Genomic DNA, 60,948 nt, shown 5'->3' on the forward strand with positions numbered 1-60,948 from the left:
GGTATGCATTCACCATGGCACTTAAAAAAGAAAGTTTTCACCAACACTGCACAATGCAAGAATTCAAAAAGGGTTCATACCACGTGAAAAGTTCACCACCCCCCCCCCCCCCCCCCCCCCACAAATATATATATATATCCAGATATTCATTTTAGGGAGAAGCGAGGTGGTGGGAAGAGGGGGGGTGGGAGGGGGTGGTGACCTTTGCTCACTTTGGTATTGGGAGCTTTTTGCATCATCATTGTTTTAGTTACCCACAATTTGATCAAGGCAGACAAGCATTGTAGTGATCATCTTTTTTGTATTATTATTTATTTATTTAAAAAAAGAGTCAAGTTTGAAGACCAAAGTAAAGAACATAAACCTGGGGAACTATCAGTCAGCATGTATATCTCAGTTGTTGAGTATATTCCCCCAAGGACAGTACGCTTTACATACCAATCAATATCAGAGGCCTCATCACCGACAGCATGCCAGATCTCATCTACAAGCATTGCCCTCTGCTTAAAACTTGTTGGAACATTCAATGGTTGTGCCTGCAGAAAAAATTGATAACAGATATTTTCCGTGGTTCAGATTTATGAATGCAAGTCATAGCTTTAACAAGTCAATTGGCTGCTGAGGATAATACCTGGATGCTAAGAGCTTGAGGCCATTTTGAGATGTATGGAGCCTGCATTTCCAGGCGAAACCTAATAAGCTTGGATATGTGATCACTAGGCATCATGCTTTTTAAGTCCTCTCCAGAGTCAATTCTATCAATGAGCCTTTGCAAGCAATCATCCATGAAAAACTGAAAAGTGAAAAAAATACCACCAGCTCAATACACACATAGAAAGGAAAGTAAGTTTTGTTGGCTAAACAGAAGTGCATCACTAAGCATGTGTTACACTGCAAAAAGAGTATTGGCACTAGACCCCAAAAACAGTTTTAACAAAATGCAACCACAGACCAATTAGTAATATCTGATTCCAACCTCGAAAGAGATTATCATTAGCAAGTCAATACTAAAGCGTTAATAGAAGTATACAACACAGTAGATGGTTAGACGACAATCTGCAAAAGTAGTGCACAAAAGTTTTAAATCACTGAAACCCATCAAAAAGCCACCTGAATTGAAATTCCTCCCTTTTTAACTACTGCCAGAAACACACTAGCTGTTCAAGACAAATCGTGTCAACAATGATGGCTATCTCACATCCACATGTATTGCAATATGACACCATGAATAAAATAGAAAACAATGGAAAGCCATGGATACAAATCAACCTAAATCAAACTCAATCACAAATCATAGTGTTACATTATTGCCAACATTCTTTTTAATTAAAAAGTTTCATATGCACCCAATGGGTCTTAAAGCCACAGCCTTGCTGAAATGTCATCTGAGCTAAAAACTTACCAAAAACATTTGGAGGGAACAAAGCCCCATTATCAAAATGTGTTAGAATATTAAGTAAGTGATTATATTCGCTATTTTCTATCAACTTAAGCTTTTGGGTCAGTTGATAATTTGGGGAAAAAAATCAAAACTTTATACACTATCACAACATTCAGGGACTTAAAAACAATAGTGAACATGACCCAATTGCTAGCATCCTGAATATAATTGAGTTAGAAAAACCAAAGTTAAATTGATGCTAAACCGGTGAAGAAAAGTACCTCCACGAGTGCGGCTTCTTTCCTTGGGAAAGAACCAATGATAGAAGGAGAAACACCAACTGCCCTGGCACCAGCAATCATAGCCGCTTCAGTCCACCCCAACCGCACCTGCAATTACAAAATGGGCATTATTCTTCAGTCTTGGCAAAAGTTCATTGTGTTCTCTTTGACAATTTATCAAACACATTGTGCGCATAAATAAAAAAGAGTGTAGTACAGACCACGTGGGGAAGCGAGGCTTGAAGCACTCGAGCTTGCTCGTCTTGGTACTCGACGTACCGCCGTTTCCTCTGAGTCTCTTCGGGTCGAGCTTCCTCGGCCGTTGAGGTTGACGTGGGATCAGAAGAATGATTACTCGTAGAGTGTTGATTTGGGTTTGGATTAAAGGTCTGATTAGGCGATGATTGAGGAATTTCAGAAGTGGAGGAGAAACGACAAGTGCTATTATCAATATTTTGATGATGATGAGGAAGAAGAAAAGGGAAACGGAGACGGGCTTTGATATTGATATTGCTACCGGAAGGTGCACGGAGGAGGAGCAGACGCTTCGTCGCCGTTCGGTACATTTCCGGTCACTGCTACAAGTCTACGGAGAACAAAAGGGGAAGAGAAGAAGAGAAGGGTTTAGGATTGTTTGTTAATATTATATTCGTTTGGTTTGACAAATATATAATATAAAAAAAAAATTTGTTTGACTGGAGATTTTGAGGTTCCACGTTGTAGTGTGTGGTGGTGCCAAGTGTCATAGGGTTCGGCCAAGAGGAAAGTTTTGGCAAATTGCCCCCATTTTTTACCTCCCCTCCCTTCCCCTCCCCTCCGGTCAACTATTTTAGAGAGAGAGAGAGAGAGAGAGAGAGAGAGGAAAAATCTTGTATAAAAATGATGTATAAAAATGATTTTTCGTATTTTTTAGAATTTGATAGCATAAAAATAAATAGTCAATAAAAAACTATCTTTGGTCGACATACTTCCATTTTTTACCTCCCCTCCCCTACCCTCCAATTGACTTCTTTAGTTCTTTTGAGAGATAGAGAGAGGAAAAAATACATTTTCTCGCTTGTGTTGTTTCGATGAAAAACTTTATGTAAAGATAGTTTTCTGTATTTTTCAATATTTGATAGCATAAAAAAAAAAAAAATAGTGAATGAAAAATTATCTTTAGTCAACATAAAAAGTATGGCTTAATTTTAGAGATTGTTATCCATTTTTTTTTTTTTTTTGGGAAAACTACTCTATCTCATAGCAAGCTAAATAAGGGGAGTTTGAAAATTATTTTTCAACCCATTTAAGGTTGCTACCAAACAAAATTGTGGCTAATGCTCTAGCAAAAAAGGCTAAATGTTGTACGTGGTTGCAAGACCTCCCTAAGGATATTGCCCATTTAGTCTTATTTGATGTTCATTGAGTTTTATGAATAAAGTCCAAGGCTGTTCCTAATTTGGTTTCTCAACCAAAAAAAAAAAAAAAAGTTACTACCAAACATAGGAAAATAATATAATTTTATAGAAAATAATTTTTAGAAAATGACTCATTTTCTAAAAAATAATATTGCCGAAACAAACAAAAAAGTTAGTCCTCTCATAATAGTTGGATGCCTATTTTAGACTCTTCAATAGATGAGATAACGCCTATTTCATCAATTTTTAAATTCCTTTATTATGCTTTTTTTTTTAACCATTAGTTAATTTTCTAAATATATTAGTTACGTAGTTGATTTTAAAACATTTTTATTATGTGAAAAATTCAAATTTCTAAAACTCAAATTCCACTAAAAACTTAAAAATACATATTATCTCATGATTTTCTTTATAAAACTTGAGTTTCAAAAATGGTCACATAAAAACTCTAATCTCTCACACTGTGTGCGCTTGCCGGCGATTCCATCAGAGAAAGAAGAAGAAGAAAAGCACTAAGAAGACTCAACCATGGGTAAAAAAATATCTCAAAAATGGTCACATAACAAAAATGTTTCAAAATTGATCACATAATTAATATGTTTGGGAAATTAGCCTAACGGGCAAAAAAAAAAAAAAAAAAAAATTCTCATTTATTATTTTTCAGACAATCAATGGTTTACATTATACTATTACACTTTTTTTTTTTTTTTTTTTTAATTTAAGTTATAGTCAAGCCAATGTTGGGCAATCCTCCAACAAATGCCTAGTAAGACCACCCAAGTCAATCAAGACCCTTATGATCGGTAAGGCTCTCTTTGTTTTACCTAATCACCTAGTTAATGGCAATAGTCACAGACTTAATGGTCCATCCCACCACAATTATGGGCCTTTTATTTGAAAAATGTTCCAAGCAGTGGCCATGATAATTGATTAATTGTGATGTTTGGTTCCAAATATATTGTGTGGCCTAGGTGTCGACCATAGATGTCAATTCAAAGCCCTTTTGCTCTTCTTTCTTTTATCTTTAGGTTTCGGCCCCATTTTATTTAGTTACCCTACCTCTTTTACAAGAGCACCATTATGGGCCATGGGTCCTTCAAGTTCATGCAAGGCCCATGTTTTAGTTCTCTGCTTGAGCTATTCCTTCAATTTTTGGGTGTCAACAAATGGACATCTACAAATTTGACCAGTTATGAACAAAAGGCTTAACTACTTTTTGACTATGTATACTTTCAAAGCTAACAAAATGCTAGCACGTATCTGACTACAATATTCTCTATATACATTGTACTTTGCATAGCTGGAAAGAATACAAAGAATAGAACAATATAAGAAAAACAGTTGGGCTCCACCATTTTCTCTCTCCCAAAATCACTCCAACCAATCACCTTTTTCACTCAAAATCTCTTGAGTAATGCTATAACTACAAACTATTTTACAAATGGTTGTTATGACCAGTTTTTTACTAGTTTTCATCTAAGCCCACCACTAATATTACATTTTCATTTATTAATAACCACTTACCACATTAACGGTTTATAAAAAAAACTTGTATCTCTAGCATTACTCAAATCTCTCATATTTTCTCTCCTCCATTTTCCATCCTCCCTATTTTCACTCAAACCAAATGTAGCATTAAATAAAGGAGAGGCAAGATTATGGATAAATCTTGTTACACACTCCTTATTGTATACTTAAGTACACTTCCACTTTGAAATTATGTTTTGAAAATACAATTTCAGTTATAACTGTGAAATGGTGTCACAATTTTAACTGAAATCCTATTTTTAAAACACAATTTCAACAAACTTGACATTGTGTGTCCAATACACACGGCATGTAACTATTACCGCTCCAAGTTTTTTTGGTCTTTGATAGGGTGAGGGTGGAATCTTGACTTGATTTCCTTTGCCTTGCTTCTTGTTCTTGAAGTGAGTCATCAAATCTACACCTATTTAATTGGGGGCTCATGGGGAAGACTCCCCTTGCTAGGCTTATGCAACAAATAATTGAGTGCTAATACCTAATAAGCTTGCAAATAGCCAGGATCAGGTAACTAAGGGCAATTTTCATGGTGCTCGACTGTGAAAATTTGAAACTATACCTCAGAATAATGTTTTTCTATTGCCTTGGCTTGCACAACAATGTGCAAGTTAGATCCAAGAGAGGTCTAAACTTTCAATTCTCTGTGCCGTGTGTGGTAATCATTTCGAAACGCTCTTACATTACATGTAGTACTAAGGGTTGCCATTTTGCTCGTGTTTTTTGAAATTAACTGGGGATGCCACACAAAGCCATTCGCTCAGTTGATCTTGGCTTAGTAGCATGGTTAAAAGTGAACATTTGTTCAAATGTTGAAAGGTTCCATAAATTTGATATGCCCTGGAGAGTTGTATTTCCTATTGCCATTTGGACTCTTGGTTGCATAGTAATCGTGTCATCTTTCAGCACACAAAACTAAACTTAGAGCTTCATTAAGCTATTTCTAGAAGTCAGTGCAGTATTTCAATTTAGGTTATGGATAGAAACAAACCTGACCTTTTGAGATTATCAGAGTCAAATGGGTTAAACTTCTTCAAGGAAACTAGATTAAAGGGTTTTCACGAGTACTTTGATACGCAAGTTGATGTTGTTTCTGATTATGGTATTCTAATGAAGTCTTTATTGGGGCAAAAAAAACACTAGACTTGTATTTTCTGCTGACTTCTTGCATTGGTATCTCACAGATGGAATCAAATTTTGTAAGAAGACCACCTATGCAAGTTTGTTTGATTTGTCAAGGGACCTATTTCCATATGAAGGGACCCTGTCTTGTTCTTAGACATGTCAAGATACACTAGTGAACTTGAGCAAATGGTATCGATTTGCATACTAAGAAATGGACACGCAAATTTGGTTACCAAATTAGTACCAACCTATTGGAAAGACTAGCTGAAAGAATAAAAATTAAGCATACCACTACTTGAGAGTTGAGAGACAAATTTTTACCCAAAATATAAAATATTTGCAAATTGTAGTGATCATTATTGGAAAGCGGCCACAAGGACTTTCGATTGATTGGATGAACTTTCCTATTCATTAAGTTCGTAAACCAAATACACGTCCTACTCCTATGAATCTGCAACATAAAATCCTTGAAGATAATCACATTCTCATGCGAAATATGTCTAAGAAGCTTCAATTCTCGGCATAGTCAGTGTTTGATGTACTTGGTGTTGGTCTCAAACAACGTTTGCCACATTGAGTAATAATGCTTCCCTCATTGTCTAATCCCATTCAGAGGCTCATCTCATGAACAAGGTTTCTTGGATTAAATTGTCTGTGCTTGATAATGTCACTTATAGACGTTGTTTTGAAAGAAAGAAATAGGATTGGAGAATTGGAACTAAGACTTCTCTTTTCTTTCCTTCAAAAGAAAAAATATAAGATAACTCTTGATGTGTCATGAACATCTTTGCATTCCCATGGATATTATCAACAGAAATGCAACAACTTTTCAGGATGCTATAGAGTAAGATTCGGAACTATAACCCTTAGAGACGTGTATGTATATGCAGTCCAATATAAATAAAAAATTTCTTGAAAAGATTGAAACTTTAATGAGCAATTTTCATTAAGACACTTTACAAAAGTCCAACAGGAGAAAAGCAGTACCTAGATTTATCAACAAAGGAGATCAAAAACCTGCAAATAATGAAGCAATAACCATTTTGTCATCTTTCAAATTTTAGTCATGCCCCAACTTACCACTAACTAGCTTCACTAAAATCCATCAGAAGTAAGTGAGCGTCTCTGAAGACTTTTCATTTAAAGGAATGGCAAGCACAACGCACCCTGCATTTTGAAAGGAATACACAAAGCCAACCCACATTGCACCCAAAAAAAAAAAATGTTAAGATTACTCTGTCGGAGTTGACATCGTGCTCTATTCAAAAGGTTTAAAAAAAAACATGACTACAGCTCCAGCTTAGCATTTTCAAATTTTTGGTATCCTTTTTTTTCCCCCTAATTGGCTAGTTTAAAATGTGAGAATGTGAAATGCTATGCACAACCGTTTCATTGGGTAGTAATGAAGTGCCAAAGACAAATCTATCACCATATAGATCCATTACCAGAACTGGTCTTCAAAGCTCTCTCTAGTCTTGAAGGAACGAGCTAGCTCGCAAAATATTGCCTCTTCTACCCCTTTTTCCTAACAAATTAAGCCAAAATGTATTGAACTAGTACATTGTCACAGCATGGCATGCCTTAAATCTGTACCTCTTCTATCCTCCTAATGGCTTCCCTCATGTCGAGCCGTTGCTCAGAATTACTTTCAGTGCAAGCAGCCCCAATTCGGAGGAGTTGCAAAATCTGATTGCGCGAATTAGTATAGCTCAATAGCTCCGGATCGATCAATTCATCCTCTCTCCTTTCATACATTGAGGTTAGAACCCATTGCACAACATCAATCCCACCCTTGCCATTGCTAAGATATTGAGAGGGGAATTTGCCAGTAAGGATTTCAAGAATGACAATTCCAAGGCAATAAACATCTGACTTGGGAGAGACTTCTTGGTATTGTGTGAATTCAGGGGATTTATAGGCAAACATTGATTGTACGGCATTGGGTGTGTTGATTAGTGGATGAAAGCCATAGTCACTTAGGAGTGGCTCATAATCATCACCTAGAAGAACATTGCTGGACTTGAGGTTTCCATGAGGCAACTCATAAGAAGAAAATTCAGTATGGAGGAACCCCATTCCACGTGCCATTCCTTGGATAATCTTCAGACGAATAGGCCAATTCAGCTCGGCATGAGAAATTCCACGATCACCTGCACAAGTCAATAATATGTTTTAAGGGTTTGTTTGGGTACTGCTTATTTTGTTGAAAACTGAAAAATCCTCTAACAAAATAATTTTTAAATGCGTGAATAGAACCGTAAGATCAATTTTTAATGAAAGTTTTGTTAAAAAAAGAGGTTTATAGGTCCCGTGAACACGTCCATAATATCCAAACGGATACTAAAGCCGGATCATAAAATGTATCTATTTTAAATAAAAATAATTTCCAGGAATAGAGCCTGCATGCAGAGAAGAGGCTTAAGATGGCAATGGAGATCAAAGTCATAACACATACCATGTAAGACATACAACAGGCTGCCTTTAGGAATGTATTCAGACACCAACAGCTTCTCCTCTCTTCGAAAATGGTAAGCCAAAGGCGTCAAGATATTCCGGTGCCTTAGTCTTCCAAACCGTCTCATCTCGGCATCAAACCCTTCTCTCTGTAATCTATTCATCTCCCTCAACCTCTTCACCACCACGGACAACCCAGTGGCCATCACAGCCTTATAGGCAGACCCCAACCCGCCATTCCCTAACACCTCCGCCGCGGCCTTCATCAAATCCTGCAACCCAAATGCACCCCTGTCATCATTCAGCATTACAAGATCAGACATCCCATTCTTTCCATGGGTTGAACCCTTTCTCGAGCTGCCTTTCCGGCTCGTCTCTGATGCCCTGCTGTTGCTGCGGTGAGAAGTAGAACTCGGCACATGCACTTCAACCACATTGACAGAGTCTGGCACTTTTTCTCTTCCACCAAGCATACCAAAGTGATCCTCCTCCTCACTGCTCTGCTTGCAAGTGAAAAATGCAAATGCGATAAAAACAAGCGCTGCAATGCCAAGCACCACGACCACCACGAAGTTGTGGGACTTTTCTTCAGGTGGTACTTCATTAGGAACATTAGTATTAGCATTAGTATTATTATTAGTTTTATTATTGCCTATGCAAACCTTGTCCAGCGGCTTCCCACAAAGGCCTTCATTTCCTTTAAACGAGTCCACACTAAAAATGGACAAGCTCTCAGGGATTTCACCTTCCAACTTGTTATTGGACAAATCGAGTTGTTTCAAGGTAGGTATTTTCATAGGAGGGATAGGTCCTGAAAAATGGTTGTGCTCAAGGTGTAATTCTATGAGATGGGATAGTTGTGTCACAGATTCAGGTATGGTACCATTGAATTGGTTATAAGAAATCCAGAATTTCTTCAAAGAAGTAATATGGGTAAAGAAATCTTTCGGTATTTCACCAGAGAACTGGTTTCCTGTTAATAAGAGAGACTTCAGAGCACCAACCCTGTGAAAGTCAGGGATAGGACCTGAGAAGGAGTTGTTAACCAAACTGATTGTTCGAAGGCTCTGAAGTGCATTTAAAGCTTCAATATCTATCGTCCCGGAGATGTCTAAACCTGTGAGATGAAGGCCTGTGACAGTGCCGTTAAAGCAAATAATTCCAACCCACTTGGCTGAGCAAGGAGAGGAGTCAGGAAGCCATGAACTTAACCTGTCTGCACGGGTGAAGGATTGTTTGAGTTTGATAAGAGCCTCATATTCGGATAAGGAAAAAGAGAGAGGAGGGAGGAGGAGGAGAAGGAAGAAAAGGAGAACACGAACAGCGGCCATTGCTGAACCGGAAATGAGGCAGGTCCCAGTAGAAACCAGCCGCTGTTCGGAGGAGAGAGGATTAATGTGTGGTTCTTCTCTGAGCTTTTTTTGTTTGGTGTTCCTTTTTTGGTTCTGTTGATAAGTTTGGGTTTGGGTTTGGGTTTGGGAGGGAAGTGTGTCATGTTGGGTGTGAGGTGTGAGTTGCATTGATGAGAGGGAAATTGGTGAATAGGTAGGAAGTGCCAGATTTACGTTAAAACTCTCTAAGAATAGCTAAGCTAGCTAGGGACTTCTGGAAAGAGAGGCTTTGAGGGCTGTAGATTTAGTGTGGGGTTGAGAGGAAGAGAGAGAGATGTGCAAATTTTAGGTTGACCTAGTCAGTTTCATTCGTTAATGAAGTGGCAGATTAAACTCCATTTTCGGATTACTCCATCAATTTTTACAAACAGTATGGGATTTATTTGGACGGTCCATCTATATAGAATGCTGAGGGCTCTGGCATGCATTTTCTAAACCTGGTACAAATAACTGTGGACACAGCCTAGAGTTACATTATTAACTTTTCCTAAAATTATAACAAATGGGATATGTTATCCAAGAATAAAAGGTCTATCTTTCATCTGAACCAATGGAAACGCACAAATTCCGAACTTTCAGTTTTGGAAGGTAGATTAGAATTTAGAGCACTCATGCAGAATACCATTACAGCAAATTTTTAACTAAACTCAAGTAAAACTATCCCGCGTTTATCTCCAGTCCTTTAAAATTATAAACCACTCTTTTCTCGAACCCCATTTCAGGTACTGTAGATTTGGTTTGAAATTTCTCCAAATTTCCTTGCTTTATGATTCAATTTTTCATCAAATTTGCTTGATGATGGATGGGTATATGATGCCCGATTGAATGCCATATATATGCCAGCAGGTGGGAGCATGTGGGATTTTTGTTGCTCAAAGTTATCATTTTTCTTGATTTAATTGTATTCATATTTTTGGGTTTTGAAACAGAAAGTTCAGTGTTTTTTTTTTAATGTATCTGGTTCAGTAGTTAATACAATTTGTTAAATCATTTGTTAGTGGTTGTTCATTAGTTTTTCTTCCCATGATGTTGATGTTGATGACTTGAACTTTGTCATAAGTGGCTTGCTCTTCTCATCTTGCCAATATGAAATTGCTGTATTTCAATTCAGGTGCCTGTGGTCCTCTACTTGTTTTGAAGTGATTCTGGCAGTCTGATATATAAAGTCTCTGTAAGTGCTCTGCTTGGGATTATGCGGAAGCTGTATGTTGACTGCTATGGTTGGATGATGTTCTTCCAGTTGCTTATTTCTATCTAGGCTCCTGGTGATAGTTAGCATTGTCTTGGTGATGTGGTAGTAAATTGATGATGTTTGGAAAGTTGCTGGAGTCATTGTGGAATGGTTGGCTGTGAGGTTGGGTTCTCCGGGTTGAGTGAGGGTGCTTAGCCCAGTTGCTTGTAAATCAGTTGTAATTGGTTGAACTTGTATAGTTGTATTCTTTGTTTCTTCTTAATATAATTTCTGATTCATCAAAAAAAGAACATGATCTTAATTAGCAACAGCATCCAACGTGTTCAGGATTGGATTAATTTTCTAAAGTCGAAGTGCTTCATGATACCTTGAATTGCATTATCATACAAGTTCCTGTCTAAGCTTTTGTTTTGGTCTAAAAACTATGTAGTTAGTATGGACAAGTTACTACTTTGAAATATAATGATCTTCAATGACAATTTAACCAGAAAATTTTATCATCAGAAGGATAGAATTGTTTTCTTTCTAGATGTTGTAATGACATTCATTGAGACCTATGGCTATTTTCCCAATGAGAATGATAAATGGAATCACTTTTTTTGTCATAATTTTGCAGAAAAACCATGTTATACGGTCTGTAAGTAGAAGTCATTCTGATGGTTGCAGTAGACATTTCTCCACTTGTTCAGATTTGTCAATTTTGCACTCTAAATTCAGTGATCCAATTTGCCCTTACTTCATTTCTGATAATTTGTTCTGTTTGCCCAATTTCATTCAATCTCTGAAATCTTCTTTGCAATATGTCAAAAGGGCTTAAATTTTCTTACCCTCTGAAATTGTAAAAATAACATCTTAAAGATTTTCACTCATATATGAACCTAAGTTAGCCATGCCATTTCATCTATAATTAAATTTCTAAAATTCATGGCTACTTGCTGTGCAATTTCTAGAGAATGGGAGGTGCAAGTTAGTGTGATTGTTCAGTTTAAATGCTTGGATACACTATGGTTAAGAAAAGAGATCAGGTGGGACATCCATTGAAGATATTTATCAATACCAGGTTTGGAATACTCCATGCTGTTTTATTGGCTTGGTAATTGATTGAAATAAGAACTTAAAGCTTGAGGTTTGATTGTTTAGGTTTATTATGTTATTGTTAATATTTATTATTTATTAGGGAATGGATTTGCGAATGCCAGTGACTCAAAACTTCACAGAGCTCTTACAAAAAGATTCTAACTTGAATAATGAATTCATAATGGAATCCCTACAAAATGAGGTACATACCCAACAGTCTCCACTTGAAGTTCAGATAATTGTTAAGACACAGCAGAGCGGTAATTTCATGGTAGGAGAAGACTGTCTCATTGTTTTGGCATTGCTCAATATTTCCATGGATACAATGCAAGGAAATGAGCAAAAGCACAAAACATATTGGAATAGAGTTTGGAACTACTTCCATAAAGAGAGGCCATATTGTTTGTATATATTCATTGATATTGCAAAGAAAAATAAAGGTGATACAAGACATTGAAATTACAAAATTATGTAAAATTACGGTAATTTTTTTTTCTTTTTTATAAAAATATAATTGTTGGGGGTTGGAAACGTAGCATTTAAAATATGTGACCATTACATAAATAAATAAAGAAGAAATAATATTTAAATGAAATAGGGATAAAGTATTGAGGTTGATGTAGTTGTTTGTGAATAGTAGATTAACTAAAATAATAAATGTGGAGTTTTTAGGATTAATTTAGGTAAAATTGGATTGAGCTTGATGCTAATGCTCTTATCACCTAGACAAACAGGTGATAGTGTCATTTAATTAAGTTGACAATAACAAGTCCATGGACAACAATTTAATCAACTATTAGCGAAAAATCAAAGTCCAGATGTTACTTTGGCTTCTTGATATGTACAATTAATTCTCACTTCTGATAACAAACAGCTAGCAGATGATTTTACAAGAATTACAGAGGAACTTCCTGCCTGACTGGCTGTTGCTGCCACCAAATTTTGCATGTCTTTCATAAACTGGTTCTCAAATTCAAAACTTCAACGTAACGTGAAAGCCTGCAAGTACGAAATTGATATTTGTTGTCATCTTTTGTTACCACATTTAATTGCAAATTTCAAGTGCAAAGTCATATATATTTCACTGAAATTTTACCCTGAGTGGTAATAGTTACACATCAGGAAACAGTTGAAAACATGATTTCTGTTAAAATTGTGATTTCACCATTTCATGATTATAACTAAAATAATTGTACAATGTTGTACACACTCTAACTCAAAACATGATTTTAGCTTGAGTGTGTACGACAATGTATAACTTAGCGTATGCAATAATAATTAGCCTTCTCTTTATAAATTACTAGGTCCATTTTGATGATTGGAGAAGTAGAGCATTACCGAAAAAATGTTGCAGTGACCAGGATCTGCAACATGACACATCAAGTTGTCAATGGGGCTTTGTCCTGTATAAATGGCTTGGAACCAGAAGCCCACAAAAGCAAGCATAGCAAGACGCCCATTCTTAATCTCCTTAGTCCTCAACACCATCACAGGCTCTGGGGAACCTCTACCCCACATCATGAAATCAAACCATAGCCCACCTGGGTAACCAACATCAGGCTTTGGGTTCTTCTTATGTGGTACTTTTGGTTCAATGTCAACACACCCTGGATTTATCATATCAGCCCATCTTCTTCCCTCTACCCAACCCATCAAGGCTAATTGCACCACAAATAAGGTTGTTTTGTCTGTGAAGTATTCTCTAGCACCAGCATCATACCATGAAAATTTATCAATGAAACCTATTCTTCCAAGCCATTCTGGAATCAGAATTCCAGCCACTGCAAGCATTGCCCATCTGCCATGCATTAGCTCCGCTTGTGCAAACCATTTAAGTGACTCTGGATCAGACCCTATCACATGCAAAATGGAGCATATCAGTACTGCAAGTCTAATCTTGAACCATCTTTGAGATGCTTTTGCAGAGCAACTTCAATTGAAATAAATACCAAATGATATGTTATAGCCCATTTCATGTCTATAACAAAAAGAAAGAAAGGTTAGCCAGGGAATAAAAATCCTTTGTCATATTGCTTAAGCATGCAGGTACAGGGCTGTTGATCTAATTTTCCTTGCCACATTTCATGACATAGATTTTTTTTTTTTTTTTTGGTTTAGTAAACATAAAGAATACACAAATTAACACATACCTAATCCAAGTGGGTCGAAGCCAAAATCGCCAGGAAGACTGCAATTAACAGAAAAAGAAAGAAATGATGTTTTCATGATGCCATGACACTCGCTCTATAATTTAATTAACAATGAAAGTTCCAATACAGATTTTTGGAGTAGTGATGAAAAATTTGATACCTGCCATCAAGCCACTCAGGAGGTGAACTGCCAGGGAACCACAATGGCCTATCCGGAGGAAGTGGTTCACATACACTTGATACTCCTTTTGTTGCATCTAAATGGCTAGTCCTCCTCCCAGATAAGCAAGTTGTGAATTTTCCTAGAGAAATTTTTTTATGCAATTCCCTGTTTCCCATTTTAAAAAACATCATAAAATGAAGATAAAGTACTGTACATGTATAAGCAAGCAATAAAATCTATCTGAATGCTAAGCCTGGAGTTAAAAAAAAAAATGTTGACCTTGTTGGGAGGCTTGACAATGCAGTAGAAGCAATGGCTAGTGCCATGGATGACAAAATGTTCCTGCAAAAACTGTGCAACTCTGTGGCTTTATGCAGGCCGCTTTGTCTGATGATTTATCTAGTCCATGTAGAATGGATAAAATTCATGATGATGTAGCATAACTTTGGCACAAAACGGACCATAAGAGCCAATGGTTATTGAACTTGGCACGTGTTTTGGATATGGGATTGGACTTGGGAGAATGAATTTGGTATGACTTTATGGGCTTGCATAGTAGTGAGTTTGGTCTTCTTCTTTTTTTTTTTTTTATGAATAGTGAGTTTGGTCTTGTGATAATATTAGTCTGCGTTACTTATCTGGACCCAACCCAATCCTTAGTTTACGCAGCTCAATTTTGGAATCCGAAGTGATTGGGCCTAAGCTGATATCCAGTTCTCTCATTGGAAGCTCAACTTCAACAATCGGGCCAAGATCTCTGCTATAGCTTATGCTGTTGTTCCATCCAAGAAAAGAATAGGTTATGCTTTGATTTGTGTTAATTAAACTAATTGCGAAAATCTCTTGATGTCATATGTAATCTTGGATCAAATTTCTTACTCAAGGGAAGGTTTTAAAGCGATAACGATAACAATTCCATTCCAATTCAAGCCCATGCCCAATCCTACTTGGTGTGCAAGCAAAGTATTCTCCTTATATTATAAGACTAGTAACTAATGGTTTAGTGTATGGTTAGTCTAGGATTTAGACTACTATAAATACCCCTATTGGGTTCATTATGTAATATAAATAATTCAGTATAATGAATATGTAGGCATCAAGAATTTTAATCCATGGACGTCAACTATTAGGCTAAACTACATAATCCATGTGTTCTCAATCTTTCTCTCCCTATTTTTGATTCTCACATAAAGAATGAAATGGAAACTTCTTCTTTTTTGGGTCCAAGATATGGAGTTTAAAAACCCATTATAATTAGTTATATAAAAAATAAGTAAGTATCTCATGCATCTAATATATACAACATCCCTCTCACAGCATATGAGTCTCACACAGTTGTGGAACCCATACATTATGAGAGAATGCTATGTATACCGGATGTGTAAGATAATTATTTATTAAAAACAAATTTATCAAAGAAATAACCATGACCTTTAAGGCTTAATTTTTCTCTAGTGACATATACATAAACCATTGTTTTGAAATACCGACAATGCCACATAATAATTGTCATTTAGCTCATATGTTGTACCTAGCTCTTTCCTTTCTGTTAGAATTGAGAATGAATTCTCTATTGTGAATGGCGCTAACCCCTATGTTGGCAACGTTTAGTGCTGATTCGCTGAACATCATTTTCACAATAAACCCCACTGTGACCAAAAGAAAGATATAAACTGAGTGCTATTTGACGAGTAAATGCGCCTTTTGAGTCTCGGCAGCTGCGTAATATATGCAACATTCTTCTTAGTTCCAACCCTTGACAATTCTAGGCAATCGACTTTTTTATCTCCTCCTATGGCCGGGTAATAGCTAAAGTTATTTGCGTGGTGATAGAGTTATTATTTTTCTGTAATATTCATACAATTTCCTTTTGCAACAGCTTGCATTTGAGCGTTAAAGACGTTACGGAAATCCTGAAGCTCCTGATCCTCATTCTTGAACTCATTCCTAAACTCCGCGAGTATATAAGATATTTCAGAAGAGGTGGTTAGCAGCAACGTCACCGGCGGTGACTGCACTACCAACAACAAAATGGGTATTGAATCTTACAACTCTATTGTAGCCTCTGTTGAAGCTTCTACATCAGCAGGAAATGGCGTTCATCATGCATACAGTACTCTTTCTTACTATTACTTAGAATTCCATGCTTTTTTTTTCTTCTAAGGCTTAGTTCAGTAAGGAAGAATGGTGATTGGTGAGGTGTTTTTTTTTTTGACAGAGAGACAAGTTTTTCTTGGGGCCGTTATACTATCCTTGTAGATGTAGTACTATGGGCCCAAGATTGGGCTTTATTTCTAATCTTCTCAGCCTGCCCTTGCTTTTATGCACTGTGTTTCTTAATAGGCTTCTTCTGGGGTGTGTTTCATGATTTGTGTTGTGGTTGTTATGTTGATTAAAATTCTATCTCATTCATCCCAATCCAAAAAAAATAGAAAAGAAAAGAAAATTGAGGTGTGAGATTGATGGAGCTACTTCTTGTTTTGTAAATTTCTCCAAAAAAAAAAAAAAAAACTCCTTGTCTTGTAATGTTTTTAGTTGTAAAACTCGGTAATCTTCTTGAGTTTGTGACTTAATTCTTTAGTATCACTTTTTTTTTTTTTTTTTGAAAAATAAAAGTAACGCTTTTATCATGTATGTGCGCCAACATATATTATTGGATTATTATGTTAGTATATGCCCAATCCATTTGAATTGGTCTACATTGGCAAAGATCTATCTCTGGTTGTGGGTTTTTTTTTTTCTTCTAAATTATTAATATTTATTTTTGCAAAAGATTTTGGTTTCTCATTATGTAAAGTGGACCCCAAAAAAAATATTTTGAGGGTTAAAATTTATGTATAACTAAATCTGATGACTAAAAAAATGTAGAGGTCCTGGGTAATCATCACACTATCAGTCCATAGAATTTTAGAGTGTTTCATAGGTAAGAAATGATATAATTTTTTAGGGAAAAAAATGAAATAGTTTAATCAAAAGTTTTTTTTTTTTTTTTTTTTTTTGAGGAAGTAGTTTAATCAACAGTTATGACACCACTTTTGTATATATTTAAAAATTTTAAAAAAAATTTATACCCTACCTTCTTCCATATTACTAAAATTATATATAATGTGAATGCTACATTAAGTAAGTACATATTATATCAAATATAGTATAACATAAACAACAATGATAACTTCTTCTATTTTTGAACTTAACAATAATAATTACTTAGTTTGAGAAATTACTATCAAAACTAAATATAAATTAAAAACAAATATAACAATAGTGGAAAATGTAAACCACCAAACACATAGATATTAACACAAAACATATATGCGGTCAAAAGACTCAAAACTGTAGAGAGTAATAGTATTATTATCAACACTAAATATATAATATTATAATAATATATGCAAGCTGTAAACAACAGCAAAACAAATAGAAAGACGTAGAAGATTCAAAAGTCAAAAGGCATAGACTGATATTTATAGACTAACACGCATAAATCCCCAACTAACAAAGAAAAAGATATCCCGCACAGTAAGAATATTAGCATTCGGGGTTATAAAAAAAAAAAAACTATTTTGTAACTGTGGGGCCCAATAGTTTATGGGCCCGGCCCGCTCGCTTATGGGGAGTCCACAGGTCCAAACTGAAGGAGGCCAGGGCCCAAGCTCAAAAATAGTGAGCCCAAAGTAGCCCGAAGATACGTCCGAGGACCGCTCAGTCCTCGGAAGACCCAAAATCCCATTGACGAAAATGGAATACAAGCAAACTTAAAAGATCAGAAAATATCTCGGGGAAATACTCCTTAATACCCTTCATTGACATGACATTGCACCTAATAGAACCGGATTCCCAGGCTTTATTGACCATCTCCCACAATTTCGGGATTAGACTGATGGGACAAATCTCTATCCTGGAAAAGTCGACCCTACACGTGGACGGGGGATAATGAACGTGGGCTAGTATAAAAGAAAACGTAAGGTGACAAAGTGAAGGAGCCCCATCTCACTTCCTGGGAAAAACTCCAGGAATGAGAATGCCCGGACAATATAGGTGCAATACCATGAAAAAACCCACCGGCGGGTAACCGGAGAGAAACACAAATGCTCCTCGGACATGATCCGAGGAGTCCCATCCCTCAATTTATAAAGTTATTGGCTTGGATACCCGAACGAAAGCCTTTTCTGGTCTAGGTTTATCTAAGTCCGGCCTGTACCAACACCCTGTGATCCAACGCTAGCCTTTCAAGCCCACTCTCTACAAATATCATTGTGGGGGATCTTTCACGCGCGAGCCCAACCTCATCGTTGGGCCGTTTGAGAATCGTGTCCCTACAATTGGCGCCGTCTGTGGGGAGGCTTGCGCGTTGGCGCGAGTGGCGCATAAGTCAGCTCTCTAGCAAGCAGAGATTCACGAGTCTTTCTCATCTCCGGCGACGTACAGTTGTTGCTCCGCCATAAACTTCTGCTAGGGGCTACGCCTTGCACCGCTAACGGCGCGGGCAGCTCCAGGGGCTTCCGGCCTCAGGCCAACTCTCCCCTCCCTGGCCCAGGGGCTAACCTCCGAAAAATAAATAACTATAGAGAAAAGACTACTTAAAAAGAAATCTTACAAGTTTTGGACAGAACCAAGGCCTTGCATGGTCCTCGGACCCAAGCCTATGGGGAAACCAAGTACAAACAAGAAATCTTGCAAGTTTTGGACAGAACCAAGGCCTTGCATGGTCCTTGGACCCAAGCCTATGGGGAAACCAAGTACAAAAAAGAAATCTTACAAGTTTTGGACAGAACCAAGGCCTTGCATGGTCCTCGGACCCAAGCCTATGGGGAAACCAAGTACAAAAAAGAAATCTTACAAGTTTTGGACAGAACCAAGGCCTTGCATGGTCCTCGGACCCAAGCCTATGGGGAAACCAAGTACAAAAAAGAAATCTTGCAAGTTTTGGACAGAACCAAGGCCTTGCATGGTCCTCGGACCCAAGCCTATGGGGAAACCAAGTACAAAAAAGAAATCTTACAAGTTTTGGACAGAACCAAGGCCTTGCATGGTCCTCGGACCCAAGCCTATGGGGAAACCAAGTACAAACAAGAAATCTTGCAAGTTTTGGACAGAACCAAGGCCTTGCATGGTCCTCGGACCCAAGCCTATGGGGAAACCAAGTACAAAAAAGAAATCTTACAAGTTTTGGACAGAACCAAGGCCTTGCATGGTCCTCGGACCCAAGCCTATGGGGAAACCAAGTACAAACAAGAAATCTTGCAAGTTTTGGACAGAACCAAGGCCTTGCATGGTCCTCGGACCCAAGCCTATGGGGAAACCAAGTACAAAAAAGAAATCTTACAAGTTTTGGACAGAACCAAGGCCTTGCATGGTCCTCAGACCCAAGCCTATGGGGAAACCAAGTACAAACAAGAAATCTTGCAAGTTTTGGACAGAACCAAGGCCTTGCATGGTCCTCGGACCCAAGCCTATGGGGAAACCAAGTACAAAAAAGAAATCTTACAAGTTTTGGACAGAACCAAGGCCTTGCATGGTCCTCGGACCCAAGCCTATGGGGAAACCAAGTACAAAAAAGAAATCTTGCAAGTTTTGGACAGAACCAAGGCCTTGCATGGTCCTCGGACCCAAGCCTATGGGGAAACCAAGTACAAACAAGAAATCTTGCAAGTTTTGGACAGAACCAAGGCCTTGCATGGTCCTCGGACCCAAGCCTATGGGGAAACCAAGTACAAAAAAGAAATCTTACAAGTTTTGGACAGAACCAAGGCCTTGCATGGTCCTCGGACCCAAGCCTATGGGGAAACCAAGTACAAAAAAGAAATCTTACAAGTTTTGGACAGAACCAAGGCCTTGCATGGTCCTCGGACCCAAGCCTATGGGGAAACCAAGTACACAAAAGCACCATCGGAGTTCCCTACTTCCCAATCGATTGCTCGGATGGATTATTTAGAGATTATCAGCCTTGGACGGTGTTCGCGCGCTTATCACAGAATATTCAACTGTTATCTCGGTTAGTTTCCTGAGTTTGATTTACTATGAATTATCGATATAATGTCTGGTAGTATTGATAACTTGGAGTTAGTTAGATTATGTTTCAAGCTATTTTGCTCTAAATATACTGAAAGAAACACGCGCATGGGGCACACTCACTCACAAAGTAAGTGTAGTCTAAGGAACAGTATCCAGAACAAGTAAAGAAATTTCCATTATCACTAAAACAAAGAAATAGTACAGCGTACAATGAAAAGCTGGAATCAGTTTGCGTCAAAACTCATTACATAACCGAAAAGAAAGGAAGATACAAGAGAATAAAACGAAGCTGAGGAGGTAGGTCAGAGGAGAGGTTAGCTACAGCCCCAAGACCTTGTTCTTCCTCAATGCTTTCACATGCCCACAACTCAAACAGCAAAAGAGACCCAACTTGAGCCTGACACCGTTGAAGGAAAGGTGCAGGGAGTTGGGGGTTGAGGGACTTTCTCTAAATATACGCCTGCCGCAAAGCAGAGGCGCTGATGGCGGAAAATCTTTCTTCTGCCACACCAAAATTCTGGCATGGACAGAACCTGCTTCGGATTTTGACTAAAAGAGGGAGAGATCCCCTTCCCCCTCGGTCGAAATGGAGTGTGCTCCTGAACTTATGCCTCCTGTGCCCATACCGTACTATTTTGAGTCTCATGAGGACACGGTGCTTCTACGGCGGAGAGAGTTCTTTCTTCCCAACCCCTGCCTTAGACATGTTATGTTAAGGGAGGAGAGCTCCGGAAGTGGGAGTTATGATATGGGAGAAAACTGAAGGACTGATGCGTATATAAAGCAACTCTCTCTCTCCCTCCTATTTATTTGAAAAGACAAGGTAGTGGCAGTCAACTCACGCGGCGTCCCAAGGAACGCTACAGACAAAATGGTTCTGGCTCAACTTCCAACGCCAACTGCAACCACAAGAATAAAGAAGCCTCGTAAAGGTGCACCTCGATCATTGGGACGTCAGAGAGTACTGCGTGTCCAGAGGATGCAAAAATATCTCCTAATTCGTGGGGAAATTGAATTCGCGGCCCAGGCCCGCTTTGCGTGAGGGCCCAGGTGCTGTGGCCCCCACCGAGGAATGGCCGTGGCCGAGGACAACCCCTGCTCGGCGCCTTGGGAAATGCCTTATGAAAGGGAGAATCTGAACTCAAAGAGTTTTGGACAGAACCTAGGACTTGCATGGTCCTCGGACTCAAGCCTATGGGAAAACCAAGTACAAAAAAGATATCTTATAAGTCTTGGACAGAACCTAGGACTTGCATGGTCCTCGGACTCAAGCCTAGAGGGAAACCAGGAACATAAAAAAGATATCTTATAAGTCTTGGACAGAACCTAGGACTTGCATGGTCCTCAGACTCAAGCCTATGGGGAAACCGAGCACCTAAAAGAAAAAGTATAAGTCCTAAACAAAACCCAGGCTGTGCGAAGTCCTCGGACTCAGGCCTTTTGGGAAATCAACTACTCGGATGGAGAAGTTTCTCGGCTCAAATATTGCAAAATGTTAAGGCCAGTATGTTAAGATGGCAGAATGACCCCCTACTCAATGGCCTACGGAAACTGTTCGTTTTACGGATGATATGTCCTCGGATAACTATTTCTTACACCTTATCGAGCACTTAGTCCCCATCTTGACTAATTTTAAGGTAAGTCTCGTTCCTCACTGGTCGGGTTGTTATGTCGAATAATAATTTTGTTAAAGTTATTATGGCGTCTTTTTATCAGCGAGTATTTTGGCCTTAGTTGACATTGGTTCAAATGCTATACTACTGTGCCGAGCAGAACTTGCAAATTTATTAAAACATATAAACAGAACATGCGAAATAGAATAACAGTAACTTTTATTAATATAAAAAATTATTACAACGTACAAAGAAGGGCTTAAGCAAGCCTATATAAAAAATGAACTGCCAAAGCAGTAATAACATCCGTAATACAGATAAGTAAACCGCCAGGTGTCCTTTAAACTCGCCTTCAAAGTCTCTCTGAAATCTCTGCCTCAGTACTGCTCATATCAGGAGAAGAACCTTACATAGAAAAGATGAAGGAGAAGGAAGAAGAATTGGAACACATGTAAGCACTTCAGCAAGCTCTTGTCGCTGAGGAGTGCAAAGGAGAAAGAAGATGGAGGACATGAGTAGGAAGGAGGAGAAGAAGAGGGAAGAAATGAAAAGAAAAAGAAAGGAGCAAAAGAGGGAAAAGGGGAGCCATATTAGGTATGCTCATGAGAGAGCGGATGGAGATGACAAGGGAGGTTTTCGACTCAGTCACACCGGAGGTGGGACGTGACGAGTCCCTGCTTCGGATTTTGGCTAAAAGAGGGGGGAGGCAAATCTTGAGTCTCCGCCATCCTTGCCCCGACCGAGCCATCTCAAGCTTTGTTAGGACATGGCGTTTCTGGGAAAGGAAGGGTTTGTTCATGGCTGACTGTTATGGTGGATGTATTATTGGATAGGGTATAACCAGAAGAAAGAAGTGAACTCGGGGAAGAGCCTGAAGGGTTCGAATATGAGAGAATCACTTTTGGTCCTCTCTCTTTATATAGGGGAGGAAGACGAGGGTGCGTAACACGTTCTAATCCCCAAGGAAATCTGCAGATCAATGTACATCCATTTCGTTCCTCACGCCATCAGTAACCGTTAGATCTGGGAGGTCTCGTAAAAGGAAAACATTAAAGGCGCGCTTCGGATAACCAAACGGCATAAACGCATCACGCGTAAATTGAGGGAAACGTCCTGTAGATCGGCGCATTCCTCGGGAAGGTGAAGAGTCGCCCACGTTGGTCAAAGGGCTGAATTAAATGAGCCGCAATAAAGGTTCGGTATTACCAAAACCCACCTTTCCAACCAAGACGTTGGACAGCAGGGTTTTGAGGGGCTATTGTGGGGCCCAATAGTTTATGGGCCCAGCCCGCTCGCTTATGGGGAGTCCACAGGTCCAAACTGAAGGAGGCCAGGGCCCAAGCTCAAAAATAGTGAGCCTAAAGTGGCCCGAAGATACGTCCGAGGACCGCTCAGTCCTCGGAAGACCCAAAATCCCATTGACGAAAATGGAATACAAGCAAACTTAAAAGATCAGAAAATATCTCGGGGAAATAGTCCTTAATACCCTTCATTGACATGACATTGCACCTAATAGAACCGGATTCCCAGGCTTTATTGACCATCTCCCACAATTTCGGGATTAGACTGATGGGACAAATCTCTGTCCTGGAAAAGTCGACCCTACACGTGGACGGGGGATAATGAACGTGGGCTAGTATAAAAGAAAACGTAAGGTGACAAAGTGAAGGAGCCCCATCTCACTTCCTGGGAAAAACTCCAGGAATGAGAATGCCAGGACAATATAGGTGCAATACCATGAAAAAACCCACCGGCGGGTAACCGGAGAGAAACACAAATGCTCCTCGGACATGATCCGAGGAGTCCCATCCCTCAATTTATAAAGTTATTGGGCTTGGATACCCGAACTAAAGCCTTTTCTGGTCTAGGTTTATCTAAGGTCCGGCCTGTACCAACACCCTGTGATCCAACGCTAGCCTTTCAAGCCCACTCTCTACAAATATCATTGTGGGGGATCTTTCACGCGCGAGCCCAACCTCATCGTTGGGCCGTTTGAGAATCGTGTCCCTACAGTAACTTCAAACACAATTTTGTTTATTTTATCATCTTATTTTACGACTTACGTTACATCCTAAATTTTATTTTTATATATAACCTAATAAAATAATATAAATTATCTAATAAAATAATAAAAAATATTATTTTCTCTCTCTTTTTCCCCTCACTCACTTTTTATCTCCACACACAACTACATATTAAAATAATATTTTTTTTTACAACCTATGAACAATAAGGTTGCATATATCCAACCTTACTATTCATAAGTTGCAAATTTTTTTTAATTTACAAACCCGAATGGAGTGGGTTTTAGGTGACTTAGGTCGTAAAATAGCAATTGGAGAATGTTTACACCCTCCAATACTAACGTTCTAAAGTTGGAACTCTAGAAGCCTAAAGTTGAGTCAGGTTTCGACTCAAGTGGTGATCGGGAGTGACAAACCAGCTAGTTGTGGAGGCAAGCAAACAATTGCAAGTTAGAGACATCCGCAGTGGTGTAGGGATAATTTTATTTTCATTTTTTTCTAAGTAGATTTGGGTTTAAGTAAACTATGGATATTTGAATTTATAAGAGACTTGATTTATAAAGAATTTTTCTTTTTGGCGGATAATATTGTTGATTTGGGATTTGTTGAAATTATTTTTGTTGTTTGTGTAAATTTGGACGAGCTATGGGCAATGAACAGGCTGGATTTTATTTTTCTTTGGGTTCCTTGTATCATTCTCATTTTCTTAAAAGGGTTTTTTTTTAACTAATTTTAAAATTTGAGGGAGGCCCATATGGATTTAAAAAGAAGAGTAAGTCTGCAAACGAGGAACTAAAACTAGTTTTTTTTTTTTTTTTCCTTCAAAATCCTGGGGGCCAATAAGTAAAATTAGCGAGAAACTGTTGCTGTGTGCTTTTTGATGGCTTCATCTAGTGTGTGTATTGTGTGGTTTGTATTGAGGTTGTCTTGTTATGTAAGAATAAAATTTATACTCATTCAACTCAAAGAGTTATATAATTTGAGATATGCACGTTGTCTTCATTTCAGATTTGGATATACTGACTTGAGATTGGCATGAAATTTGGGGTGAATTGAGTTAATTCGTAACCCGGTGAAAATCATAAACTTTGGAAATTTCTAGTTATTTTTAATTTTAAAGCCAAAGTGGTGAAAATTAATTATGTTAAGCCAAATTTATTAGGTCACTTAGTGTTTGGTTTTGGGCTTAAAAAATTTCAAGTTCAGAAACGTCATTAAAAAGATTTTGGATAAATTAATCCAAATCTGCAAAAACTTTATTTTGAGACCCATAATGTGTTTCATTACTGATTTGATGGTTTAGGCGGTAAATTTATGAAGGTCATGAATGATGTAAATTGCTTAGGAATAATGAATATCAGTTAACCTCTAGTTTCGGGAAAATTGGGTCATACTCCATTTGGGACAACAAGGTGATAGAGATGGTTGAGTTTTGATACATAATATGAAATTTAGGTACTGTCAACTTATACTTTTGAGGACTGCCTTAAATGGGTTTAAAAAGTTAAAGCACAAAATTTTAAGCATTAAACCAAGTACTTATCAATAGTTAAATTCTTATCTTTTTCTTAATACCTCGTATTCGCTTATATATAAATAGATATTGGTATGTTTATTTTCCCTAAGTCATCTAATCCTGTATTAGGTTCTACTTGATACCATTTGGGTGACACAAATTGTTTGTCTGTTTGAAGTAAGTAGACTTTAAATAATGATTCTTCTCAAGATATTATATTATAGGGTAAAATATAGTTAACATTCTTGAAATTTGGACTAATGCCAGTCAGGTTCAAAACTGACCAATTTGATCCCTAAACCCAACTTGGACCCTAAACCGTTACTCATTTTTCTCTTCTCTTGAGGTGATTAAGGATTAAGTTGATCAATTTTGAAAAGTGTACCTAGCTGGCATTAACCCAAACCTTGGGATGGTAAACTGTATTTTACCCTATTTTATAAAATCTTTGCTAAATAGTTAACCTTTTTATGCAAAAAGTTCTTTCTATACATAGCTATCTTTTTCTTTTTCTTTTTTTGATAGGATACATAGCTATCTATTCTATCATATACACACACACACACTTTGTGATAATCTTAACGTAAAAGAAAATGTTTTCAAATAATCAGCTAGACTATCTCTAATCTTTGCTAACACAAGGCTAAGGGTTGTTCCTCGGATGAAATGTTGTTTATTGTGGTGTGGTGCATTGCTATTGTTCACTCTTTGAAACCATTTATAATATTTGCTCTTAGGAGCCATTGTTATATTTTACCTTTTTGGAGTTATTGTTTTCCATGGGACTCACTTGCTGATTGCTAAGGCTGTTTTAGTTTGACTAATATTTTATATACTGATTATTGTTTATTGTTATTGAGAAATTGAATGTGAAAAACAACTTTACTATTAAATGTATTATTATATGTTATTGTAAGTAGTTTTCCCATTGATAAAGTGATGTTCTTGTAATTGAACTATAGCTTATTGAAACTGGGCAAATCTTTTAAGAGAGCATTTGTTTATTTAACAAGTTATATGTATACTGTTAAATGTGCACTTCCAAAATAGGTTTTACTGTTTCTACCGAATTACTTTCATACTATTGATAAACGTTTTGTAAAATTTAATACATCATCTATTATAATGTGCATTTTCACTTAACACTATCATATGATGCAGTCTCTTGTTCAACTATTAGCTCACCACACCCCTTTTTTCCACCATTTTCAGATTAGTGCAGTGGACTCTCTTAATGCAACCAGTTAGTGATTGTTGGAGCTATGAACTGAAGACTATATGTAGTTGAGAACTATGTAATAAAAATTTGCTTTGTTGTGTTTTTTTAGGGTTGTAAATTTGGTAATCGTAAGACTATTTGAGGATGTATTTGGAGACTTTATTTGCTCATATTTTAGTTTGATGAATTGTTGAGAGATTTGATATTTAAATGTGGTGTTGATGGTTTGGCTTATTATATTTGGATAGTTAGTTATGCTCTATTCTAATTTTAGAGCTTAGTGCCTTATCTAAAATTTTCATTTGGGATTGAGTCATGATAATGAGATTGATATATCTACTTTTAGTTCCATTATGTGGCAATCGATAAAACATTTACTTGTATTATTTAAATAAGTTGTTAGACTCATTAAATGGGTAATGTGATTAAATGTATGCAACAATAGTTTTACTTTTAACAATCTTTGTGAGTTAGTGGAATTTTAGTCCAAACTGATTTCCTTTTTGTATGGTAGATATTTTTTTTCATGGAATGGGGGTTGTTGTTGTTGTTGTTATTATTGATGTTGCAAAAGAATGTCTTTTTTGTAAGGTGGGCCCAAAAGAATATTTCGAGGGTGGAGCCGTAAACATGTATATAAGATTGTTAAGATGGTTGATGGATTTTGTGATCTCATTAAGCCAATTTAGGCACGGATTTAGCCTAAAAGGGGAAGTAATTTAGGGCTTATGTGAACTAAACTAAATTGGTGCATTTTTACCTTGGTTAAATTTTTCAAGTGAGGTGAAACAACTTCTTCCTCTCTGTTTTTTTGTTTTTTTTAGGTTGAGGTGAAGAGAACTTTTTTGTGTTGATTTTAATACTTTTTGCAGCAAATGTGAAAGATAACAACCACAATATAAATTAGCTACAAGTTCCATTAAAATACACACACCATGCCAATGACTCTCTCTCTATCTCTCTCTCTCATATATGGTTGATGATATTTAATACTAACAAATCAAATTTGTCTAAGATATTGCCCTCTAGAGATATCATTTTGAATATTCCAACAGATGCATTTTTTATACTTCCATTTTTGGATATCGTGATAAGGTGACTCAAGAATTAGCTTGGTATGCTAAGGAGAAAAAGAAATGCTTGGTTTGGCTTGAGGAGATACCTGCTTTAATCAAGGAAGTCAGTACCATACCGGAGGCTGTATCGGTTTAACCAGGGGTACCATATATTTCGGATACCGGTCAATACCGGTGTACCGTTTCGGGATTACTGCTAATATAGATATAGATATAAATATATATATATATATATATATATGTATGTATATAAAATTTTAAAATGATAAATTTATGTCACTCATCTAATCAATAACAACAATAATAATATATACTTTAGAGAAACCAACAAGTTCATCAAAAAAAAAAAAAAAAAAAAAAAGAGAGAGAAACCAACAACGTAAATATATTTTAGTGTGTACCATTGTAGTTATATAGTGTAATATATATATATATATATATATATATATATATATATATTTATGTCCCTCTACGTGACTGTGGGGAGTTACTACTGGAGTGGCAAGTTAAAAACAAGTCTCATCAATTTACTTAACATTAATAATAATAATAATAATAATAATAATAATGTATATATACATCAGTACATGTGCCTAATACCTTGGTAATGAAAGAAAAGTAAGGTACAGGGGCAAACAAAAAGTTAAGAGCATAGGCCACGTGGTTGGTGGAAATGAATTGATACTAAAGACAAGTTTGAAAAATATTCAACACTTTTGAGTGTTTCATAGTTCCACCCAACCATCTGACATCATTGACTAAATATTAGATAAGAAAATTTGAAAGACAAAGAAGAAAGCACACGGTTGTAGTGCATTAGTAGTGAAGAAACTAAAGACGCAAGAAAAAAGAAGAAGAAAAAGAAGGAGAATAAAGAAGTTGCAGTGGCAGCTACAATGAAGAGGAATGGGATCTAAATTAGAAAAGGGTACAAAAGGGAAAAAAATGAAAGATTTGGAGCATAGATCTCAATCATTAGGCACCAAGTCAGTGAGTCACAGACCCATTTTTCTCATCTTCTTCTTTCTTTTCTTTTTCTTTTTTCTTCTTATTTGTACTGATCCGAAACATCTTTACCGACTGAAACAACCGGATTTCGCCGATACGGTTGGTATTTTTTCCGGTACGAAACAAAGAGTGTACTTGTACCAGTGCACTGGCCGGTACGGTACGAAATTGACTTCCTTGACTTTTCTCCTTCCCATAGTAAACTCTGCTTAATTATAAATACAATCTATCATTTTTGGCTAAAAATTAAAAATAAGACTATGAAACAAGGCAAAGGTGCACCTCATGGGCCCAGTTTTCACAATTCTTGAATTATCTTCCCTCGTAGGCCAAGTCCTAGCCCAAATTTAAATTAAGCTTAAACTATAAAGCCAACAATAGGTCACAAGCCTTTAAAAGTTTAATCCAATGACTGCCTTGCAAGCCTCAGCCGAAAATAGAACTTGCGCGTGGGGGCAAGTTTTACACTCTGCATAATATTCTTCTAGTCCACATGAGCAAAAAAGACTACATTTTTTTTTTAATCCAGCCCACAAAACAATAAGAATTATCAGTGACACATAAATTTTTCACACCAATTAACATGATTGAATAATGTTAGGGACACCTAACTACACACCAAAATAAAATATTTTCAATGAAGGGCGTGGTAAACATGATACTAAAATTTCAATTTACAACTTTAGCAAGTTGTGAAATGGATAATAAAAAATTTTATGTCACAATCAACTCAAATGGTCGGGTATTCAGTAGTGTAATCAAGCCCTAATAGTCTAATTCACATCAATATTATTAATTTCGTTCTAACAAATCAATTAATTGGTATAAATCACCAATTTGCTTCATCTCATCCTAAATTCTGGTTTATTCCAATATGTTCCATTAAATTTTGGCATGTATGTGAACAAAACGTTAAGCTTTTTTCTTGGCTCATTTTTTTTTTTTTAAATTTTCTTCTTAGAATATGGAATTTGAATATGATTATTTTATTTGATATCATTGTCAAGAGAAATTGGAGCAATTTGAGTTATTTATTTAATTCATCATAAATTTTTTTTTTGATTTGATATTTGAAATTTGGTCTATTAAGATAAACTAATGATTCATTTTGAAATTTATTTCCTTTGATATGATATAGAACTTTATGATGAATTATTTTAAGTAACTATGAAATGGTAAGTCAGAATTAATTAATACTAAAATATTATGTTTTAATATATAAACAATAAATATGAAAATTTTGATACACATACATGCCATTAGGGGTGTGTAATCAACCTGCCAATCCGTCAAAATCAATCTCATCCAACCCAGTTTTTAGGAGTTGGTGGGTTGAGTTGGATTGTCAAAAGATTTTTTTACGATGGGTCGAGTTGGTGCGGGTCAGTAGATTTACAAATCCGCATAACTCGACTCCACCCACATATATTTAATATATATTTAAAAAATATATTATATAATTTTATTATTTACTCTTTTGTTTATCAATTGAGTTGGGATAGAACTATATGATATCCTACATACTTTGAGTTGAGATAAAATAGTTTGTGTTGGTTTAGTGCTATGTTCAGGTTGTTCAGGTTTATTAGGTTATAAATTTTATCATAATTATTTGTATTAGTGTTGTTCTAATACTAAATTAAAAATTAAAAAGGACAAAAATTGTCCGATTCAATCTAGGTGGGTTGGGTTGGGTTTTTTTTTTTTTTTCAACCCGACCATGATGGGTTAGATTGAAAAAAAAAATCCTCAACTTTACCCATTTACACCCTTACATGCCATCTCTAGACAATATAAAATGAGATTCTACAATATATATATATATATATATATATATATATATATGGTAATAATAATAATAATTGATATTGTTAGATTTAAACTTTACGGATGCAAGGTCAAACAAAATCATATAAAATGTGAAAAACAATCAATATGATAAAAACAAGGTTTTTGATCATTCTAGGTTTGGGATTCGTATATATACTCAATCATGCGTATGTAGCATCAAAACCCTGTGCATCCTGTGTTCGTAGTCTCGATGATGCGTACACATCCTAACACAAAAACTAGAATTCTACATCTCAAATTAAATCAATTGCATGTGCAATTTTAAATTAAAGAGAAAAACAAAAGTAAACACCAAAACTAAATAAAAACTATATCATGGCCAGATTAAAATCATCAAACAAATATCACAATCGTTTATCCAATCATATATGAATATTCAAGTTATCATCACACAAAGAACATGTTAAATTAACATAAGCATTAAGTAAATGCACAATAATAATGATAAGAACAAATTATAATTAACCCAAGATCAGATTAATACATATCAAAAGATTTATAAACATAAAAAAAAATATATATATATATATATATATATATATATATAAGAATTTAAAGAAACTATATCAATGAACTCATGTGAATCCTAGTAAGTAAAGGAAAAAATCATAGATAGAAGACTCACCTAGCTTAGGATCATGAGTTTAGAGCTTTTTTAACTGACCCTTCAGTGCCTATAACATAGAGATAAGATTAAGAATACAAGAGAGATCAAAGAACACAATAGAACTTAGGTAGTCACAACTCAAGAATAATATTTTTTAAAAGGTTTTGAAAACGAAATTAAAAATTAGTTGATACCTTAGAATACTACTCTAGAGAGGTTTGTGAAGATTAAAAAATATGCAAAAGTGTTGTGTGAGTGATTATTAAAGATGACTAGGGTTTTAGAAAAGTGGAGGCACTCTCTCTAACTAGGTTTTTGGATGGAGGCATAAGGTGGGTGTATATATATATATATTTATATCAGTAAGCTAGGGTTTTTAGAGGTTTTTGGATGTTCCTAAGGGTCAGTGATGTGGCCCATCTCGAAGATTAAAGCTTTGATGCCCTAAATATGGAAAATATAAGTCTTGGAAGTGAGGCTGCATATGCAGCCTTGTGAGTGTGCATATGCAGCTTTGAAGTCACTTATGCAGACTCACCAAGAACACTAAATTCTTACTACATTGATGGCCCAACTTCAAATGGCCATAACTTATTCATTTTAGATTTAAATTAGGAAAAAATTGTATTTTAATTGAAGCCCAAGATTTCTAATTCCCAAATGCAAAAAGTATCATTCAAAAATTATATATGGTTAAAAGGTTATTGTAAAAACAGTTGCAAATATCATCTTTTAGTATCATTTTCAAAACAATTTTGAGTAATTTTGAGTTGTGATTACTTCCGAACCATTGAAAACAATTCAATTACCTTTGGTTGACATATGTCAAGCTCTTCATAAATTTCGGAAGACTTTTTTTATAGTAAAAGTAGTGAGGGATTGATAGGAGGAATTGGATTATCGATGGTAGGTAGTGAGTTGGAGTTAGAAGATGAATTTGTGTTTGCAGAAGCCATGGATATAGATGAATATGGATCAGAGCTCTGATACCATGAAAAGCTTACTCAAATAAATGAAAATTTGTTCTGTACCATTGAAAACAGTTCAATTACCTTTGGTTGACGTATGTCAAGCTCTTCATAAATTTCGAAAGACATTTTTTATAGTAAAAGCAATGAGGGATTGATTGGAGGAATTGGATTATCTATGGTAGGTAGTGAGTTGGAGTTTGAAGATGAATTTGTGTTTGCAAAGCCATGGATATAGGTGAATATGGATCAGAGTTCTGATACCATGAAAAGCTTACTCAAACAAATGGAAAGTTGTTCCGTACGTAAAACTATATTTGCTAATTTGAATTACATAAGGTTCTTTGTTTTACAAATATATATATTCATAACAGAGAAAGGAAATAAGAAGTGGAAAATACTGAGTTTTTTTAATTATAACAAACTCATTAGCACTAACTAACTTAGAATGAATCTATTATTAACATGTGGCGTTGTTCTCATCTTAATCAATACAATAACGTTTTGGCTTAGAGTTATGGAACTCGGACTTGTTTAGAAAACGACATCATTCCTTTTTTAATCCTTTTGCGTGTTTTACTAATGCACTCGACAATTTCGTTTTAAGCTTTACTGTTGGAACAGTATTGGTAGTGTGTTCCTCTTCTGCCTCTTGTCTTTCAATACAAAAGTCAATGGGCCAAGTAATGCGGGGTTGGGACTTGAGAGCCAGCTTCATGTGCTTTTAGACGAAGTCATCCTTTTTTTTAGAAACAAACACACACACCAGAGAGAGAAATGGGTTCTAACATAAAGACACACCACAACTCCACTCAAAAGTCATGGTAGACGAAGTCATCCTAGTTATAGAGCTTGAAACAAAGGTAATCAATTAGCAATATTTCACATAATCTATATTGAAAAAAAAAAAAAAAAAAAAAAAAAAAAGGAAAATGGCTTTCTCCTTTGTCCGAAAAGTGTTAAAATCAACAGAACAAAGTTGTCTTCAATCATCTCGACCCAAGGAAAAAAAAGAAACTGTTTCATCTTATTTGATATCAAGGTAAAGATGTGCCACTTTAGTCCAGTGTGCACAAGCCCTAAATTACCTCCCCATTTAGGCCCAATCCTAGACCAAATTGACTTATGTTGCGTTTGTTTTGGGTGAAAACATTTTCAGGAAATTATTTTACACCCTTGTGTGTGTTTGGTATCAAAGGAAAATATGGTCAACCTAAAATTCTTTTACACTTTGACCGTAAAACCATTTACATTCTTATTTTACCTTCAAATGTTTTACACTTCTCACACAATCCTCACACGCACTCACAGACATCACACACTTGAAGATCTTAGCCCACCCCTCCCTCATCACAGATCCACAAACACCCAAGACCCACCTCTCCAATCGCCAGATGCACTGACGAGTACAGGTTGAGCTCCGATCTTGACAACCGACCGCAGGCCATGCTCCATCAAGCTCTCCAACGCACTGGCCGATCTAGCCGCCACCACCGATCATCGATCTGGCCGTCACCAACCACCAGCCCACTCCACTCCACCTCCAAACCCACCCAATCTGGCCGTCGCCGCCTCCATCCACTCCGATCCTCTCTTTCCCAATCTATCTCTTTTTCCCTCAATCTCTCACTCTTTCTTCCTCTTCTCACCGAGTTTGTGAATAAAAAATGTTTTTATTTTGATTTTTGATTGTGTTGAGTGTATATTTTGAAATTTTTTGTTATAAAATTTGTTTGGGAGCTGAGAAAATGTGAAAAAATTGTAGGAAAATAGCATTTTCAAAATGTTACCAAACATCGGAAATCGTTTTCTAGACCATTTTCCATTGCAGAACCAAACACCCGGATGTCATTTTCCTTACAGGAATTCACTTTCTCCTGCATTCATTTTACACTTGGAATTCGATTTACATAGAACCAAACGCAGTCTTAATAAGATCACAAAAGCCGGCAAATGTCTTAGCAAGTCAAGGTTTTCATTGTAGGTAAAGAAGGTGTACTGTTTATTATTTATTATTTTAAATTATATTAATTTGTTTCGGATTCAAAGCATGAGAGGGCCGTAGCATTGAATTCAGGTTTGAACAGAGAAATAGAATTGTGTGTGGATGTGTATTGATTAGCTTTAAAAAAATCTAATATGGCAAGATGTTAGTATGGAAACAGTGTATTACTATATAACATGGAATCAAAGTTAGAAAGTGTGTATTTATGTCATTTCATTTTATAAAAAATTCATACTACAAAATTTTGATTCCTGTGTCTACACTTTTGATTGATCGGAAGAGTTGTTTTTTTTTTTTTGATTTACCAATCCCAAAAGATACTTAATTAAAACGGGATATTCGATGGCATCGACCGTTTTCGATTTTATATGGAAATTTTTTTTAGGAAACACTGCCTTTCCCTTAAAACATGAACTTTTTATTACTCCTGATTAGCTTAAAAAAATCTGATATGGCTGAATGCTTATCAGCATTACTGCCAAGGAATTTGTATTCGTTAGAAAGCGTGTATCGATTAGCTTTAAGAAATTCCGACATGGCAGAATGCTACTGGTAGGTGTAATACACCCGACCTAATTATGGAAACTCCTTATTACGACCAAGGAATCAAAGTAAGAAAAGTGTGTATTGATTAGGTCCAAAAAATAAAATAAAATCTGATATTGCAGAATACTATTGGTGGGTGTACTACACTCGACCTTGTGGTGAATCAGTATTGAGATTAGTTGCAATTGCTTTTTCGACATATACCTATGTACCCTTTAATTTGTCCCATTCGGGCAGCCGTACTACCCCACCACTCTGACTAAGATTGCAAACTTATAAATTTAAATTAGTTGACTAAGATTGTAATTGGTATGGATGGTTGAGATTTAAAGTTGCAAAAAACAACTTTAAATCTCAGCCATTCAATATAAAAAATAAGTAAAAGTAAATAAAAAAAAAAAAAAAAAGTAAAGAAAGTAAAAAAAATCTGTGAGAGAATCAGTAGAATTGCACTTAGCCATCCCAATCCATATATATATATATATATATATATATGCATCCCTATCACTCGGGCCATTAGCTTCATTCCTCCTGTGTTGCAAAAAAACAACTTTAAATACCCATGATCTCCCTTTGAGGGACAAATCAAACCCAAGACTGGTTATCAGTACTGCAAGTCTAGTCTAGAACCATCTTTAAGGTGCTTTTGCAGAGTAACTTCAATTGAAATAAATACAAATGATATGTTATAGCCCATTTCATGTCCGTTGATCTAGTTTTCCTTGCCACATTTCATGGCATAGAATTTATCTTTTGGTTCAGTAAACATAAAGAATATACAAATTAACACATACCTAATCCAAGTGGGTCGAAGCCAAAATCGCCAGGAAGACTGCAATTAACAGAAAAAGAAAGAAATGATGTCTTCATGATGCCATAACACTCGCTCTATAATTTAAATTAGCAATGAAAAGAGTTCCAATACTACAGATTTATGTAGTGATGATACCTGCCATCAAGCCACTCAGGAGGTGAACTGCCAGGGAACCACAATGGCCTATCCGGAGGAAGTGGTTCACATACGCTTGAAACTCCTTTTGTTGCATCTAAATGGCTAGTCCTCCTCCCAGGTAAGCAAGTTGTGAATTTTCCTAGAGAAATTTTTTTATGCAATTCCCTGTTTCCCATTTTAAAAAACATCATAAATGAAGATCTTTAAAGTACTGTACATGTATAAGCAAGCAATAAAATCTATCTGAATGCTAAGCCTGGAGTTTTTAAAAAAAATGTTGACCTTGTTGGGAGGCTTGACAATGCAGTAGAAGCAATGGCTAGTGCCATTGATGACAAAATGTTCCTGCAAAAGCTGTGCAACTCTGGCTTTTTGCAGGCTGCTTTGTCTGATGATTTATCTAGTCCATGTAGAATGGATAATATTCATGATGGTGTAGCATAACTTTGGCACAAAACGGACCATAAGAGGCTTAAGAGCCAATGGTCATTGAACTTGGCACGTGTTTTGGATATGGGATTGGACTTGGGAGAATGAATTTTGTGAATTTATGGGCTTGCATAGTAGTGAGTTTGGTCTAGTGATAATATTAGTCTGCGTTACTTATCTGGACCCAACCCAATCCTTAGTTCACCCAGCTCAATTTGGAAACATAGTGATTGGGCCTAAGCTGATATCCAGTTATCTCATTGGGAGCCCAACTTCAACAATAGGGCCAAGATCTCAGCTACAGCTTATGCTGTTGTTCTATCCAAGAAAAGAATAGGTTATGCTTTTATTTGTGTTAATTAAACTATTTGAGAAAATCTCTTGATGTCATATGTAAGATCTTGGATCAAATTTCTTACTCAATGGAAGGTTTTAAAGCGATAACAATAACAATTCCAATCCAAGTCAAGCCCATGCCCAATCCTACTTGGTGTGCAAGCAAAGTATTCTCCTTATACTATAAGACTAATAACTAATGGTTTAGTGTATAGTTAGTCTAGGATTTAAATTGCTATAAATACCCCTATTGGTTTCATTGTGTAATATACATAATTCAGTATAATGAATATGTAGGCATCAAGAGCTTTAATCCATGGACGTCAATTATTAAGCTAAACTAAGTAATTCATGTGTTCTCGATTTTTCTCTTCCTATTTTTGATTCTCACATAAAGAATGAAATGGAAACTTCTTTTTTTTCGAGTCCAAGATATGGAGTTTAAAAACCCATTATAATTAGCCATATAAAAAATAAGTAGGTATCTCATGCATCTATTATATACAACATCTCTCTCACAGCATATGAGTCTCACACAGTTGTGGAACCCATATATTATGAGAGAATGCTACGTATACCAGATGTGTAAGATAATTATTTGTTAGAAACAAACTTATCAAAGAAATAACCATGACTTTTAAGGCTTAATTTTGCTCTAGTGACATATACATAAACCACTGTTTTGAGTTTAGCAAAAAATAAACCATTGTTTTGAAATACCGACAATGCCACATAACAATTGTCATTTAGCTCACTTGTTGTACCTAGCTCTTTCCTTCCTGTTAGAATTGAGAATGAATTCTCTATATATTTAAGTGTATGTAAAACCGACCCATACAAAGGACTCTCTATATACGTAGACGTATGAATTGTGTATAAGTAAAAGGAGTTTGCTACAAGACTACAAGTACAGTGGGCTTAGGACTCATTTGGCTTGTATTTCAATAGTCCCTTAAAACTTAAGGGGAGGATGGGAGACCAATTTGAGTTTGGAAACTACATCACAAAAACATCCTAAACAGTATGACATTACAAAAGATATCCACAGGATAATCTTAGGAGACAATATAGATTAATTAGATGGAACCTGAAGGAAGTGAGACTAAACAAGATGATAATCCGATCCGAGAGATTCATTATTCATATTGCTACATGCTGCCACTTTGCCCGATCTGCTTGCTTGAGTTGAGTAAGTTGGTTAGGTAGTAGTAGCTCATCAACTGCTTTCGCAATGACCTATTGGACTGATTGTAACATCTCACCAGTTCACCTAACCAATATGTTGTGCAATCATACCTCACAGTTTCTCAAAAAAGACATATGGTTTGCATTCTATTTTGTATTATGAATCCTAGATTCAAATTTTGAAATGCCCTCAGAAATTAATCTTACAAAATTGTCTGATACTTAAAAAAAAAAAAAAAATGAAAGAATATGAGGAGGTGTCACATTTGAGAGTAGTTTTTTTTTTTTTTTTTTTTTTTTTTTTTTGGAGAGAGCTTTCAACTTATGGCATCCACTCTTAATGATAACTTTTTATCATCAAACCAAGACGCCAATCGATTTTTGCTATAAGTGGAGATTAATTTCTAAATTTCTTATTCAACCATCAAAAACTTTATCAGTTGAACTAACTGTGGAATCCACAAGAGTAATTAAAAGATCATGCAAGTAACAGTTGGGAACTTGAGATCTCAATTATTATCGTGCATGTTTGCATAAATCTTATTAGCGTGAATCATGTGAAACGTCAAAATAGGGTGAATTATGTGAAATCCAGTACCATTTGTATCGAGTGTCTACCATCTAGAGGAGTTTCTGTTCTATCTTACTTGAATCATTATTTGGCAACTACACCAAAAATGAATGAAGGACAAGCCTAAGCTAAACATAATTATAACAAAACTAGTCAGCATTCCGATTTCCAAACTATGCAAGAACGAACAAGTATGGCAATACAAGCATTTCAACTTGAAAACAACACTTATTTTTCACATCCTCAAATCAAGTTTAAAATAAAATAAAATAATAAAAAAACTAATAATTGAAACACAAACAATTACCAACAAGCTTTGTTGTGATTGTTGCAAAATAAAAGACGTGTTGATGATGAACTTAGTTGAAAATAATGTTCCTCCAATCACAACTAATCATATCAGTGATTGTGAAAGTATGAAACATGTTGAATCTGTACGAGCACAACAAAATCTCACAACATTTTTACAATAATCTTGTTTCGAGTTGTAACGGGTTCTTATGTAATATTTTTATTTTACATTGAATTGTGGTAAGTTAACATCTTATGAGATTTTGTTGTGGTAATAGAAGAACTCTTTTGATTAATTTTATAAGAAGAAAAAAAAAATTTTAAAGTGTCAAATTATGAATTGCGAATCGTACAAGAGACGCTCAAACGGTTTATCAATATACTTCCTATTTTACTAAAAAAAATAAAAATAGGTCCAAATCTATGAACTTTTATTGTAAGATTTGGGTAATTAGTAATATCTCATGCAATCTTAAAGCGAAATTTTCTTTGAGGTTTTCTTTGAAGTTTTCTTTGAGATTGTTTCAAAGAAATGTCATGTAATAAAATTGGGCATAAGATAAGCATTAGAGAAAGAAATTAAACAATGTAGTTAGTAAGGAATAAATGTAGTTTTCTTTCCTTAAAATATACTCAACAGTCATTTGCCGTACTTACTAAATTTCCAAACCAAACTTTAAAAAAATAAAAACCGAAGAAAACAAAATCGGAAATCCCCACATACACCCGACTCTGAATGAAACACATTACAAACATTAACATCTCAACCAACCCAAAAAACCATAACCAAAACCAAAGTACAAAGAACTAGGCACTTGATTCTCAAAAAAAAAAAAAAAAAAGAACTAGGCACTAGCCCATGATAACCAAATCGAAAAACTCACACTTGAAACAACAACAACAACAATGGTGGAGAGTTTAACAGCGGCACTAGGACGGTTACAGCACCAGAGGGCACTGGTATCTCTGTTCACATCGCACAGAACACTGTTCGTGGTGCTGTGGATCGTTGCTTTCGCTTCGGTTTTCGTTTGGCAGAGGAATATCGTTGATGGGTTTTTCGCGTTCGGTCGCGGCGTTCGCCAAGGAAAGCCACTGCCGAGGCTGAGACCTGTGGCGTTTAACCTCACGGATTTTGGAGCTGTGGGCGATGGGGTCGCTGTGAACACTGAGGCCTTTGAGAGAGCGATTTCGGCAATTTCTAAGTTGGGAAAGAGAGGCGGTGCACAGCTTAATGTTCCTCCTGGTCGTTGGCTTACGGCGCCGTTTAATCTAACTAGTCATATGACTTTGTTCCTTGCTCAAGATGCTGAAATACTTGGAATTCAGGTTTGATTTCTTTTTCTTTTTTTAAATTTGGGTTATGCTAATTTTTTGTTTTTGAAAGTGAAGTTCCTTTGGATTTGTTTTTACTATGATCTGTTTGTTGTAATGGAAATGGTCATGGGATTTCAATTGGGTATTCATAGTTGGTTAATTGAGAACTTGGAAGTGGCTGGCATGACGTTTGTGTTTAGGTCCCTGTGATTTGACAGTAATGTTAAAGTTGGGTTTTTTTTTTTTTTTAAATTATAATCTTGACAAGACTAGGGTGGATGGTTAAGGTTTTTTGGGTTTCACATGGATTTTGATTTTAGGATATGAAACGAAATGCAACAATAATTTGATTAGTCTGAGGGCTTTATTGAAGACTAGGCTGGTCTTGTTTTGTTTTGTTACATACTTTGGAACATTCTTATGTTGTAATACTGGGATACCAACAATTTCTGTATGGGGAGTATGAAAAGGTTAATTGTAAATCATGGGAGTCCGTATATTAAATTAATTTGGTTTTGTAACAGTATGTAATCTATATGAGGTCTTACCTTTAAAAAAAATTTGGGGGGGGAGGGGGGGGGGGTGGTTGGTGGAGGAAATCTTTCTTATTTATAAGATGGGTACTGAGTGGAAGGTTCTATTTGGTTGTGTGCACAAAAGATTTTCTGGAATATCTGGAGGAAGTCTTACGATCAATGAGAGTGAATATGAAAACGATTGATGTAAATAGGGTTAATATCCGTTGTGAAAACCTGGTTCATGTAGGTTTTTGATGAAGCACATCTTATAGTTGGTGGAACGCTGACTAATCACCTGATATAATATTGTGTTAGACCATGGAATTGATAATGGCTTTTAACTACCACAATCTTAAGAATAAAGATGGCTGTTGTTGTTTAGCAACCAAAAAAAAAAAAAGATGGTTATTGTGTATCCCAGAGTGTGGGAATACCTGTCAGTAGATAGGGTGAAAAAAAAAAACAAGAAGAAGAAGAAAAAAAAGGTCAAAATTCAGGCAATAGATGATCGATGAAATGAGACACCTTTGTGCCTAGAGACGTAGGTATGATTTATGTAGCTTTCATCATGAAGTTACTGAAAGTAGGGATGAGCTACATCTTGCCGTAATGATCTAGATTTAGATGTTGTAAAAGGTACACCTTTTACTTTGGAGCTCTCAACATTTTCAGCTTGAGCATGATTCTGATTTATATTCAACCAGATTGAGGATGCTCCCCTTACTATAAAGGGACAACAAAGCTGCTTCAGCCCTTTCGATTATTAATTGGGGCTCACATCCAACTTTGCTGTTGTATATTCTGGTTTCTTGGGGAACCATTTTTTTGACCTCCATGACATCTCAGTCCTCAGTTACAATGAGGAGTACTTGTTAAGTATATGCATGTTGAACATAGGGTCAATGTAAGTCCTAATACTTTTAATCAAACTATGTAATGATGTTGCTGACTGGTCACTATGGGTATCCAACGAAACTTATAAGTTTAAGGCTGGCTGAATTTTTCTAAGTTCCTTCGGTATGATGTGGGTGATGGTACTCGTGTGAAGTTTTGGATTGATGTGTGGTGTAGGGATCGTCCTCTTAAGGAGGTGTTTCCTGACTTATATAATATTAGTAGGTCTAGGGATGTTTCGGTCTCTGAGTTTTTGTGCTATGCTAATGGGAGAATTTTTTGGGACCTTCAATTTCGCCGCTTAGTGAATGATCAAGAGTCTCAATCTTTGGATTCTTGTTTGGGTTTGATCTATTCCACTAAGGTGCGAGGTGTTGGTTCTAACAAATTTAGTTGGAAGCCAGCCAGCAGTAGGGGTTTCTTGGTGAGCGGGTATTATCACTCTCTTTCCCCCTCTATCGTCACATCGTTCCCGTGGAAACTTTTGTGGCATTCGAAGGTTCCCCCCCGGGTAGCTTTTTTTTCTTGGACTGCTGCTTTAGGCAAGATCCTAACTATTGATAACCTTCGGAAGAGGCATCTTGTTATTCTTGAGTGGTGTTATATGTGCAAAAGGTCTGGGGAATCTGTTGATCATCTCCTCCTTCACTGTCCTTTTGCTTTTGAGATGTGGAGTATGGTTTTTTGCTTGGGTCGTTTTTGCTGGGTGATGCCGCAAAGGGTAGTGGATTTGTTAGACTGTTGGTCTTGCAACTTCAGGCGTCATCGTAATATAGTTATTTGGAGGATGGTGCCTCACTGTTTGATGTGGTGTATCTGGAGGGAGCGGAATGCTAGAAGCTTTGAGGGTCGTGAACGGTCCATTCTTGAGTTTAAGTCTTTTTTCTTTCTTACTCTTCTCGAATGGTGCTTAGTTTTACCTGCTTTTTCTTGTTTATCTCTTCCTGCTTTGTTTGATCTTTGTAATTTGGTTTCTTGATGTTTTTGCCTTCTTAGTACATTTCCTATGTACGGGGCTGAGTTCTTCTTTATTATATATCTTCCTTTACTTATCAAAAAAAAAAAATTTAAGAACTCTTAGGTGAGGGAACCAATGTGAGGATCTGAGAAACCAGAATTCTCAATATCAAAAGGATATACATCAAATAGAGATATATTTGATAAGTTCATCTCATGCCTATCATAGAACTTCAATTAGAGCCCATCGTCATAATAATTTATTGTATTTATATTTAATTACTTTATACAAAGGTGATTAGGTATATCCGTATACGTGGTTTCTTCATATTGGGCACATATTAATTCGTAGATATGTTAAAATTAAGACTGTGTTGGAGGTATAGTGAATTGATTAAATGATGAAACTCATTGACCAGCTAAGCATATATCCCCCCTCCCTCTCCCACTGGTTGTCACAATTGAATTATCACACACACACATATATATATATATATGGCAGATCATAACATGTGAGAATCAGGTTAAAATCTAAGCACAAAATGGGGAGGTTGTTTTAGACAATCAGGGTAAACTTGACTGAACAAAACTTAGCTAGTTCATCAGCACACTGTTAAGATCTTATGCTTTACTACCTATCAAAAAAAAAAAAGATCTTATGCTATACTACAATATTTAATACTAGCAAATGGTTGACAGCTTTTCAACAGCCGTGAAATCCTCACCCAAATTACCACTAAAAGTGATGTTCCATTGATAAAATATCAGAATTTGACAATTTGATAATCTCAGCCCCAAAATAGATGCAAGTTTGCAAATGGCTTGCATTTTTAATGAAACAAAATAACATTTCTATCTTCCTAAAATGCCCTTGTGGGGGGGCCAAGACAGGTAGCTCAAATTTAAGGATAATATAGAAAGCTAAATGGATAAATGCTTTCATTTTTTAAAACTCTCATATATTTTGGACAGACCAAAAAGGAAAGGACCCTATCTTTTTTTTGGAAAAAGAAAGTTAATGTAATTTAAAGTTTAAACCTCTGGTTTCTAGAAGTCCCTCCCTCTCTCTCTCTCTCTGTCCGTGTATTTGTTTTTGTGTGTGTGTGTGTGTGTGTGTGTGTGTGTGTGTGGGTGTTGTTGGGGGGGGGGGGGGGGGGGGGTAATAAGTCTGCATCAGACCATTGTTATAAAAATGTGCTTCCATTTTTGTATAGGTATCATTTGGTTGCATCATGTGTAGTCACTTTAAACAAATTGATATGTCAGAAATTGCATTTTACTTGGTTTAGATAACATGCCTTGCATGGTTGCTGAATAAGGATACATGTAATGGCTGAACCAAAATTAATCTAATTGGTTATCTCTTTTGGTTATGGCCACTGAACTCTCTCTCTCTTCACTAAAGTTTTGTATTTTACCATATGTCATCTTATGTGATGTATAACAGGATGAGAAGTATTGGCCACTAATGCCTCCTTTGCCTTCATATGGTTATGGGAGAGAGCATCCTGGACCTCGGTATGGGAGTTTGATTCATGGTCAAAATCTCAAAGATGTTGTTATTACAGGTCATATTTTTCATCCTCTCATTTGGTGAAGCTATTATAAATTTTATATTCATGGCAAAGACATTGACTTAAGAGGTGACTAAAATAATATGCAAATATGCCTTGATTTTAGAAAAGATACCGAGTGTAAGACCCACTCAAGTTCCTTGAGTCAATTTAAATATTACATGACCTTTTGAGCAAGTTTCCTTGTGAAAACCCATGCAAGTATCCCTATTTTCTGTAGCCCTATTTACATTTTGCAATTTACAGTTTGAGAAATTTTTAACCAACCAACCATGACATTAACTAAATTATGGTGGATTTATGGAGACTGTATATGAAACCTACAAGGCTACAACTGTTCAATTTTTTTTTTTTTTTGAATGATGAGGGGCCTCTTTAAGGTAGGGCCAGGTCACTTCATGTACCCACCCCTGTTAAGTAAACCCTGGATACACAACCCCGCTTGCAAGAACCGTGTATCGGATAATCTTGGGACTCGAATTGAGCTAACCTTTGCGGGTTACAAATGTCCAATTTATCATAGATGGAACTTACAATCCCTTAATTTTCATAGATGGAACTTACTTCTTAAGCACTCATAACAGAAACTAATTGGTAAAGCAACCAAGTTGTCAGGAAGTGGGGCAAGGATGTATATCAAGCACTCACACACACATGTAGATGCCTTACCTCACCCCCAAATGTGCTGCCACAGAAAGATATTGTTCAGAACAAATGTTACACATTAACCTGGTGATCACTGTGGGGACTCCATGTGTTACTTAACACACACACACAAAACAGTGTTCTTTTGGGTGGAATTGGCCACTAATCAATGATAGTGATTTAATCGTAAATATGCAGTTATGATATTGTTTCTTTGGACAACTGAGTGGCTGTTGACCATCCTATGTTAATTCCAAGAGAGGATGGAGTATGGGATGGCTAGTTCCTAAACTGACTTAGGACAAACCAGGGAATTTGTCCACGTGCGGTTGCAGTGGGTTAAGAAGATTTCTGGATTTTGGATTTAAAGTTGTTGAAGAAAGGGTTCTGTTTTTGTGTTAGGAATTAAAAGGTGTTTTGATGAGTTTTTTTATGACTATTTGGTAGAAGAAAATGTGGGAATTTAGGGTTTTGATAGGTAAAAGAAAGGGCTTGATTTGGGGTTGTAAGGAAGAAGAAAAAGAGAGGGTGTTATGATGTTTAGGGGTTGTATGAACAGTACTATAACTCTATAAGAAAGAGAAGAAGAAAAGAGAGAAAACATTAAACAAAGGCCAACATGCCTCAATGCTCAATATACCCAATAATTCTATTAATCAACTCCCATCTCCTTTTAATATATTAAGCACAATATGTATGTATGTATGTATGTATGTATGTATGTATTAACTCTTTCTTGTACGGGTAGTATTAGGACTACTAATTTGACTGGTAAAACTAAAACCTAATAAAAGATTAACTTGCACCCAAAGAAAATAAAACCTAAGATACTTACACTCCGTATGGGGGGAAAGGAATAGAATGAAAAGAATCATTTTGGAATATTTCATCCATTCCCTTGTTTTAGAGTTTTAATAGAGGAAATGAAATGATCATTCCTTTGTTTGAGAGTTTAAGTGGGAGGGAATGGAATGGGTAGGATGAAACACTCTTTCCTCTCTTTTTCCTTTGAATCTCAAATTTTCGGTCTCCCCAAAATTGGGAGGAATCAAAGAAAATGGAATTAGGTTTTATGGTTTTATGAAATTCAGATCTTATTCTAAAATAGGAGTATGATAGTAATGTTATTATAAAAAGATTATGTTCCATTCCTTCTAATGTTAACCCCAAATACCCAAATAAGATTACATACATTTCATTCATTTCCATTCCTTTATTTTAAAACATCCAAACAAGATTACTAATTTCATTTAATTCCTTTCTTTTCTACTCCTTTCCATTACATAAATACATTCCATTCCATTTTTAATGGCCCCTTACCACTAAAAAAAGCTTAAAAAAAGAAATTGCTTCTGCTTGATACCTCTCCTACTGAAGCAAAATCTTTTGTAGAATTATCCTGGAATTGTAAAAATTATGACTTAAACGACCCACTACCTGCATATCAGTTTCAAATGTTGTCCAAGTATTTTGTGATTTAACAGTAGCTGAACTAATTGTTTCTAGCAAATAAGGACTCTTAACTTGCTCTCTTGGCTCTGCCCATAATATGTAAAGACACATTAAAAGAATGTCCTTCAAATTTCTCTTTTGCCACATTGACTGGAGCAGTTGATTTATCTTTTCATATTACAATGAAATATCTACTACTAGTCTGTAAATCATTTTTTTGATAGGCAAATCATACTTATCAAACTATCACACGATGGATAGCTTTTGTGCCCACTAGCCATATAGGTTTCATAATTTGATTGGTTTTAAACTTTTGTATGATTTGCTTATGTACCTATCATCTTGATGAACTATTAATTTCTAACTTGTTCTAGTTTGTGTTATTGGTCATCAACAGGGCATAATGGTACCATAAATGGACAGGGTCAAACATGGTGGAAGAAGTATCGCCAGAAACTCCTTAACCACACTAGGGGCCCACTTGTTCAGATTATGTGGTCAAGTGACATTGTGATCACTAATATAACTTTGCGTGATTCTCCTTTTTGGACACTTCATCCATATGACTGCAAGAATGTAACCATCAGAAATGTTACAATCTTAGCTCCCATATTTGAAGCTCCTAACACCGATGGAATAGATCCGGGTAAGTGTTTTCTCGTAAGTTATCATTACACACACACTCATTAATGTGTGACCAGTTGATAGGTGCTGCCCTATCATGATATATTCTGTTGAGGTGGACATCATTACTAACTATTGATTCTTTGGATTGACTCTTGGTAGAACCATAGAAGGGTCTTACGCATGTAGGAAAATTACTAGGTGGAAATATCATTTTGGTCCCTACATTTTGGAGTCATAGTCAATTTGATCCCTACATTATGATAGTAGTCAATTTGGTCCCTACCATTAACTCACTAACAGAAAATGCCTACATGGCAAACGGAAATAATAAAAGAATTATTTAATTGCTATCTAAGAAAACCACATCAACAGTTTTAAGAATAAAAAAAATCCACATCATAAAAACAAAACAAAAAATTTTAATGGATGAGTTTAAAAAAAATTCCCCAGATTTTCTTGGAATTTCTTGACAGCCAAACAAAGCAACCCACACATACAAAAATCAAATTCAACTCAAAAAATTCACTGCAAACTCCAAGCCACTACAACGAACACAGCAACACCACCACAAACTCCAGCAGGCAGCAGCACCATCAAATCTGGTGAGTGCATGCCATCAAGGTGGTGGACCTTGAACCCAGATCTGGGCAAGCACAACCCAGATCTGAAAGAGAGAATATAAATGGACTTGAGAGAGAGAAAGAGAGAGCACTTGAGTTGTTTACTGAAGAATCAAATTTGTGTAAGCTAGTTGGTGGTCAGGAAAATTCAAACTGCATAGCCACATTGCTTGCATAGCACCACTTTCCAATATCACCTTGATAAACACCTCCACTAACAAGTTCAAACTTCAATCCAAAACATGACAACACCCTCCTTCTACTTCTACTTCTTCAACTCACTCTCTGCAATAGCAATTTCTCATTGCCAAAACAAGAATAGAAAATGCCTGTTGAGCTAACCCGCTTTCGTAGTGTAATAATTATTAGTATCACTTTCACTCTTCCGCTAACTTCTTCTCTAACCCCAGACAGTCTCACTCTCATAGCTCTCAAAGCCACCATAGACTCCAACCCAACCCCATGCCACTGGCATAGCATGGTGAATTTTTTTGGTTGAGTTTGATTTTCGTGTGTGGGTTGCTTTTTGGGTTGTGTTTGGCTATCAAGAAACTCCAAGAAAATTTGGGGATTTTTTTTTAATGGTTTTTTTTTATTCTTGCTGGTGTGGTTTTCTTAGATAGCAATTAAATAAATATTTTTTTTTTTAATTTTATTAGCAATGTGTGTGTCAATTGTGTACAACGTTTGTCACGTAGGCATTTTCTGTTAGTAAGTTAACAGTAGGGATCAAATTGACTGCAAGTTGAAAGTAACAATGACTAAATTAACTGCTACCAAATTGACTGTGGCTCCAAAATGCAAAGACTAAAATGGTATTTTAGCCAAATTACAATAAAAGGCCAAGGGCATCTAAAGTGTAATCAAATGTCAGATATATCCTCAAAAAGTGTACACCAATTTTGTTTGATCTGGAATTTTGTTTGATCTGGGCCCTCAGGGGTCTATACGCACCCGAATCATCGGCATAACTAACACAGTAGATCAGGCTCCACACACCTCCCATCATGATTGATGTGATGTTGCATGGGTGTTTGAAATTTGAAAATCATGTGAGCTAGGAACAATAAAACTTGGAATTTTGCATCTATTTGAGCAAGATGTACTTTTATTGTTATTTTCATGTTTGCCTTCAATCTGGTAGTTCTTCACCTTCCCACCTTTCCTCAACCCACAAACACATGGTATACTATGTATATACATAAATTATACACTGTGGCCTGAGAGAATTCAGTATGCCTGGAACCCTAACAAGAAATTGTTTAGTGCATTCAAATATTAGCTTGAAATAGAGCATATCAGAGGATTCTTCTACATTTGCTTGTGGTGGGTTATGGTTTAGGAGGATTTGTGGATCTAGGGTTTAGAACTTTTTTAAAGGATTTTGTAGGGAAGAGAAAATTATAATTTAGGGTTGAAAAGAGGCAAAAAAAATGAAACAGTAATTGAATTTCTCCACAATCCATGAATACAAATGAACAATGCACGTCAAGAGAGTCTATGAATGGTACTATGAACAATGACAATATATCAAAAAGAAAGAAAAAGAGAGTGAGAGGAGGAGGGAAGAACAATAAGGTCAATGTGTCTCAATACTTTACTTTTTCAATTCCATTTTTTTAGTACATTGGGCACAAATATATATATATAAGGACTTGTTTTTGAACTAGTAGTATTAAGACGTCTAATATTGATTCATAATATAAAATAAAATAAAACAAAAAGAAGAAGAGTTGTAATTTGACAAGTAAACTAAAGCCTAATTAGGTAATAAATAATAAGAGACTAACTTCAACTCAAAGAAAATAAAACCTAAGATACTTGGGATCTGCTTGAAAATTCTAGACTCAACTACACTACCAAGATATCCTTCATTTGCAAGGGTTCCAAAAATTATAGCTTTACCCCTAAATACAAAATTGACCATAACTTGCTAAATTAAAACCCATACTAAAAATTGTTTTAACCTTTAAAACCACACAGCTATTACTTTTTTTTTGATAAGTAAGAAGAGAATATTATTAATAAAAGAATAGCAAGAGAAACACAAAGAGTTCACGGTAGCGAACAAAGGAAAAAAAGGAACAAAAAGACAGAAGCAGCCCTTAATCTATTCTAATAAATGAAAGAAAATCCAAAAGGGTAGAACAATCCATGAAACCCCAACATCGAGACCAATCAAAGAGGGTCCGCTGGCAAAACTCTAATAACTGAACCGCAGTTTTCCCCTCATCCTCAAAAAACCGCCGATTCCGTTCAGTCCAAATAGTTCACATTAAACAACCTGGAACCAAATCCCAAATATCAGAGCTATGCTTCCCAAGCCAATGATACCAACTAAATAATAAGTCCCACACAGCTATTACTTAAATTGGACTTCACACATGGCCCTCATAAAATAAGTTTAATCTTCCATGGCTGCATCATAACCTTGTGACACAGGGTTATCTCCCAATATCTTTTGAGTGCAGCCCATTGGTTTGCTCTAGGGCTTTTTATAAAAATAAAAAATAAAAATTTATTCAGTTGCTCCAGTAATTTAAGTTTTATGAGTTAATCACTCATTCATTTGGGGGTTATACAATAATAACCAACAAAGTTTTGTTTTTATTTTTATTTTTTATTTTTTTTGTATGTGGTACAAACAGATTCATGTGAGGATATGGTGATTGAGGACTGTTATATAAGCGTTGGGGATGATGGAATTGCGATTAAGAGTGGCTGGGATCAGTATGGCATTGCTTATGGACGGCCTTCAACAAATATACTCATTCGAAACCTAGTTGTTCGCTCTATGGTCAGGTAAAACTTTTAGACATCATGCTTCTAACTTATGGTGCTTCATTTCATCGCATCCAAATATTACCGTCATGCATCTGCAGATAATAAAAAAAATCAATAGATGAAAATTCTGGATATATGTGTCTGTTCATGTTTGCCCTTGAGCTGCAAATATGATTGTATTCATGAATGAATTTGACCTGTACTGTAGAGTGTCTTTTTGTCTAAGGTTTTGTGTTGATTTTACTTCCAGATATCTATTGGAAAATCTGGAATAGATTTGCTTTTACCACCCGTCTAGTACTGTGTAATAGATGTAAATTTCTTTCCATTTTCTTTATATATTTTATTAATTCAAAAGTAGAATGATTTGAATATAGCTGGCTATAATCAATTTGGTTCTGTTTATGTAACTGCAACTCATGTTTATGGTTTGTAGATTGTAGAAATCCAAACTGTATTAAATGCCTCACAGTAAGATAAAATTTGTAGCAGAATTGCAGTCATGGTCGGAGTGCATTTGGTTCATTATAAATTCATATACTAGTATTTTGTAAAATAAGCAAACTCAATTTTATATCACAACCTTCTGAAATTTTGCATTAAACCAATTTGAGCTTTGGTTACAAGAAATTTGTAACTTATCCAAAAAAAAAAATTGTTGCAAGATATTTGTTAGCCTTACAAGCTTCCAAGTAGGATGTGAGAAGTCACATTTAATAAAAATAAAATAAAAAAGATAAAAGGAAGGAATCACTTTTAGTAGTGGGATAATGCCTAGTATAAATAATTTGTTGCGTTCATCAACCTTGAGCGAAGACTGTAAAGACATTTTACCAATGTGGCTTTTGGGCCCTGCGTTGTGTACTATATTGCTGTGAATGAGGCTAACCTTCAGTAAATTCTCATCCTTGGGGAAATATGGGATTTGACCGTATGCCTATACAAACTCAGTAGACTATACTAGTTAAATCAGCTGCTACCTTTGCTTTCCTTGTAGATGGTATCTTTGCTTTTGTTGTAGTTGGTTAATTGACATGCATTCCCTATTGTCCTAAAATACATTAGGAAAATGGTTATTTCAATTACTTCACTCCTAGATTTCTTTGCATGTGGTAGTTTATGTGTTTAGTTAGTAACTGAGATCCACTTTGGCTGAAATGCAACAGTGCTGGCATATCAATAGGCAGTGAAATGTCTGGTGGTGTATCCCATGTCACTGTGGAAAACCTCCTTGTTTGGGGTTCAAGGCGTGCTGTCCGTATCAAGACTGCCCCTGGTAGAGGTGGATATGTGAAACACATAACTTACAGAAATCTTACATTTGACAATGTCCGTGTTGGAATTGTCATCAAGACAGACTACAATGAACACCCTGATGAAGGGTATGATCGAAAGGCTCTCCCAGTGCTTGAGGACATAAGTTTCACTAGTGTCCATGGCCAGGGAGTTCGTGTCCCTGTCAGGATCCATGGGAGTGAAGAAATTCCAGTAAGAAATGTGACTTTCCGAGACATGTCGGTAGGGATAACATACAAGAAGAAGCATATATTCCAGTGTGCCTTCGTTGAAGGCCGTGTAATAGGGACCATCTTCCCTGCTCCTTGTGAAAACCTTGATCGGTACGATGAGCAAGAACAGCTTGTTAAACGCTCATCCTCCCAGAATATAACAGATATAGATTATGATTTTTGAGAAGGTGGTTTGCAGAGGTCAATGACTGCAATTTCTGTCTATAAGAAATGGTTTAGGCAGTTATGGTTCGAGGTTGGAAGCAGATGATGCTATTGTTCTTACTTTATGAATTTTTTTATAATTCATTTTTATAGCTTTCTTATTTCATGGAGTTGTATATACAAAAAAATGTCAGATGTGTATACATTCACGGGATTACTGATACTCATAGGAACCATTTTGTACCATGTCCAAATCCTTTCGGTGAGAACTTCTCTGACTCTCAATCTTCAAATATCAATTTTATTATTATTATTTTTTTTTAAAATTTCCAAATGGTCTGATTTTGCTCAATATTAAGGCATTAACACCAACGCGATGATATGGATTGTAGAGGTTTGATTTGGTAGATATTACATTTTACTTCAATTATCTTACTTTACACAGGGCAGTGCAAGTCTGGAATGTAAGGCCTTGTTTGGATGTTTTTTTTTTCATCACTCAATTTCCGTCACTTATCACTTATTATTCATTATTCATCACTCATCACTTAAAATACCCTATCTGTTTGGCATTATCACTCACTTGTCATCACTTAATATTTTTCATACTATTTGTGGGCCTCATACCTGTCATTCAGTGCAATTTTTTTTTTTTTTTTCTTCAGTACCCATACTCACTGAACCTAGTGAAAAAAAAAAAAAAACCCCAGAAACCGCACGCAGTGAAGGAAGAAGAAGAAGCCACTTAGTGTGAAAGGAAAAAGAAAAAAAAGAAGATGAAGAAACGCACACATCGAACCCAGTGAAGAAAAAGAAAAAGAAAAAGAGATGGTCAAAAGTTGCGGCTCAGTCTGACAATGGGTCCCTCCATGTAGTGTTATTTACGGAAATGTCATTGAGTTATGAGTTATGGAAACTGAAAACAGCTAAAATGTGTTTTTAGTTTCCATAACTCATAACTCAAAAATCAGAAAATTGAGTGATGAAAATAGAGTTATGGTGGTGCCAAACGGACTTCTAACTATGGGTCTCATCATTTTTGAGTTATGAGTTATAGAAACAGAAATATGAGTTATAGAAATTGATGAACCAAAGAGCCTCTAATTTTTCATTTTCTGGATGAATAAGGATGACCACAATGTTCTCTTAAAGTACAATGTTTTAGAACACCCATTGTGGGGGCATTTGGTGCTGAATAATTTTTAGGCATGGAGTGGAGGGTAGATTCCCTAGACCCCATGTGGTCTTTTAACTCAATGTGTCGTCAAACCAATGAAAATGTTTTGGGAAAAAGTGGGGGGAAAGAGCACTAGCATTGAGAAATGCTAAAGCCATATTTAAAGCATTTTTAACACTGTAGAGGATAAAATCACCTACATCAAAGAATGCTAAACCGCACTATTGCAAAAAATTTTGCAATAGTGCTACAGTACAATTCTAAACTTAGAATTGTACTGTAGCAGAATGTTAAAAGAAATATATATATTTTATTCGCTCCTCTCCACTCACTCAGACATCTTCTCTCTCTCTTCCTTCTCTTCTCCGTTTCTCCATCTCTGCTCTTTCCTCTCTACGAACCCAAACGCCATCTCTGCTCTTTCCTCTCTACGAACCCAAACGCCACCTCTGCTCTCTCTTCCTTCTCTGTTGGGTCCGGTGTTTAGGTTGTGGTTGGGTTGTGGGTTGATCGGTGGTGGGTTGATGATTATTTTTGAATGGGTTTGCTCCGGTGGGTTTCGAATAGGCTGGGTATCAAATCGGCGGTGTGGATTCGGATCGGTGGTGGGTGTGGTGGCCGTTGTTGGCTTTGGTTTGATGGTTTGTGTGTGGCTGTGTGGGTCACTGTGTTGGTTCTCTGTTTTTTTTTTTTTTTTTTTTTTTTTTTTTTTTTTTTTTTTTTTTTTTTTCTGGCTATGACCGGTGCTTAAAGGGGTTGTGGGTGGTGGTTGGGTCCGGGGTTTGGGTCGTGTTTGGGTAGTGGTTGGGTTGTGGGTTGCTCGGTGGGTTGATCGGTGGTGGGTTGATGATTTTTTTGAATGGGTTTGCTCCGGTGTGTGGCTGTGTGGGTCACTGTGTTGGTTCTCTGTTTTTTTTTTTTTTTTTTTTTTTTTTTTTCTGGCTATGACCGGTGCTTAAAGGGGTTGTGGGTGGTGGTTGGGTCCGGGGTTTGGGTCGTGTTTGGGTAGTGGTTGGGTTGTGGGTTGCTCGGTGGGTTGATCGGTGGTGGGTTGATGATTTTTTTGAATGGGTTTGCTCCGGTGTGTGGCTGTGTGGGTCACTGTGTTGGTTCTCTGTTTTTTTTTTTTTTTTTTTTTTTTCTGGCTATGACCGGTGCTTAAAGGGGTTGTGGGTGGTGGTTGGGTCCGGGGTTTGGGTCGTGTTTGGGTAGTGGTTGGGTTGTGGGTTGCTCGGTGGGTTGATCGGTGGTGGGTTGATGATTTTTTTGAATGGGTTTGCTCCGGTGTGTGGCTGTGTGGGTCACTGTGTTGGTTCTCTGTTTTTTTTTTTTTTTTTTTTTTTTTTTTTTTTCTGGCTATGACCGGTGCTTAAAGGGGTTGTGGGTGGTGGTTGGGTCCGGGGTTTGGGTCGTGTTTGGGTAGTGGTTGGGTTGTGGGTTGCTCGGTGGGTTGATCGGTGGTGGGTTGATCGGTGGTGGTTGGGTTGTGTGTGCCTGTGTGTGCCTCTGTTGATGGGTTTGTGTGGTTCTGTGAGAGGAGCTGGTGCTAGAGGTTGAGGGAGGCTGAGGAAAAAAAAAAAAAGAAACGGTTGGAAAGCCTAGGAAAGTAGAACTGAAAAAAAAAAATTGGTTAAAAAGAAATAATAAAAAAAGATTAAAGAATAATATTTTAATAAGAATAGAGTTTTAGGATGTGGGAGGTATTGTAAAATGGGATGGTATAAGTAATAAAGTGGCTTTTTGGGATGGTATAATAGTATAGGATAGCATTTTTCAATGCTAGTGCTCTAAGTGACGAAAAAAGGTTGAGATTGTAACACAGTGTCCTAGTGGAAGACATGTACGAATATTATGTCTTTCTAATGGAGATTTTGGAAGCATATTGAGACTAGGTGCCACAATTAAAGCCCTTTTTTGAGACAATTATTCTTCACCTTAAAAACTCAACAATGCTTCATAAATGATCATTTTTGGGGCTACCTGAAATTCTTGATCTTTTGGGATGTCCCAGTCCCTGGTTGTTGCAATCTATTATCACTGCCTGATAAGGGGGTCCATGTTTTCTTACAAAGACAAATCAGGGTCTTTGGAATATGCAGCGTGACACACTTGTCGCACTGCAAATCTGCATCAGTCATTAGCACTACTACGTGCTTCATCCTCCCAGAAACCGATTTCCTAAACCATGATGATTCCATTATTTGAATAGCCAGAAACAAAGTCATTGGACTAAAATCTATTGATATCTTATAAACAACAAAGAACGGCATGTATATCTCAGGATTTCAGACTTTCAAATTGAAAATTTTTAACTTTTTTAGTACTTCAAAGTTTAAATTGGTTGCAATTTTATTATCAATGTCTTTTACATACTTTGTGTTTACCAATTACAACTATCAACCACCATACCATTTCTTATAAATTTAAAATAAAAGTTTGGATAATGAAACAGTATCTTAGACACATCCTATCTTTTATTCTTTAGAGGACTACTAAAAATCAGTTGTGGTTTAAAAAAAATTGACAGAGAGATATAGAGGGTACTAATATGATTTAATTTGATTGCGTGCGTCTACTGGAGAAGATGGAAGGTCTAAATTGTTACATCTTTGCTATATTAAATTGTGTGTAAAAATGAACCCCATATATAATATCATGGTCTACTTATCTATGGTGTTAACGGGCACCTTGCGTGCCCATTAACAACTTTTTTTTTTTTTTTAAATTGACAAATTTCTTGTATTTTTTATAGTTTTATCTCTCTTTTTTTAGCTTTATAAGTACTGTTTAGTGTCTTTTTTGACCTTTTTCTGACATTTTTTTTTTTTGGCACCTTTAGTGCTTGTTAACATTTCCCTATTATTATTAGTACATTCTCTTGAACTTAAGATGGAAACTTGAAAACACCTTCAGTTTGGAATATAAACTCATGAAGGAAACTTTGACTGGAAATGTAGAATGGATCGAGCTAACATGAATTGGAACATGCAAGATAGTAGTGAACTACAATTATTGGTAATGGACTACTGTGGTCGCAGGGCAGCTACCACAATGACTAGAGGACAACTACTATGGTTGAATAATGGCTATACCAATAGCCTGGGGGATATCAGCAAAAGAATGATTACCGGGGGATGGCATAAACAAGATAGATGCTAGCAATAGCGTTGTTCGAAAATGAATAGTAGCCTAAGGACAATGACACCGATGAACATTGTAGAGCAACACCATTGGTCTGAAGACATCGACTGAAGAAAGTGCTATAGGAGCGAGAAGTCATTAGTAGAGGATAGTGTCATGGTGAAGTGTGTGTGTGTTGGTGTTCTTTGGGGAAACTAGATACAAACCTATATCTAATACCATGTTAAAATAGAAAGAAGAAAAGTAAAATAATGTAGAGAGAAAGAGAGTAAAATAAAGAGAATTAATGTGGATTAACTAGATGATGTGGAAAGCCTATTAGATTATATCGTTGTTACATTGAATTTTGTGTTATAATGAACTAATGTAGGGTATATATAAAAATACATTACGCTTAGTATGATACTCTTTTTTTTTTTTAGGATAAGTATGATACACTTAAAACCACAGTAACCCATGGTATTACAAAATCATAATAACCCATGATATTCTATAAAAAAATTAAATTCTATAAGGATGTGGTGTAAAATCCAAGTTTTACACTCTCCAATACCAACGTACCACATCATCTTATTACATATTTAAAAATAAGCACAACCATACCCAATCAATTCTAATACTCATCTAAAAATCCAACCAAATTGAGAGTTTATTAAGATATTATTAGGTGTTTGTTTGGCTAGTTTATTTTTGCCAATTTATTTTACTATTCAGCTTATTTTTGCTACTATTCATGGGCCTCACTGTACTATTTTAACTAACATTTACCTTTAACTACAATATTTTTAGCAAAAAAATTTCAATTTTAACAAAATAAGCAAATCCTAAACTGACCCTAAATGTGGTAGAATGTATTGAATTTTAAGTAAAAAAATAGATATGACAAAATCTTATTTAGTAGTGTTAAACATGAGTTTAACACCCATCCTAACCAAACTCAAATTCTTATATATAACCGTGTTCTACTTACAATGATATCTTAGTATATTCTATTTTGGTTGTTGAGAAGTTTTTTGGGCCACTGTGTTGTGGGCTGAGTTTTCCTTTGTATTTAAACTCCTCTGCCAAACTCTTTTACAAGTATTTCTTTTTTATATCAATATACTTCTATCACTTCAGTCAAAAATTATATATTCTATCAAAGTATAGTGCTGTGACAACGCTGAATTGATAGAACTTCCATGCTTTTACTGGCGCTGAAAATTAGACCGTTCAAAGTACCATTTGTTAACTTTGATTGATTTGGAAGAAAGAAAAAGGATATAAAGAAAAGAATTTTTTTTTAAGGGTATTTCATCTATTTACTTTTTTGGGAGTATACAGTATAATAAGGATCAAAAGTACCTTAGAGCATTCACAGCAGTGAAGCTAAAAATTTAGTTATTTAACACCACAGTGTCATCCATCTGAGAAGGGAAACTCTCCCAAATGAGCTCATCCAACAAGTATTAGTGCTCCTCCAAAAGAGACTAACAAGGATGGCCCTCTGTACCTAACAACTAAGACTCTCCCAACAAGCCCCTCCTCATCCAACACAAATAAGAGAAGTCTTATGAGAGTGCCTAACATTAGGACTCTTCCAATCCTCTGGATAGCTTGTCCAACAAGTGCCTTGAGCCGCCTAACACACATCATAGGCAACCTAGAATGTAGGTCATCCAACTTCTCTGATCGCTTGTCCAACCCTCTGAACAACAACTCCGATGAGAACACACTCATGGGAAGCTATTTGATATACACTGGCAAAGATAGTTGTTCAACCTTAGATCCCACTCATCCAACCCGGATAATCCCTTTCCCATGGTAACATATTTATGGAAACTCTTAGGATCATGCCCAAAGATCTTCCCACCATCCTGTGTTCTCCAATTATGGGCACAAATCATGAGAATCTTGCCACCATTACTCTCACTCCTTCCATCATGCATCAATTATGGAAAGACGAGGAAATCGTGGGGAGGTAGTTAATAAGGGTGGCAATTCGTGTTTGCAGGTCAGGTTTGTGTCGTGTTAAATAGGTCGACCCAACACGACATGTTTAACTCATTTAATTAACAAGTCCGATAAAAGTCATTAAAATTACCTGTTTAGGAACCTGTTCGATTAGTAGGTCATATCTGACTTGAATATCCTATTATCAATTCTCATATATCTAAAATTAAAATACTATTACAACCATAAATATAGTAATAACATATAATTACAACCATAACTTAAGCAATAATAACAAAATAATAATAAAAGTTAATAATTTATAAGCTAAACAAATCAAACGAACCCGTTTACTAAATGAATCAACCGCGTCGACCCAAATATGTCCCCAACCTGTTTACCCTCAACCCATGACCTGCTTATAAACAGGTTAGTCGTGTCGAGTTCGAAGGTCGTGTAAGATTTTGCCGCCCCTAATAGTCAACCCAAGACTCCTATATAAACCTCAAGCCTCCTCCATCTAAGATGTGAGTCCCAAACCCTAAAATTAATGTCATTTGTACTTTATGGGTTCATGTGAGTCTGTAACTCAAGCATCAGAGAAGTTTAGACCAGCACACCTCAATGCCCTCCGATAGCGTTCTTCCTTCTTGTAGGTCTTCCAACGCATCCATATAGATGATTGGCTCACTAATTTTCTATGCTTCATCACATTATATAAAATCTATGCTCAATCAGGTAGTTTAATGTGCTAAGCACATGTCTCCTTGTTAGAGTTTTCCATAATACATTCACAAATTTCGGTGTACCCTTCAAATGTGGCAGCATGTGTCATGTGTGGTTGAAAAATTATTATCATTTTGTAGCTTTAACATGATAAACTAACAACCTTATTCTTATTATGGTTGTAGTTAATATTTTTTTTTAAATCAATATACATAGTCAATTAAGAGCATGGCAACTCGTTTGGTGGAAAATTAAATGGAAGAAGCCTCTCTAATTTGGTGGACCAAACACCAACGACCAGTGAATTGATTATGCATGTGATGAGTAGCAATAGACATTTAATCTAGCTGGTCATATCTTTGAACACGTTTGCATTAATTTCTATCAGTCGTACACATAAAACTCTCAGAATTTTCTAACACATTTCAGTATAAGGGTCATTATCATAACATTTTCTTGAACCAACCCAGATATGAATATTAGCCTCCATTAATAAGTCAAAGGTAGAAGGAAGGAACGAATTCTTGGTCTAAACAAATTTGTAGTCACTCACAGTACTCACTCGTGGCTCTTATTATCAAATATATAGTTTGAATGTTTACCAAATAGTTTAACACCTTAATACTTGTGAGTTTCAATTAGTTCAATTGGTAAAGTCTCCGATAGTTAAATAAGATATTTAGAGTTTAATCTCTGCTTACACTTAAAACTGATAGTTGTCTTACTCTGATGATAAAGAGTTATTCATTAAGAACGGATGCCATAGGTGAAACTTTCTCAAAAAAAAAAAAAAAAAAAAAAAAGAAGCTTAATACCTTGCTCATCTTGCTTCCCATATATTATAGTCATATGCTAAAATTCCTTAGTCTGTCGTGCCGACCCGACCTAGTCTCATGAAAGCAAATTCTCTTTATTATGAGGAATCAATTCTTAAGACAATGCATTCGTCAACGTACCTTTCTTTATAAAAATTCTTTGTATTTAATATGCTTTGGCACAACTTAAACTTACAATTTTCTTTTCTTTTCAATATTTTTTTTCCTGACCAGGTCGACTCAAGTTTAAACAATTGTCATATGCTTCTTATTAGTTAATTTCACTAATTTGTTTAATGCTTAGAATGATTCAATTATTGCGTGTTCAAAATGAACAAGTAATGCTTTTGAAGTTTTCATTACAAAAAATGAAGAGTAATACTTAAGTAATAAAAGTGTCATACACGTTTAATAGACCACTTTGGTTCAAAGAAGTCAACGAAAGAAGCAACAGAAAAGTCAGTTTGTAAGTGACAGTGAGAGTATTCACAGAAGAAAGCTTAAAAAAATATATGCAACTCAAAACACTACTTTATCTATTTTAATATCTCACTTTATAATACATTTAACATCAAATGTTTTATTTTAACATTTAACACATTAAAATAATATAAACAACACAATAAAATAATATATCTAACACAATAAATAACAATCACAACCATCAACATATTAAAATACCTTTTTTTTTTACACCACACCTTAAAAAAAAAAATTAAATTAAATTAAATTTTAAGCTACGGTGAACTGCTATCAATAGCAACTCACAGTGATACTCAAATTTTTTTGAGTTTAGCTCATTTGCTGTGCAATGCATTTTAAGTGTATTAAAGTCAATTTAGCAACCTTACTAGGGATGCTCTAATATCTACAAGTTTCCTCCCATATATATATATATATATATATATAGAGAGAGAGAGAGAGAGAGAGAGACGTTTAAGTTACACATGGTATAATTCCAAATTACGTTACACCACTCAATTTTTTTTAATCAAAAACAAAATTTTAAAATAAAAATCCACTTTTGAATTAGATTCTCTTCTTATACTTCACATGCTTGCAAAATTTTAAGATTATTGGAAATCAATAACTATGTCATCATTCAAATATAAAAATATAAAAAAAAAAATTGTATTTAAAATTATGCATAAAAATTGTATTTTTAAATCAAATAGTAAATAACATTCAATTGACACGAAACCTGGTAGGCATGTTAACAACATAGTGAAGATTTAATCCAATGATGAGATTTTTGAAATATTAATCCTATAAAAAGTTATTAGATGATGTAATATTACATAGAGTTACATATGATGTAACTTGAACCCAACAAAATATATATATTCACAAACACACACACATGATGCTTTTTTCTTTCTTTTTTTTGGTCAAGTGTCATAATTTTCCTTTAAAAAAAAAATTGATAAGTTTGTTTTGAAGACATGGATTAATAGGAGATTATCCTATTTTATAGGCATTTTAAGTGAAGTTAGAAATATATTTTTACCGAATTGTCCTTAAGTTTTTCCCTATTAAACATAAGGTTTAAAGGTATTTCTAAACCACGTAAAAGTCTAATCTAAAGAGGGAAATCCTCTTATAAATAGTGTGTGTCTGTGTATATATATATATATATATATATATATATATATATATATATATATAAGCTTTGAGTTAAGGCCTTAAGGGTAAGATTAAGGTTCTCTCAAAAAAGAAAAAGGGTAAGATTAG

The 60,948-nt window shown here is 35.8% G+C and overlaps 5 protein-coding genes across 6 annotated transcripts in view; 1 reads left to right on the top strand and 4 right to left on the bottom strand.

The window, feature by feature from the left end:
• The window catches only part of LOC126707267 (uncharacterized), a 2,982-nt gene extending 674 nt beyond the window's left edge, over positions 1-2,308 (bottom strand). Inside the window, exons 1-4 of the mRNA XM_050406857.1 lie at positions 1,884-2,308; positions 1,663-1,770; positions 632-793; positions 365-536 (exon numbers count right to left, since the gene is read on the bottom strand). Coding sequence (XP_050262814.1) covers positions 365-536; positions 632-793; positions 1,663-1,770; positions 1,884-2,228 — 787 coding nt within the window. The 5' untranslated portion in view covers positions 2,229-2,308. The remainder of the gene's footprint in view (positions 1-364; positions 537-631; positions 794-1,662; positions 1,771-1,883) is intronic.
• A 4,620-nt stretch (positions 2,309-6,928) lies between these two features.
• LOC126707338 (pollen receptor-like kinase 3) lies at positions 6,929-10,138 on the bottom strand. Its single transcript, XM_050406944.1, has 2 exons — positions 8,182-10,138; positions 6,929-7,876 (listed from the first exon to the last, which is right to left on the bottom strand). Exons 1-2 carry the CDS (start codon positions 9,698-9,700, stop codon positions 7,308-7,310), a joined length of 2,088 nt encoding a protein of 695 aa, XP_050262901.1. The 5' UTR covers positions 9,701-10,138; the 3' UTR covers positions 6,929-7,307.
• A 2,402-nt stretch (positions 10,139-12,540) lies between these two features.
• On the bottom strand, positions 12,541-14,600 carry LOC126706319 (photosystem I chlorophyll a/b-binding protein 6, chloroplastic-like). Its single transcript, XM_050405732.1, has 5 exons — positions 14,433-14,600; positions 14,151-14,318; positions 13,991-14,028; positions 13,179-13,693; positions 12,541-12,839 (listed from the first exon to the last, which is right to left on the bottom strand). Exons 1-5 carry the CDS (start codon positions 14,477-14,479, stop codon positions 12,822-12,824), a joined length of 786 nt encoding a protein of 261 aa, XP_050261689.1. The 5' UTR covers positions 14,480-14,600; the 3' UTR covers positions 12,541-12,821.
• A 13,825-nt stretch (positions 14,601-28,425) lies between these two features.
• On the bottom strand, positions 28,426-36,026 carry LOC126705961 (photosystem I chlorophyll a/b-binding protein 6, chloroplastic-like). Of its 2 annotated transcripts, none has more exons than XM_050405201.1 (4): positions 35,836-36,026; positions 35,551-35,718; positions 35,396-35,433; positions 28,426-28,829 (listed from the first exon to the last, which is right to left on the bottom strand). In XM_050405201.1, the coding sequence occupies exons 1-4, from the start codon at positions 35,880-35,882 to the stop codon at positions 28,690-28,692; spliced, it is 393 nt and encodes a 130-aa protein (XP_050261158.1). In that variant the 5' UTR covers positions 35,883-36,026; the 3' UTR covers positions 28,426-28,689. The 2 variants fall into 2 exon arrangements, 1 of the variants encoding a protein (XP_050261158.1); XR_007648481.1 differs by lacking the exon at positions 28,426-28,829 and adding an exon at positions 34,571-35,132 and having other exon boundaries at positions 35,836-36,023.
• A 2,997-nt stretch (positions 36,027-39,023) lies between these two features.
• LOC126707726 (probable polygalacturonase) lies at positions 39,024-51,736 on the top strand. Its single transcript, XM_050407589.1, has 6 exons — positions 39,024-39,176; positions 39,215-39,694; positions 43,499-43,619; positions 46,120-46,368; positions 49,618-49,771; positions 50,920-51,736. Exons 2-6 carry the CDS (start codon positions 39,272-39,274, stop codon positions 51,443-51,445), a joined length of 1,473 nt encoding a protein of 490 aa, XP_050263546.1. The 5' UTR covers positions 39,024-39,176; positions 39,215-39,271; the 3' UTR covers positions 51,446-51,736.
• The last annotated feature ends 9,212 nt before the right edge of the window (positions 51,737-60,948 follow it).

Source organism: Quercus robur, chromosome 11 (assembly GCF_932294415.1).
Source record: "Quercus robur chromosome 11, dhQueRobu3.1, whole genome shotgun sequence".
Lineage (NCBI taxonomy): Eukaryota > Viridiplantae > Streptophyta > Magnoliopsida > Fagales > Fagaceae > Quercus > Quercus robur.

What these genes read in the sequence shown, in the direction of transcription:
- LOC126705961 (XM_050405201.1), bottom strand. Translation starts at nt 35,882, where the DNA reads ATGGCACTAGCCATTGCTTCTACTGCATTGTCAAGCCTCCCAACAAG. An exon ending in CCTGAGTGGCTTGATGGCAG is followed by an intron (nt 35,434 to 35,550) that starts GTATCATCACTA and finishes TGTTAATTGCAG; the next exon opens with TCTTCCTGGCGATTTTGGCT. An exon ending in CTTCGACCCACTTGGATTAG is followed by an intron (nt 28,830 to 35,395) that starts GTATGTGTTAAT and finishes ATAATTAAGCAG; the next exon opens with AGTTTACTATGGGAAGGAGA.
- LOC126707338 (XM_050406944.1), bottom strand. Translation starts at nt 9,700, where the DNA reads ATGCAACTCACACCTCACACCCAACATGACACACTTCCCTCCCAAACC. An exon ending in CCTGTTGTATGTCTTACATG is followed by an intron (nt 7,877 to 8,181) that starts GTATGTGTTATG and finishes TGACTTGTGCAG; the next exon opens with GTGATCGTGGAATTTCTCAT.
- LOC126707726 (XM_050407589.1), top strand. Translation starts at nt 39,272, where the DNA reads ATGGTGGAGAGTTTAACAGCGGCACTAGGACGGTTACAGCACCAGAGG. An exon ending in CTGAAATACTTGGAATTCAG is followed by an intron (nt 39,695 to 43,498) that starts GTTTGATTTCTT and finishes GATGTATAACAG; the next exon opens with GATGAGAAGTATTGGCCACT. An exon ending in CACCGATGGAATAGATCCGG is followed by an intron (nt 46,369 to 49,617) that starts GTAAGTGTTTTC and finishes TGGTACAAACAG; the next exon opens with ATTCATGTGAGGATATGGTG.
- LOC126706319 (XM_050405732.1), bottom strand. Translation starts at nt 14,479, where the DNA reads ATGGCACTAGCCATTGCTTCTACTGCATTGTCAAGCCTCCCAACAAG. An exon ending in CCTGAGTGGCTTGATGGCAG is followed by an intron (nt 14,029 to 14,150) that starts GTATCAAATTTT and finishes TGTTAATTGCAG; the next exon opens with TCTTCCTGGCGATTTTGGCT. An exon ending in CTTCGACCCACTTGGATTAG is followed by an intron (nt 13,694 to 13,990) that starts GTATGTGTTAAT and finishes TGCATGTGATAG; the next exon opens with GGTCTGATCCAGAGTCACTT.